The sequence below is a fragment of the Ammodytes marinus genome (assembly GCF_949987685.1).
Source record: "Ammodytes marinus genome assembly, chromosome: 18".
In the NCBI taxonomy this organism is placed as follows: Eukaryota; Metazoa; Chordata; class Actinopteri; order Uranoscopiformes; family Ammodytidae; genus Ammodytes; species Ammodytes marinus.
Genome location: NC_137222.1, coordinates 14,915,543 through 14,986,108, shown reverse-complemented (window position 1 = coordinate 14,986,108; position 70,566 = coordinate 14,915,543). Strand labels below are relative to the sequence as shown.

The 70,566-nt window shown below is 40.1% G+C and overlaps 6 protein-coding genes across 9 annotated transcripts in view; 2 read left to right on the top strand and 4 right to left on the bottom strand.

Moving 5' to 3' along the window:
• The window catches only part of trabd2a (TraB domain containing 2A), a gene marked incomplete at both ends in the record, with an annotated part of 66,625 nt that extends 59,946 nt beyond the window's left edge, over window positions 1-6,679 (bottom strand). Inside the window, 2 exons of the mRNA XM_080046629.1 lie at window positions 4,511-5,071; window positions 6,575-6,679. Of these exons, the coding sequence (XP_079902755.1) occupies window positions 4,511-5,071; window positions 6,575-6,679 (666 nt within the window). The remainder of the gene's footprint in view (window positions 1-4,510; window positions 5,072-6,574) is intronic.
• Window positions 6,680-23,980: 17,301 nt separating this feature from the next.
• Window positions 23,981-46,729, bottom strand: hook3 (hook microtubule-tethering protein 3). Of its 3 annotated transcripts, none has more exons than XM_080046829.1 (24): window positions 46,593-46,729; window positions 39,794-39,879; window positions 39,603-39,675; window positions 39,341-39,391; window positions 39,098-39,230; window positions 38,904-38,971; window positions 38,697-38,759; window positions 38,452-38,535; window positions 36,299-36,462; window positions 35,778-35,918; window positions 35,181-35,268; window positions 34,703-34,816; window positions 34,449-34,559; window positions 34,113-34,194; window positions 33,905-33,974; window positions 31,918-32,058; window positions 31,514-31,601; window positions 31,311-31,345; window positions 31,055-31,137; window positions 30,833-30,933; window positions 30,599-30,703; window positions 30,304-30,375; window positions 29,215-29,351; window positions 23,981-28,997 (listed from the first exon to the last, which is right to left on the bottom strand). In XM_080046829.1, exons 1-24 carry the CDS (start codon window positions 46,647-46,649, stop codon window positions 28,985-28,987), a joined length of 2,160 nt encoding a protein of 719 aa, XP_079902955.1. In that variant the 5' UTR covers window positions 46,650-46,729; the 3' UTR covers window positions 23,981-28,984. The 3 variants fall into 3 exon arrangements, with proteins under 3 accessions (XP_079902955.1, XP_079902954.1, XP_079902956.1); XM_080046828.1 differs by having other exon boundaries at window positions 23,981-27,578; XM_080046830.1 differs by having other exon boundaries at window positions 23,981-29,351.
• A 2,109-nt stretch (window positions 46,730-48,838) lies between these two features.
• On the bottom strand, window positions 48,839-54,394 carry rnf170 (ring finger protein 170). Of its 2 annotated transcripts, none has more exons than XM_080047291.1 (7): window positions 54,110-54,394; window positions 52,995-53,158; window positions 52,802-52,877; window positions 52,016-52,127; window positions 51,625-51,698; window positions 51,273-51,404; window positions 48,839-50,689 (listed from the first exon to the last, which is right to left on the bottom strand). In XM_080047291.1, exons 2-7 carry the CDS (start codon window positions 53,132-53,134, stop codon window positions 50,420-50,422), a joined length of 804 nt encoding a protein of 267 aa, XP_079903417.1. In that variant the 5' UTR covers window positions 53,135-53,158; window positions 54,110-54,394; the 3' UTR covers window positions 48,839-50,419. The 2 variants fall into 2 exon arrangements, with proteins under 2 accessions (XP_079903417.1, XP_079903416.1); XM_080047290.1 differs by having other exon boundaries at window positions 54,114-54,393.
• A 1,077-nt stretch (window positions 54,395-55,471) lies between these two features.
• Window positions 55,472-59,374, top strand: gpn3 (GPN-loop GTPase 3). The gene is made up of 8 exons (XM_080046359.1): window positions 55,472-55,619; window positions 55,793-55,901; window positions 56,633-56,800; window positions 57,189-57,313; window positions 57,469-57,584; window positions 57,678-57,774; window positions 58,454-58,582; window positions 58,672-59,374. Exons 1-8 carry the CDS (start codon window positions 55,572-55,574, stop codon window positions 58,738-58,740), a joined length of 861 nt encoding a protein of 286 aa, XP_079902485.1. The 5' UTR covers window positions 55,472-55,571; the 3' UTR covers window positions 58,741-59,374.
• A 1,368-nt stretch (window positions 59,375-60,742) lies between these two features.
• arpc3 (actin related protein 2/3 complex, subunit 3) lies at window positions 60,743-64,193 on the top strand. The gene is made up of 7 exons (XM_080046487.1): window positions 60,743-60,847; window positions 61,246-61,345; window positions 61,906-61,982; window positions 62,523-62,591; window positions 62,923-63,049; window positions 63,538-63,632; window positions 63,957-64,193. The coding sequence occupies exons 1-7, from the start codon at window positions 60,842-60,844 to the stop codon at window positions 64,017-64,019; spliced, it is 537 nt and encodes a 178-aa protein (XP_079902613.1). The 5' UTR covers window positions 60,743-60,841; the 3' UTR covers window positions 64,020-64,193.
• A 93-nt stretch (window positions 64,194-64,286) lies between these two features.
• On the bottom strand, window positions 64,287-68,103 carry LOC307264934 (ubiquitin-conjugating enzyme E2 G1-like). The gene is made up of 6 exons (XM_080046488.1): window positions 67,916-68,103; window positions 67,456-67,558; window positions 67,241-67,338; window positions 66,661-66,839; window positions 66,085-66,195; window positions 64,287-65,684 (listed from the first exon to the last, which is right to left on the bottom strand). Exons 1-5 carry the CDS (start codon window positions 67,956-67,958, stop codon window positions 66,109-66,111), a joined length of 510 nt encoding a protein of 169 aa, XP_079902614.1. The 5' UTR covers window positions 67,959-68,103; the 3' UTR covers window positions 64,287-65,684; window positions 66,085-66,108.
• Between the last annotated feature and the right edge of the window lie 2,463 nt (window positions 68,104-70,566).

The following is a 70,566-nucleotide window of genomic DNA, read 5'->3' as shown; positions in this document are numbered from 1 at the left end:
TAAAAGTTTGAAGCTGGAGTTGCATCCTCAGTGACTGACGCTTGAACGCCTATCAATTCAGCTGCCCAATTTCCCCAATGCCACACTTAAGACTAAAAATGTCCTGTCCTGGCCAACTACTTCAACACTCCCAAACCAACACCAACAGCTATTTACACACTGTGCCATGGTGGTAAAATGAAGCATGATCGCGAGGCCTGTTCTCACCACAGATTTCCGTATGATTCCATAACAACCACAATGGTTTTCCAGCTTGGAAATCAGAAACCAAGACCAGCTACAGCCCTGGAGCGTGTTGTGCATTCATCCGATCAGCGTTTGTGTTGATGTTTCAACAAATAAGGGAATGTTTGCATCAACTCTGGACAGAAAATCTGCTGAAAATCATCAATAGAAAGAAAGCAAGCAGGTTGGATGTCATTTTGTGTTTCCCTCGAACAATGTTCTACTAATTCAATTCATGAAATATTTTATTTTCCATTTGCCTTTCTGCTCCGTGCCAGATGTGAATGGCCAGTGAAAACATTACTGAGCCTATTACAGACCATATAAATATATGGCTCTCTGGCTGTAGCATGATGAAACAGTGCTGTGTGGCGACAGTATTCGTTTCACCATTGTGTATCTCACTCATCACACTCTATCGGCACATCTTACAGTTGAGTTGAGCTAAAAGGCTTTCGATGGAATTGCCCTTTTCAACTATACACTGCAAAAACAGTGGCAAAAAAAAAGTTTACTGAAATATTCAGCGGGCCTGCTTCGAGTCAGCAGGTTTTCAAGGCGCCCATCAAGCTGCTGGTGATTAGAATGAAACTGAGTGTGGATATTATGGAGAGCCAAGCTGTACACGCTGTGTCAGTGCTATGTCAGGGTTGGGGTTGTGTCTGGGACACTAGAATCCATTGTTGAGCCTGCTGGAGGCTTTGTGGGCATAATTCAATCAACTGCCTGTGATGATGATGGGAGGTTTTTCTTTCTTTATAACCCTGTTGACAAACCCAATTTCAGCCAGCCACTTTCTTTCTCTGACACTCATAACACCAAGTTCTCATTGTGTAATCGTCAAAATAAGTGGTCTGTCGATGTCTTCCAAAAGAAACTCATATTCTGAACATGATCTGACGATTCCTTTGGGTTGATACATTTCTTGTTTAAGTATGTACCATGGTAGAAACATGCATAGGTACACCATAGCTGACATACACCTCGTCAAACATCTACACGTTTGGTCTATGGGGGCTACCAAGACCCCAAGAACGGCCATTCCGTGCTTGTGTTTTCTTCAACAAGTTTCTGAGATAGCTGATGTTGAAAATACCATTGAGGAAGTTGTAGAAAGACTGTATGTCTTTTCAGGAAAAGACAGCTAACAAAAGACATCTCCACTGCAAACCTTCCACTTAACACAAGCCTCTGTGTATCACAGTCTACTCTGGTTATTAAGTTCATGTGTAGCCTGTGCTGTGCTATTGTATCATAAATCCTCCAAGGACTCAATATTATGAAGAATAAAAATTATAATAAATCAAGTTTTAAACTGGTTGTGAACTACAACCTCTGCTGCTGTAGATGTCGCATTACAGCCAGTTGCCTCAAATTGCTGGGTATTGAATTTGAATTAAGGTTTTGAATTAGATTGCTTTGTCCAGTAAATTATCATTATGGGGGCGGGACCTGATAAGCCTTTGGCTTCTTCCGTCTCCCTTCGGACAACACAAAGTATGATGTATGAATATTTGCAAGAGAAAATTGTGTATTGTGTGGAATTGTCCGAAAGAATAATAAATAAAATAAAATAAATTATAATGTGATGTGATGTATTAAGACCACCCAGATCGTGCAAAGCAACTTGTATTTCAGCTCTGTTTTTTTCATTTTCAATGAACTATGTGGAATATCACAATATATCGCAATGTGTGATTTATCATATTGGGACCCATGTATCGTGAAGTCGTTGCCAATATCCAGCCCTTGTGTAGCCAACGACTATGGGAACTACCGTTTACCTTCGTGTCAAACATGAATTCAGCTTTAAAAAACGAAACGTGATGCAACCCCTCTAATGTCAAAGTCAGACACTTTGTACATCAAATCATCCATCTCGACATCCCAGGGGAATTGCATTATTTGCACAAACACAAGAGAATGATTGTCGGAAAGAGGGAAACCGGCTGTTGTATTTCAGATTGAAAAAATACAAAAGTTGTTACATGTTGGAGTGTACAAAAAGGAACCCATCTTAATCACTCCTAGCCATTGTGAACTCTTACTCATACTCCATGTGTTTATCGAGAGATAAACACTGCCACTGAAAATTGATTTCTATTTAACTGCCTAATGAAATCATCTTTAATTGTACATTTGACTGAATACATGTGCTGCATGCTTATTGACATCGCCCCCATTCTTCCCATTCTATACCTCAAGAGAATGCCAATAAAAGTGCTGCTGGGTGGTTTGTAGCGGAGACTAAGTCTGAGGGGCCAACTAGGCCTGCTTTAAAATAACAACACTTTAAGCTTCTGGGTGTTAGGGTAAATGGTCAAGTGTAATCCCCTTAGCTCCTGACCAGCATTAGAAGAAATTCCTCAATAATTCCGCAACATGATTTCATAGTGAGTGCTGCCTTTGAGCGATGTTTATAATGCTGAAAGGGTCACCGAGGGGCCCAGAAAGACAGACAGACAGACAGGCAAGGGGACTTAAGTGTGCCGGTCGGAGGAACAAGGTTCCTTTTTTCCTTTCGGGTGATTCCAGACTCGAGTCATTAGGATCCATTTTTCTTTAATAACAAAGAACGTGGTGGAGCACGGCTGAATGTTTGTACAGCTGATTATTAACACCACACCTCTTTCCACCCGACTACGCTATGGGAAAAGAAAGGAAAAAGATAAAACTGCAGGCCTATGTTGTAAAGAAAATAATAAATCCTAAATCTCTAGATATACTGTTTGTCACATGCATTAGGTTGCATATTTTAGGAGATGTGAGGCCTATTCAGTAGAAAGTATTTGACATTGAGTAAGGGCTAAACAATTTAGGGAAAATATCTAATTGGGATTTTTCTGACAGCGGTTTGATTTGATATATTATTTTCTAAAGCCAAGCGTTTAGATTATACAATATAGCTATCACAAAACAAACATCTAAACACGAAAATACAGATGTCTGTGCTTATTCCCGGGGTATGGAGAATCCTAATGTGAGCAACTTCATTTCATAAATGGATAGTCACATGGCCTAATTATTTGGAAGAGAGAACGCAAAATTGATAAGTAAAGTTTACAATTGAATGGTGTCTTTAACTCCCTGTCTGCCTGTCTTTTATTGTGGACAAAGAGCTGATAGTTGTTGCATTATACAGTATATTTGAGATATATCTTTTGTGGGGTGAAACAAAATTGGTCAGATATGACAGGAATGTCACTTGTCAGCCTTGCTGTAAAAAAAAATCAGCTGTTCCAATGTTTACCCCGAGACCGCAAAGGTTCAGCCCACATTTTCTAACCGTCGCCAGAAAAATGCATTGAATTGCCTGCACGAGTCCTTTCCATATGGAGTAACAGTTGCACATGACTCTGAAACTACTTGTTAACTTTACTGGGCTAGAACATCAATACTTTCACTTGGCTTTTTCAGCGTACACTCGTCATATATTGTATGTGGTGCTTTTTCAAGTGCTGATAATATAGGTTTGTGGTGTTGCCTGGTGATTTGGAGAATGTTTCACGAAAGGCCTCACACAATACTTTTCTTATGTAGCACATCTGTGGTTTCAAACCCCGAAATACTCCCTTGCTTTGGGCTATTTTTCTGCAACAAGAATGTAATGTTTTTCCTTGCGTTTCAAATGTTAGTTGTTGGTCGACATACATAGACGCCTTGGACCACTTCTGATTGGTCAGTACGGGTGGTACAGAAGGAGGGCGGGACTTATAATTGTTGAGCATGACTGTAATACAATAGGCCTTGCCATTTTTTATTGCGGTGCGGTTTGCCAATCAGATTGTTCTCTCAGCCAAGTTTATAGAAACAAACCTAAACATTCTGATGGGTAAACCCACCAGCTGCATCACATACTGTAACACACATCATGTGATACTCGTAGCAATGACTGGATGTCCCGCTTAGACAGAGGAAGCTTTTGTGGGAAAATAATAAGATAACCGGGATGCCACAGTAATTTCCCTGGTAAAAGCTTCACCTAAAAATAATTCAATGTTCGTCTACGGGCACCGAACCACTTTTTTTCTCACATAGCAAACCAAAACTGACCTCTTCAACAACGTACCTAGTAAGTGTGTTTTACTTTAGTTGCTAAACTTTTGTTGGTTATTAGATGATACACTCTTCTCATCAACCTTAATTTAAAACACAAAAAACTGAAGTCGCAGGGTATAGCATAGCACAAGACAAACATAAACACTGCTGGGAAGGTGGCGGTGAACGTAAAAAAGAACACTGTCCCTGGCCTGAACATTAATCAGCAACACAGTTTCAAACTCACCTGGGAGAAGTTGAGCCCGTTGAGGGGATGACATTGTTCCTCCACCTTCTCCACGGCCCCTGTCCTCTTCCTCATCCTCTCTGCCTCTTGGGCCAGGTACAGGTCCAGGACGGGCACCCCCCGCGTCTTAATATCGGCCTCGGTTAACGAGTTGACCATCAGCATCACCCAAACGGGACGCTTCCTCTCCCAGTTCCCCGCGATGGCGTTGAAGAGGTAGTCGGCGTAGAGGCCTTTACCTCTCTGGTCCGGGGTCATCCACGAAGGCATCATGAGTTTGACATACTCCAGGTGTCTCTTGAGTCTCCGGTAGATGTCCCTGGGTAGGACATCCTGTAGGTTCTCTCCCTGAGGCAGTAGCTGGCAGCTGGTCAGCGCCGAGATGGTGTAAGGGTCCGTCAGGTCCAGCTCAAAGTACACAATGTTGCTCTCCTGAAAGGCCTGCTTGGAGTTCTCGGGGATAAAGTCCCAGACCCGCGTGTAAGGAACGTGGATCGTACCATAGAAATAGGAAGGGGGGTCCCGTTTGATGGTCCACAGGAAGGAGTTTAGGTCGGTTTGCTGGAGGGATGAAGATAGAAAGAAGAAAAAAAGGTTATGTAAACAAAATGGGTACACCATAGCTAGCAACATGCCCGTTTACAGAGCCTAGGCTGTCTATTAACAATGAATTTTGTGTTTCAGCGCACACACACAGTATATAAAGGTTGCGGATCGTAAGGAGATATTCAGTGATTTTGACAACAAGCATTCTCCAGAATCGCTGACTCCACCTTTTAATGTTCCGTTCAATTTTGCACAACATTTCAGCTGTGAATATGAGCGAATCATAGGCAAGTGACATAATGGGAAAGAGAAATCAAGACAGAGACAGGAACACAGCAAGACAGACACACTTTGTTTTTTACTTCATGCAATCTACTTTACATGAACCAACACTGGGACTGTCTGACACCAACCCGCAAAAAAACCCAGCACTTTGTCTGCGTGGGGCTGTTTATTAGACACAGCCCTAATAGACTGATAATGCCTTATTAACAGGCCACTTAGGACCCAAGTGCCAAACAAACAATACACACGTCAGTGATTGTCAGACTGTGAAGCTGAATGCCTTGCCTTCCTGTTTCTGCCGGGTCTGACCTGATATGGTCCGTGCAAGTTTAAAAGATCACGACTGAAATTTTTTTTTTAAAATAGAGACTGAAAGGTAGTCAGGTATTTTACAAATACAAATGTCATGTCAATCAGAGCCTATGCACAAATGAAACATGATCATTGATTTAACTTGGGTTACGTATCAAGCAAAATCCCTGGTGTCAGCTTCTTTATTTAGGCTATTCATTATCATTATAATATGATTATTAATTGGGCTTGTTGAGGTTTTGGACAGTTGGTCAGAAAAATAAACTAGCAATTTGAAGAGTAAACCTTGGGCTATGTGGGGACTTGACTTGTGATGGGCATTTTAAACTGTTTCTTTATGTGGCCTAATGGACTAAAGTGTTAATGGATTCATTGAAAAAAATAACAAACAGGCGAATGAATAATGAAAATAGTCATTAGTTAAAGACCTACACACACACACACACACACACACACACACACACACACACAACTCAAACTCAATAGGGATCCACAGGGCTGACCAATGCAATAAACTCCCATCAGTACAACGTGGGAACCCGGTTAAAACATTTGCAGCCTACAAAGAGGCATTTGAACATGTTGAACACTTGATAAAAATATCCTGCTTGATCTACTTAAACAATTAAGGCAACTTTGTTTTGCATCAAATTATAATGTAGCTAGACCAAGCTAGAAATAGTATTTTTTATGAACTACAAAAATTAAGTTACACTAAAATATTTGGTCCCTGAAAATGTGAAAACATTTAAAACAGCCAGCAGAAGGGAAGAGGGACTTTTATGGCTGCTTTCATGACACTTCTTACTAGCCTATATAATAGAAGACACTGTGGTAGTTCTGATAAGAATTATAGCTACTTTTGGAACACTTCAGCAGTTGTAATTACACATTTACTTTCGCTTCACACATGTGACTTACTTTCTTGTGAAGCTCGCAGTTGGCGGAGTCCTTCAACCTCCACTGGTCTGCTCGGACCAGGAGTATCACGCAGGACTGAATGAATGCGCTCAAAGTGCCCCGCATCGTAAGTATCTCTCTCTCCCTCTCTCACTCTCTCTCTCTCTCTCTCTCCTAAAGCGTGTGCACCCTTGGCTTGTGTTTGCTGTGTGTTGCAGAGCAGCAACTATTCCCCTGACGGCATGGATGAAGTCCTTTATTTCCACAGCTCCGGCTCCATGCGGTCACGTAAAATGAGCTGACAAGTATCCGACAAACCGCCGGACAGAGTCATGCTGGCTCGAGCCTGGACATAGACGCGCTGCTGCTGCTGTTTCACGTGTGTTTGGGAGAGAGAGAGATAGAGAGTGGGGGAGAAGAGAGAAAGAGAGCGAGAGAGTTGGTGGTCATTGGAGTTTACGCAGGGTCACATCACCCTCTCTCTCAACGTTGGCTGGCCCAGGCTGCTCTCTCTGTACCTCCTACTCCTTCTCTGCATTCGCCTTCTTGACGACGTCTTGGACAAAGTTTTACGGCACGTTAATCCAAAAAAAGTTTTGATGGTTTCTTTCAAGCCGAAATGAACCAACAGGTCCCGAGACGCGCTACAACAACGCACCTGGAGCAAAACGTCGGAAACAGTCCTGGAATGTTTTCCTAGTTGTTTTGTTGGTGAATAGGCTATAGTCTATAAGTCTGGTGCGAATGAGCAAACTGCACCGACAAGTTTCACCTTCCAAGCTTAAAAGCAAAAACTTCTCTGCACGCAACTCTGTCTGTCTGCGACTCTCTCTCTCACTCTGCCCCGACGCCTGTGAGTGTATGCAAGCATCTGTCTGTCGGTCAACTACCTACCCCCTGGGTTGCCTTCATACCCCTCCCTCCATGTCTGCCCCCTTTTCTCTCTTTCTCACACACACACACACACACACACATACTGTATATCAGTAATCAGATTAGACAGCACCCGACCCGCGACAGGTAAAGTCTCCATTCACATCATTCATGTCAATAAACAAGGTGCGGACGCCTGCAGACCAATGTAATTAGCAATAAGTGGTATAATTGAAGAGCAACCTAAAACCCATCACTGATGCGACTATTTTATTAGTATCTTCACTAAAAGCCTGATGAATGATAGATTTGCCAAAAGTATATTATTCACAGTAATTCCTATTATTTTCTATGTTCAGTGTCAGGTCCCACACTCTTGCTGCCTACCCCCCTTCAGGAGACCAACAGGCAATCAAGAGCAGTAGTGGTGATCCCGTGAATAGATTATCATGGCCAGGTAGGTAATGCCTTACAAACTGGATGCATTAACATGAGAAAAGCCACAATCTGCTCTACGTTCTCAGCACAGAGGTGTAAACCATAGAACTCCACCTTGTTATGCAGACTTCCTACAGCCTGTTGCAGAAGCTGATAATGTTCTCGTCCCAACGAGCATGTTTCAGGTCCCTTTGTTTGTGTACCCTTTGTTTACAGGTTTACAGAGCCTAGGCCCTGCATCAACACCAGCAGATTTGTTTTCAGCACGTACAGACAGGCAGCAGATCGTAAATAGATATTCACTGATTTTGACAAAAAAAAAATTGACAACAAAACATTCCAGAATTGCTGAATCCACCTTTAATAGGAAATACTGTATCAGACTATACTTAAATAGTTTTATCATCCTCATGAAGCCTATGACACTGTCACAGGGATATTTTTGTAGCCAATATGAAAACTGTCTTCTTGTGGAAACTTGCTATATGTAGGCTATACTTTCTGCATATCAATCAAATGATCTGCATTCATTTATTTGTACATAGGTCTTATACGCCCTTAGCTGCCCCCTTCAGAGTGCAGGCAAAGTACAGTCAATAATGTAGGCTATAGATGGCATCCACACAGTATAGGCTAAAGGTGTAACCTTTGGGCTATAGGCTGATCTATGCGCTATGGTTCTGTTCAGAAAAGGAGACAGCAAACACATGAGATGTTGTCAGACGTCTGGGTGACGTGAAGAACAACTTGAAAACATAATAGAAAAAAATGTTTAACTAGGAAAAATAGACTATCATTTATTTTTGTTGCTGATAATGGACGGACATTATTAACCAAGTTTAACATTTAAATGAAACGTTGCAAGAGGAATCAGATACAGATATGTATAGCCACAAAAAAAACAGTTTTAATGTATGATGATAGAATTATTCAATACTAAGAATTATGTATGGAAACTATTCATTTGTAAGCTAACTGCAGGCTCTCCAGATGTAATCAAATCCCCCTCCTCTGAAACAGCATAGTGCACCTTTAATGGACCAATACTTTAAAGTTTCCCTCCATGTGTGTGTGTGTGTGTGTGTGTGTGTGTGTGTGTGTGTGTGTGTGTGTGTGTGTGTGTGTGTGTGTGTGTGTGTGTGTGTGTGTGTGTGTGTGTGTGTGTGGGTGAGGCCTGTGATTGTAACGAGACTCTGTTAAAGCTCCTCCTAGTGGAGACATGTATTTGTGTTAACCAGCAGAGTGACTCAAGTATTCTCTGTTCTAGTCCAGCTTCAAAGCTGTCATAACTTAAGCCTGTGCTTTGACAACATTGCAGTGGAATCAGTCGTGCCATCCAGATGCATTTTTGAAATGTCATAACGCCGAAGGAGAAAGAGGGATGGCAGAGAGATGAAAGTGAGGATGGGAGGATGAAACACAGACATGAAAGAGAGAAAGAAAGAAAGAAAGGCAGAAAAGAAGCAGCTGAAAGAGACTGTTACAAAGATACAGACGCTTGCGGAAACCGAGTGATGTCTCTCCAACATGCGCTATAGCTGATGCTGCCTCCTCGCAGATCATTCCACAAAAATTAGTCTCATTCAATTTCAACCGCTTGACCCTCTTTTTATCTGTTCACACTCTATTTCATTCCTACAGTGGAAAAGGGATAAACAACACCTGGGGGACGCAGCAACATCACAAACATCATGTGTTGTTGATTTTTTTCTTTAAAGCAAGCTATTCTGCACATGCCAGGAGGAGAAAATGAATCACAATTATGCAAACGCATGGCACGCTTCCTCACTTGAACTGCATTCACTTTCAGATTACACTTCTTTGGATGGGTAGTTCAGGAGAAATGGAAAGACCAGTGACATCCCAACTCTAGGCTCAAAATGTCAATCCCTAAATATACAGCTTAAATATACTTCAAATTACTTCTGTCTAAAGGGAGTATCTACAAGCTGTTTCCAGATGACAATCAGAGAGGCAAATCAAGTATGATGGCTGTGTCTGGATAGGACGAAGGAGCACTTGGTTGTGTGTGTGTGTGTGTGTGTGTGCGTGTGCGTGTGCGTGTGCGTGTGTGTGTGTGTTTGTGTGTGTGTGTGTGTGCGCGTGCGTGCGTGTTTGTGTTTGCTTGAGTGTGTGCATGTGTGTGTGAGTGTGTTTATTCTAATCTTTGTCTATGTTCTGCATCTGTACAGGTAAAAAACACCTGTTTAATGTCTGAAAAGGTTGAGAAGCATGCGATTTGTTGAGGACACACACACACAAGAAAACATAAGCACACTCACAAGCACCAGCACACATACACACACCTGTTCTTTATTTCCATTTTCTCCCAATTTAGCCAATCGCCCAGCATACATCCTCCTGCCCGGCTCTGCGTAGCATCTCAGTTGTCTGCGGTAAGACCTGTTAACTTCTGCTCTTTCTTTTTTCATCGTTTGTTGTGATTCATGACAGCAAACTGAAACCATGTACTTTCAATCCTCACTAAAGCTAAATGTGGGATCAGAGGGTCATGACTCCTCAAACCCACTAACCAGGCACATAGCAGAAATGTTCTATTACCTCAAACCACACTAGCATGAGCATTGCATGAGTAAAAAAAAACCTTAAATGTAATATAGTCTTTCATATTTTGTCAGGTAACTAGAACCCTGTTTGGTGCATGCTTAGCCTTTTATTTGCTTTTTGTTTTGTTCGCATGAACCAGCAGGTCCAGGGACAGGGTTTAACAACATACAGTGCAAATGATGGACAGTCTTTTTTCAAGTAGATGAAACTGACATAAAAAGTTATTTCAGAGGTTCAATGTAATTTCCCTATTGGTCTGCGTTTTGTTTTGGTCTGAATTCTGTATCAACACGACCCTTCACATACTGTACGTGTAAAACTCATTCCAATCGTATAAAATCACCTTGAATAAAAAAAAAATAAACAACTGAAATGAAGAATGATATAAATAAAATGTTTTAATTTTGACATTTTGTAATCCACTTCGATTATTTTACTAAAAGGGAAACTGATTGAAGCCTGTTATGGACGTAGGTGACCGCCCTTAACACCAGGCTACTGCACATCTGTACATTTCCACTTTAAAGTGGCTCTGGTTTGTGAAGATCAAACAGCTCCGGGGTCTTCTGAAGGGATCCCGGGCAAACATCTGATTCTGCCTCTTCAGACAAATCTTCAAAAGGGATTTCACAATATGGAAATGACCACATATGTTTCATTTTATAAAGACTGGGAGGTGCGTGTATTTGATCCTGTCAGGTGACCCATACAACAACTGTCTGTCTCTTTGGAATAGGCTAGTGAAAGGGGGAAAAATAGGGACAAATATTTCTACAATAACAAAACATGCCAGGTTATGTTTGATCACCTACAACAAACTAAGTATATTTGTTATTGATTAAGCTAAAGCAAAGTTGGAAAAACATAAATAGCAGTAAACGAAAAAAGAGTATGTGTGTGTGTTTGTGTGTGTTTGTGTGCCTACCGTGCGTGCAAGCTTGCAAGTGCTTCCAGATTGCTATCTATGGTTAACAGTAATTTTTACGTCTGTACACACACCTCGGTTTACACATTCCTGACGTTTTTATAGTCCTGAAAACAGACCACAGAAGACGTGACTTTCCGTAAAGCGGACCTCCGGACAGATGTAGCCATTCATTTTTTACACGTGGTCAGAGAAGAGATGAGTACAGAAGCATACGGACAAGTGTGTAAGCCTTCCAGTAACCGTTTGATACATATGACTCAGCCCATTTATAGATGGCCAGTCATATCGACCATGGTCGGCTTACTTCAACATGCACATTAAACTCTGATCGAAAATGTGTGGCGCTTGTATAAGCAATTGCGTTTGCCTGTGTCTATGCTAACTGAGCTAACTGTCTGCTGTCATTTAGCTTACTATTAAAAGTAATAATTTGAGAGCCGTTTTGATGTTCTGCTTCAAGAAGATGCCGACTGTGTAATAGACATATACTGTATAAGCTTTTGGCCCTTCAGTAAAGGCCTACTCCCATGGGGGCACCATAGTCAGAAATGATTACATTCTACACAAAGTGGCTTTCATTTTCTTTTCTTTAAATTTCATTAGGGAATTTCAACCACATTTTTCCCCCTTAATCTATTATTCATACAATATGTTGAGCGGCTCAAGAGCTATAGAACAAACTTTGTTCACATTATCCAGTCTAATTCTATTCACTTGTGACATGAAAGCAAACCAGCTGCACTCGGATCACCTTTATAAAAGCGTTGCAGGATCCATGTCTGCAGGTTCAAAGCGGGCTGAGAAATCTCACAGGCGTCTTCAGACATCGCCCGTCCACCTTCATTTCCACCGATGCACATTTCAGAGTTCAGACATGTCTGGCCCCCTCGCTGGTTCAGGCAGAATGCTACACCATTCATTCTCAAGGATAAATTAAAGCTATATTGCGTAACTTCTGTTGATGAGTAATTCTGAGTATTTACAACCATAGTACGTTGGCAAATCTACATGAGGTAAGTCTTGATCGCTCACAAATTTTATACCTTCTGCTGTACGTCCAGGTTTTTTCTTAGCAGTAGATTCAACAACTGAAAACATTTTCTGGTGCTTTTTGGGATTTTTCTTAGCTCCTTCACCAGTGTCGGGGGCGACACCAATTTGTAAACGCTTCCATGATGAGACATACAGAGAGGGTTTTGTGGAGCTGATAGGCTTAACCAACTTTTTGTCAATTCGTTTGGCGATGGCTTGAAAGTAACCGACTTTCATTTATATGAAAAAGTTACACACTATAGCCTTAAGAACGACTTCCTGAACTTGCAAACTAACAAAAAGGCTGCTGTCTGTCACCTCTCCAAAGAGGGACTGCATGACAGGTCCTGTTGACTTGGTATTGACTGCATCATCAATACAGATTCAAATAAAGTCCAGCTTTATTTACCCACTGGACTGAATATTCTCATACATTTCTTTTAAACATGACATGGGGCATTTCTGAATAAAAACTAACGTAAAAACAAATATTCAGTTATAATGGTATATTATCAGTTAAAATACCTTTTCACAATATAAATGAATAAATCAGTTTATCCATGTAATTTAACTCCCAGTAACCTCCTTACAGTTGCTGTCTCAGTGACGGACATCACTGTGGTATAAAATGCTGATCTGGTTTTCCAAAGTTATCTGAACAGCATCCATTTACTATCGTAAATAAAATCCAGTGACATTGTGTGTGTGCGCATGTGTGTGTGTGTGTTTTTTCTGCAACATGTCCTTTTTGACCTTTGTACAATCTTTTTCTGGTTTTAGAAAAATACTGCAAAACCACATTGATTTCCTTTGTGTGAAATGATAATCTGACCTGACCACTCTAATGATGTAAATGGTTTTTCTGTGCCTGCCGCTTACAGTAATCCCATCTACTCTATTGTTGGACTTGCCAGCACAAGCAAACAAACCTTCCCCATAACTCAATTTCAGTCAGCTTTTACGCACTGACCCTTTAGGTTTAGGCCAGGATGTAAACCACATGATGGCTGTTTTGGATATTCACAACCCATTAAATTATCCAGTTCTTGTAAACATGTACAGCTTCACATTTCAAAAACAAACATGACATTAACACCAAGTGACACACACAGACCATGAAAAGGCACGACTGGTCGCTTGGATGTGATGGAAGTGGTGGTGTGACTGAGCCGTTAGTCACAGCATCAAAGCCAACAACAATGGTGTTCATGATAAAAAAAGCCTTTACTGGAATCCGGGGTGTCTTGGCAGCTATGTGGAAGCACACACACACACACATACACACACACACACACACACAACATGTAGATGCAAAGGGTCTGCTCCAAGCCTGTGTCCTTAATTTCCAACCCCTCTCCACACGCACACACCACATTACTCTTCTGTCTTTATTAGGGAACATATATTTCAGATTTCATTGAAATGTATCCAAGGACATTCCTGATAATAAAATGACAGAATGTAATGTAATAAAACAAATTAAATAGATCAAAAACATTGAATTAGGTGCTTTTATTTCTGTCACTGAGTATGTTGTAATGTATTTGTTAGAAATAAGGACAAAGACAGCAAGTTATTTCTCATTGTACATGTCGAAAAATTCAAATAAGAGAGCCAACAATTAAAATGGGAAAAAATATCTTTCGGATTGTAGATGAGGGGACACTGCTCATCAGCCTTCAAACCTCTATTAAAAGAATCAACCCAATTCAAACTTTTAATTCAAACTCTTGAGATAATCTTTTCATAAAGTTAAACATAATGTAACAAATAAGCTAATATTCTCGTAACAATAGAATTTATAATTTACGTACTGTATATGCTGGATATTACCACTTCCTCGATTATCTGATTGAATTTCAATTATGACAAACTCATATTTATCACAAAATAAGTTGTTTGTTCAGTTTTCATAGTGTGCTCTAAGAATGCTTACATGTGAATGTGAAACAGCTGGGAAGGCAGTATCCTCCATGCTCAAGTATTCCATCTTCTTTGAATTCAAGAAATGATAGAAAAACAAAAACAGTTCACATCTTCTACATTAAAAGTTTTGTTTTTAATCTCATTAAACTGCACTGTAATGATAACATTTCCATGTCCATTTTACAACACTACTCATTGCACAGAAAGAGGACTTTGGATTTTCACCCCTATCTCTGGAATTGTCGACGGAAAGCGTGTGAATGACATTCAAAGTGTGCAAAGTGATCTGTTCCAATGTGGGTTCTATTTCTTGGTTTATTGGTATCAAATCAAAAACAGGCCTAAAGAATTACACGAAACAGTCGTGTTTATTTGATTTGCTGAAGACCTTAATCCAGTTAAATTGTGAAATGTGTCCCGTCGCTTTTTTTTTGTTCTTCGACGATCGTCTCCAGCTGAGGTCAAAAGTTGACTGTGAGTTGTTTATTGCTCCCAGCCAACGTGAGGTAAAGAAAAATAATAATTATCTTTCCGACTATTACCATTCCAACTCCACCCTCAACATCCAGCCCTTTCCACCGAGAGACTCTGTATCTCTCACTCCATCTGATGTGCAGTGTGCATGTGTGTCCGGGTCATTTAGTTTTCATGATGATATGCTTAAACTGATGTGTCAGTTGTCTGTCACTGCCAGGGGCTCCAAAGTGCACAAAACCAACATCTTTTTCCCTCTTTCAAAATCAAAAGGGAGAATAAATAAAAAGTAGAAATGGAATGGTCCGATATTGATATTGGCTCAGGCCTTTCGAGGCCATGACGTGCCTTTTTTCCAAGCATGTCTTACTTTTTATTTTATTGATCATTTATTTTAAGAATTTTCGTTTTTTTTGTGTGTGAACAATACATACAGAAGTGAAGCAAACATAAAGGCTGGTAGGGATAGAAACTAATCATGCATTTATCATCTAGACTGGTCTGCATTAGTACAATTGCATTCACACTTTACTTAGACATTTTGAAATAATTCTTTTTGGGATTATAGCAGCAAATAATTCATTAATGGTCCAGTAAGAACTAAGGGATATTGATGACACATATCTGTAAAACGTATCTTTTTAAGATCCTTTTACTTGCTTTGTAATTCCAGCCTTGGGAACCTCTACATTCATTTAAAGCTTCTCTCTCTCTCTTTCAGTAGGAAATGGAACTTATCTGTCACTTTTCCAGTCTGTTGAAGGTCACAATTACGTGAGTTATTATTCTCGAAATTAAAGGTGAATGAGAGATTACTCTTTAATGGAGACACACTGGTCATGATTGCTTTCTTTTCAAGGCTTCGCCGGTAGAAATATGCCAAAGGAAACAGAAGCTGTGTAAATTAATGTGAAGGCTGCGCTTTGAAAAGGGGAGCTTTGGCTGTATTGTTGTCATTAATTTATGGGTAGAGATATGAAGGAGCTGCGATTTTCCATGCCTCTATGCATAATTATTTTTTTTAATCTAGATTCCACCAAATCTCCAGCAGGACAAATGTCAGGGTTTTAGCACTTTTTCTTAAATGTTTTACAAAAGAAGACAGTCAAATTAAATCAAGGAAACTCCTCTAAAGCAGACAGAGAACGAGTTCAGCGCGATAGGAGACTGAAATAAGGGTTGGGGAGGATCACAAAAGGCCTATTAGGTGCCTTTAACATGTACAAAATAAATAAAAATAATATATAGGTAAACATAATAATGGCAATGTACCTCCTTTCTCATAGCTTTGCAACGGTAATAATTGTGGATGGATGCTTTAAGTTACATTGGCAGTTATAAGTAAATATAACTTATATGGCACTTCATTGTTTTATAATTGTATACACACTGACAAACCGGGGCTATTGCTAGGCTAGCTTTATCCCCTCTGCTTCAAGTGTTTGTGCTAAGCTAGGCTATAAACGCTTCCTATGGGCTAGCTCTGTTCTGCACGAAAAGATGTAATTGATATCCTCTCCTTGTTAAAAATGCAAATAGACATTTTCCCCAAAATGTTATTTCATTACAAGTATTTAGCAATACGTTTTACTCCAACCTACTAGCGTTTGAATCAGAAGCCATCACACTTCCTACTGTCTGATGACTCTGTCTATTCAACTCCAGAAGGCCCATAAAAACTTTAGAAAAGTTTGGATGAAATCAAGAGAAATGTCTCAGCCGCGCCGGGTTTGTCCGTAGCCTACAATTGCAATTACAGCGCCAGTCAGTGGAAACTAAAGGCCCGTCAGCTTATGACTCTGATGGAAGCTATACGTGATGACATACAAAGGGCTGTCAGAGCTCCATAAATCAGACCATGGAGCCTCACAGGGTTCCTCTTGTCTCATCTTTACGCCCAACCAACCTCTTAATAGACACCTGTCCACAGTCTAAAGGATGACTTACCTCACTTCTGCACTCTTTTTCCATTAGGCTTGATCTCCATCAAACCAGGACATTAAAGGGGTGGGGGTATGAACGGCAAAAGCAGAATTAGTTTTTTACTGCACAGCAAGAGAGAGAGGTTTGAAGGGGTGTGAAGGAATGCAGCTGTTCAAACAGCTCTTTGATTTAGTGGTCACGGCGCCCAGTGTGACTCACTCATGGCTCAAACAGCGTGGAGATCACTCAGACGTTCATCCCTCTGGTCCAGGGGTTTTCTGCTCACTGTCGGCCTCTCAATGTCCCTTTGTGTGTGTGTGTGTGTGTGTGTGTGTGTGTGTGTGTGTGTGTGTGTGTGTGTGTGTGTGTGTGTGTGTGTGTGTGTGTTTGAAATGTGTATGGTATCTGTACCTGAACTTGATGACTTGTACATGTGGTCAAATAAATGTAATGTAAAAAAAATTCTTTAAACAAAATGTTTCAGCAGTGAAAACCGTGTGGTGCTGTACTAGCATGTCTGTTTTTCCTGGCAATACTCGCAATCAAGGCCCCCCCCAAAACCTTTGGAACAGCTCACCATACCAAATACAATTAGCAAATATACTGTATCTTTTTCATAAGTCACAAATTATTAAATGTGAATTAAAGGGGCCCTGAGGATTTTTCTCGTAAACAAACAAAGTTTCCGTTTACACGCAGTGCTTCTCAGGCTGATCATTTTGAAACCTGCATTGTTTACATTCACATTGACCTGCCAGTAGTAGTCTTCCCTTTCCATACATTGCAGTACTTCTTGGCGCATTACCACCACCTGTAGATCACTGGAGTAGTGTGAGACCATTGGCAAGATGTCTAACGTATGCATGTGCATGGGAATAAACAAACCATTGCACCATAGCATTACACGTGGTCAAACACTCAACAGAGTAGCATTAAACTAATAAGTTATTGTATCAATGTGATGTTACCTTGATTTATTTATGAGTCCACTGTGTTTTACAGTTAGCTCAGTTCCAGTCAGTTATAGTTTTGGCTTTAATGTCATGTCTTATATTTTATAGGACTGTTGATATTACCTCCATATTGTATCGCAGTGTGCAGAAAACATATGGCGATATCTTACTGTTTAGTCTAGTGACTAGACTGAAATACTAGACTCATAGTCTGCTCATGAGCAAACAGTACTTATGTTTTGACAATTTTTACTTTGCTGATCAATTAAGCTAAATCAAGAATGCAGAAACTTCGGAAAGGGAAAAAACTCTTCTGCTAAAAGTGATAATTTTTTGTGGCACTTTTATGGTGAACGTATTAATACAGAAGGGTTTTCAACATGGTGGCAAGCCTGAGAATATGGCTGAAAATGTCAGGCTTCCTTGTAGGACATGAAATCCGATCCGATCTTTCAACAACCTCTGTAACCTATCCCTCAATAAAAGGTGTTTTCACCACATAAAAAGCCAGAGGGGAGGCCCCAAAACAGGCAGGGATAGATAACTCTTCATGTCAAATGAGAAAGATTTGTGTCTTGAAAAACATCACATCCCTGCTTGGTCTGCATGCATGCTGTGGACCTCTGTGTTGTTTCTGAGGTGTAAGTAACACAACTTGTGAAATACCTGCCTTTCTCATCTCATCATGGCCATAATTTGTGGGTGGCAAGTAATGTCTACAAAAACTTTACTCGATAAGGCGGTTCTTTAAATATGCCAGAGCAGCTGAATCCATGTGAACATGTGACATGCAGAGACCTGACCCGGGCTGGATTCAAACCCGGGTCTGCTGCAGGGCTTGGGCCTGGGCGGGGACGGCCTTACCCACTGTGCCACGGGCGCCCCCAGATGATAACACTTTTTTCTTTCAATTCCCTTTGTATACTGGAATGACATTTTTGCTCAAATAAGGTAACCCTATATATTTCCATGCAAGATTATCCTAGATAACATTTACACACTAGTTGACTATGTGTTTACAGTGAGACAGATGAATATGAGAAGACTTTTAATTCCTTCTGCTGCCCACTGATATGGTTTAAAAGCTATTGTTATCCAATGTTTGCTCTTCAAACGTCTAAAGATGCACATATTTAGATCAGGGAAATAGAGCATTGGTAGGGGGGCAGAGGTACTAAGAACTCACTATTCCTAAAACCTTGTGTACGGCCCTACCTGTATGTTAACCTTTTATACAGTCATATGAAAAAGTTTGGGAACCCCTCTCAGCCGGCATTATAATTGACTCTGCTTTCACAAAAAACATATAAAAGTGGTATGTCTTTAATTTACCAGGAACAGCTAAGTACTGGGATGTTTTCCAAACAAAGATTTTTTGAAAAGCAGTATTTGGTTGTATGAAATAAAATAAAATGTGAAAAACTGGCTGTGCAAAAATATAGGAACCCTTGTGGTTTTGTTGATTTTAATGCCTGTAACAGCATGTAAAACTGATGACTTTAAACACAAAGTTGGTTGGATTATGTTGTTAAGCCTTGAACCTCATAGAAATGTCTGTTTAATCATGAGAAAATGCATTTTAGGTGCCTAAATGCAAGTTGCACTTCTCTTTGACTCTCTGCTGAAGTGAGACAGAATGGGATCATCAAAACAGCTTCCAAAAGATCTGAAAAACAAAGATTGTTCATTGTCATGGTTTAGGGGAAGGCTACAAGAAGCTTTCCCAAAGGTTTCAATTGTCAATTTCGACTGTAGGGAACGTTGTCAGGAAATGGAAGGACACAGGCATAGTGGCAGTTAAACCCAGGCATGGCAGACCAAGAAAAAAACAGGAGCGGGATAGGTGGAGGAGTGTGAGAATGGTTGCACACAACCCACAGATCACCTCCAAAGACCTGCAAGAACATCTGGCTGCAGATTGTGTATCTGTACATCGTTCAACAATTCAGCGCAATTTGCACCAAAACATCTGCTTTTTATAAAGACCAAATAACTTAATTTTTGTCTCATCAGTCCAAAGCATTTTCTTCCAATATGAAGCTGGCTTGTCTAAATGAGCTTTTGCATACTCCATGCAACTGTATCTGTGGCGTGGGCGCATAAAGGGCTTCCTTCTCATCACCCGGCCATACAGATGTTTTGGTGCAAATTGCACTGAATTGTAGAACCATGTACAGATACACAATCTGTAGCCAGATGTTCTTGCAGGTCTTTGGAGGTGATCTTTGGGTTGTTTGCAACCATTCTCACAATCCGCCGCATATGCCGCTCTTGTACTTTTCTTGGTCTGCTAGACCTGGGTTTAACTGCAATTGTGCCTGTGTCCTTCCATTCCCTGACAACATTCCTTACAGTAGAAATTGACAATTGAAACCTTTGGGAAAGCTTCTTGTAGCCTTCCCCTAAACCATGACAATGAATAATCTTTGTTTTTAAGATCTTTTGGGAGCTGTTTTGATGATCACATTCTGTCTCACTTCTGCAGAGAGTCAAAGAGGAGTGGAACTTGCATTTAGGCACCTAAAATACCTTTTATCATGATTAAACAGACCTTTATATGAGGTTCAAGGCTTAACAACATAATCCAACCAATTTTGTGTTTAAAGTCCTCAGTTTTACATGCTGTTACATGCATTAAAATCAGCAAGACCACAAGGGTTCCCATATTTTTGCACAGCCAGTTTTTCACATTTTATTTAATTTCATAAAACTAAATACTGCTTTTCAAAAAATCTTTGTTTGGAAAACATCCCAGTACTTAGCTGTTCCTGGTAAATTAAAGACATACCACCTTTATCTTTTTTTGTGTGAAAGCAGAGTCAATTATAATGCCGGCTGAGAGGGGTTCCCAAACTTTTTCATATGACTGTATACCACAGCACAGTCCCTTGTACACAGTGGCCATCAGTTAAACTGCTCCCCTTGAACTCTGCCTGGTTCGTTTGGAAGGGTCAATACAATCTAAGAGCCACTCTGCCTTCCTCTCACTCTCTGACTGTGTCAACAGGCAGAGCACGAGGTTTCGGTTTCCCCGGTGCACTTCTCACCTGCGTCTCATTGAAGTTGTGCCAAAAATGATCATGTAAAAGCGGAGAGGTTGCCTGTGTGTTGGCTGACAGTCAAATGGCTGTGTGTGTGTGTGTTAGAGGCTGTGTGTCTTTGCTTTTTGCGTGCGTGTTATAACCTCAGGTCAGGTATCCGCCAGGCTCCCATCCAAAGTGCTGAAACACCACCTGATCTGTGCTGTTTGATTGTGTGTGTGCACATTGGAGTGTGTGCATCAATGAGAGCCTTGTGTTATCAGGCCTCCGCCATTCCCCCCTCCCCCGGCCACTGTGATTGAAATGTAAATTGAAAGTGTCATAAAGCCCATATTGTCAGCCAAACGTTAAGTTATGAAGCAATAATAACAGGCTCTTTCATTAGGGAAATGACAGCTCTCGTTTGCTCTGATTTTCGTCCCGGTGGAATGATCCGGTAATTACTTCAATATTGAGAAACAGAGATTTGAGAGAGAAAAAGAAAAAGAAAAAAAAACATCTGGGATCAATGACAACATTTTCTTTGGATATCAAACACAATTTTCTTGCCCTGGCAGCATTTGCTTTAGTGAGAGCAACTGTGTTCTGCAAAATGGGTGAACTGTATACGATCGTTTGCACCTACAGTGTTGCCATATAGCTGGCAAAGTCTCCGAGTATTAACGGTGTCAAATGTTTCTTTCATTTTCTTAAGGGGGCTAAGTAATAAAACATGCTCTCCATCCAAAAAACATAGAGTGGCATCATCATACATTATAAAACAAAAATGATTGCAGAGACTGGTAGTTATAGTGAAATAAATCCTATATCTATGTTAGATGTGACACAATGCTTAGTTTACCATAATGAATGATAGTTAATCAGACACCTAGTAGTTGTCATGTTTCAAATGGCAGCAAAGGAGATGGGGGCTTTTGTCTGGACCACACCAGTGGAATGGTGTCAGTGCTGCTGTTTGTCCACCCCTCTACACATAATGTCCATGACTCATTGTCGGCCTCTCTGCTGTTATTGTATTTAGTCATTGACTCTCTCTGACCTCGTTTTCCCTCCTCTTTGTAGTTGAAATCCTGGACGATAAAATGGATCATAGGACATAGGCTACTGGAACATGAACAAAGGCTACAGTCAGAATTTGAGCGTTCCTCAAAACTCTACAGACAGACATTTTATCACGACAAGGAGGAAACTTGATCCCGTTTGGTCACTGTGAGAAAGAGAAGTCAATATCCAACTGAACACTGAATATACAGTTTCTATCAATTTTGAGTTTGCATGATTTACCAACATGACATAGGCTATTCAAAAGTGCACGCAAATGCTTAATAATGTTAATAACACAAATAATATAAGTGACAGGTATTTTGGTATACTCTATGTTCAGTCGCAGCCATGCTTGGAGCTAAATTCTAACATCAGGATGTAACTATAATGTTTTTCCATCTTCACTAAATAAGTTCAGCATGTTAGCAGGCTAACATTTGCTTATTAGCATGAAATGTGAATGTCATTATTTTTTATAGGTACTTGGTCATGAACCAAAGTGCGGGCGAAATTTAAAGAATTGACCTGATGGACACTGAAAGGAGAGTGCCAAAGTTTTTACGATTCATAATGAGGCAAGGTGACCAGAAATGTAAACCTGCTGGTGGTGCAAGATTCAGGGAATCACCGAAGTCAGTATCCTCTCTGGAAAAGCAATGTCAGAACAAAAAAAATTCAAGGTATGCTAATCGATCACATATTTCTTGAGATGTTATACAAAAGACTGACCCCTTAAGAGCCATGCCTTTACCATGCCTAAAAAGCAGCCATGCTCAGGGGCCCATCAGCAGTGTTTGGCAGTACCAGTAACTGGAATCTACAATATGACCACTTTTTTCTATTCTACCTTTATTCTGATATATGACCAACTTTAAAAAATATACATGAACTTTTTTGCCATTACACTACTGTGTTTATCTTTTTTTTCTATCACCTACTTGTCCCTTCAGAACTTCCATGAGCTCATTGCATCTTTCAATGTCCTACAGCAGGATAAACAGACTTCATCTGGAGAACAGCGTGCTGCTTAAAATATCCCACTAATGTTGAAACATTCAAACATCATCTCAAAACAGTATAGTTAAGTTTAAACAGTGGACGACAATAATTGATAACTTACTGTCCCTGTCTACTTTCAGTCATTTGTTTTGAGGAGGACCTCATGGAGTAAAATAACCCATCTGCATGTTAGGACTTGACCCAGTTATGGAAAGAGATATCAACACATTGTAACCATCACCCCCACCTTCATTCAGTCACTCCCTTCACGAAGGAAGTGAGTGACAAACCAGAAAAGTGTAATTTTATTGACCCTGGACTCTTGCCGTATAGGATGTCAGGAGGAAGCACCCAAGGGCTGAAGTTATAGAGAGAGAGAGAGAGAGAGAGAGAGAGAGAGAGAGAGAGAGAGAGAGAGAGAGAGAGAGAGAGAGAGAGAGAGAGAGAGAGAGAGAGAGAGAAAGAGAGGGGGGAAGAAGAAGTTCTCAGGAATAAAGGATGGTACACTGATATAGCTCCTGTGTCCGCAGCCCCGAGGGGCTTCCAGGCTTCACTTCCCAGACAGGGCTTGTGTTTGTGTCTGCACAGACTCACTTCATGAAGCAGATACTAAGAGTCAGAGTTCACCATGGCCCATAGCTAATACAGCACTATGACAGGAGGGCACTGCTTTGGCGATGGGGGTTGTATCTAAAGACCCACAAATAGGACGGTGGTTTACTTAAGACTACCTCTTCCACCATCTGCCTTGGATATTGGCTCATCTGTCTTATGATCTATTGAAAGCAAAGAAGCTCTTGCGGGAAGGGGTTTTAAAATGCAATGCCGTTTTAAACTTGAGTGTTTGGTATGCTATATTTGCTATCTAAGGACTGTGTATAATATATTTCTGGGGAAAACCTTTAACTACCCTCTAAGAATTGTTGTCTTTTATTGCTCAAGTGTTTTTAATTGAAGGAAGCCTATAGTATGTGCTCTTACTACTCAAATTTGGACACACTTGGTGAACACATTGAAGCTATCAAGATCCAGATATTTCCCTCCTTAGCTGTTGCATGTTAAAATAAGCAAACACTTGCAAACAGGTTCAACATATCAAATTAAATATAGTTAAAACCAGATACCACTCGTGTGAGGTATTTGATAGCCAGACATATTTCTTCCCTTCTACTGGTCAACAGCTTAAGTATGAAATAAAAAAAAAAACACACACAAGCAGTCTGTTTTATACAAGCTTTATTTACAATGTCATTTCCAAGTTTTTGCAGTGTAGGAAGCACATTTTCATCAGTAGGCCCTCATCGGACAGATGCTGTATGAAATCCATCTAACTAGACATGGTGTTATACTTTCACCCATTCTCAGATGGCCAGACACCTCCCTCTACCACTGTCACATAAAGTATGTACATAGTGTGTTTGTATACAAGCAATATAAAACTTGGCAAATGGAAGGTAATTTGCTACTTCAATATGTAAAGAAAAGTTTGCCCATGAGTAAAAAAATACAGCAAACACTGCACGCGTAGTGATAAATGCTGACCTGTTAACAGCCTCCTGTTTGTTTCATCTCTTCAAATACACCTTCGACTGGCTCACGGACCATTCAGAAGTCAGGTAACATTAGGTAACACTGAGTATTCGTTTTTAGCTTAGGCATAGGTAAGTAACACAACCACATTACGACTGTTTTGTAAAGATAACTGCAATCCTCATTCCGTGTATTGTTCTCAAACATGAACATATTCAGGAGAGATTTTGGGATATAGCTTGAACAGTACATGAAGAAGTCACCTTTTCCTCTTTACGAAGAAGAATTGAGCAATAATAAGGTCTGAAAATGGGTCCAAACCATTGCTGGCTTTGGAAATCAGTTACTATGGTTGTATTACTGTAACACCCCTCCCTGTATCTCATAATTTTTTAGTAAATATTAGGAATACACACGGACACATTATAAGCAACAGAATAAAGTGGCTGACTTGATGGGGGATTAAGCATAATATGCCTTCTCTTAAGGAGATATTAAATACAAAAAAAATAAAAAATAAAGAAGAAGTGTCCCCAACATCTGCGATTTAAATTTAAAAAGATCATCCACAATGAGGATGTGTTCTATTATATACAGATTTATCACCACACCGAGGACTAATGAGGATGGACGGTTAAAATTGGTTTGTGTAATATAACTTACAGCTCATACTTGGGACGTAAATGTCAAGTGGTTTACAAAGACTCCGATTTAAATAGGAATAAGTATAGAACTCGACTAAACATGTCATGTCCTTACTGTGAAACTGTTTGTTTTTATTATTTTTATGTATTTATTTATTTTTTACTGTAAATCCCAACTGTATTTAATGCCTAAACGTAGAATGGGATTTTTCTTATGTTGCATTTAATGCAATTGCACCTGCATCTTCAACAGCTAATGAGCCCTTTCTTCCCACAAACATGGCACCAGTCTGTCACTAAAGCACTGGAAAACATGATCATTTGTAGGGTTACCATAAAACCACCAACAATTCAGAGAATTCAAAGAGGAAAATGTGCTTTAAAAAAATGAATTAATGAGAAAAAAAACATTCATTTTCAATCATAAGTTTCTGAGCATACTATCAACTTTCTTAGAAACGCCTCTTCCTAAAAAGACTGGAGGTAAATGTGACCTTGTAATTTCTTGGATCTGAACCAACACTGTTAGTTTAACGTTTGTGTCACTTCCATTATATGGAGGCAAACTTTTTTCCCAACCATCTCCTCCATGTGTTGCATAAGACAAGTCATTAACAGTCATTTGGAAACTTCACATCCATCGTAACAGTATAAGTGGTGATATAATACTAATACAAAATAAAATAAAAATGTAACAATACTGCTGTACAAGCGACAGCACAATAAATAAGCCGTTAAGATAAAAATGTGGTTAATGCATGAATTAAATCAAGGTTACACATTATAACGGTTAGGAGTAAAATAGGTTAAAAAAACACAAGAGGAGCCCTCATTAAGCCTACCTAATCGAAACAATACAAGTTGTTAATCAAACTATTTATTGTGTGAATGAGATTAAAACTCATCGCAGACTTTTTCCACCCCCTTTTCAAATAACACAATAAAACTTGTATTAAAAGCACATGTCTTTCTGCCTTTAGTCCTAAAAACCCAAGGCTTGTTTTTTTCTTTTTCTAAATATCCCATTTGTAACAAAGGCACTGAATTGGAGGACTCAACCGTCACTTGTTGGAAACATATTTCCATAATGCCTATAATATGCATTAGTCCTTAGGTCCAGGTGTTTATTTTCAGTATGTCTACCTCTTTTTGTCAACATAATTTCTAACGAGCTGTAAATGAAATTTAAATAATAAGAACATTTATTTTAAAAAATCTACACAAAATGTACAGGGTGACATACAACAACAAGTTAAGTGTTCCTATTACTTGGGTGGGTCTCGTGTCCATTGTTTTGTCAACACTGCATGTTTAAGGAGTCAAATTCTTCCATAAACAATTAACACTGAGAATTCTGTAAAACAAATGCAGGATGACTGAACTGTGTGGTGTGAAACCTTTTGCAATGTAGTAGTAGTAAAATGTGTGGTTTCCCTTTCTACAATTAAAAACATTTCAATAAAGCCAGATGAATATACTGTAGTGCTAGCCTACACAAGCTAACATACAGTTTTATATTCATTTTTTTTTTCAAATATGTTTTTCCAGGCAATTCATTAAAATTCATTCAATTCATTAAAATTAGAATAAATGTAAAATGTATGGTAAAATGTATGTCAGCAGAGCGTATTGCTCTTGTCTCTATTAGACCACAGGTTATTTGACACTTAGACAAATAAAACAGACAACATATAACTCGACTTCAGTACGCGTGTTAAATGTACAGTGTACTATATTAAGAAGAAAAATCAAGTAGGCTTAATGGGGGCTTCTATTCTGTATAAAAGCATTTCAGTAAAATGTTATTAATTTAAAAACACTTATATTTCCATCCTATGCTCCTACTGCAAACTGTCCCAAAAAGCCATCAGGGGCAACACTGTAATCCCCGTCAGCTTTTCCATTAGTCCAAAACTTGTTGTACTCATTAATACTTGGGGTAAAAAACCACTTCTAAGATGCCAACTATAGTAACATGTTGAGGAGAGGCCGGGCACGACCATTGCAGGAGATACACACTAAAAGGAGGGTTATCACCACTGGTTTTGCAGGATACACCTCTCAAACATTTCTCTCCCAGCTCTCCTCTTAACTATGTGAATAAAAGCAGATATGTTTAAAAAAAAATTCATTGAGGTACCCTGTAGCAATAGGCCAACTTCAAAGTTACACACTAGTACTACTTCTTGATTGACGGATTATACTGCAAGATTCTGCCCCATTGTGCTGGGTGAGTTGTAACATAGGTTGAGTTGTAACAGACTTGATGCAAGTTTGGAAGAACAAGCAAGGGGGGGGGCAACAGAAGAGAAGCAGGAGAAGAAAAAAAGAGAAGCTGGACAGATGGAAGGAAGTTAAATTAGGAAAAAGGAGGGTGAGTTTTTTTTTCTTCCATCCGTAGGCTTGTCTGGAGGTTACAATGCATGACACTGCGGTAGGTTGTTAATGCTCATGCTGATGTGCTGGTTATTTCGCAGGCTTGGAGTCAATGAAAAGTCATGCAAACATGTAGACAGGCAGGCAGGTAGTTCATGCATGGCGTGCCTATGGGCCTAGCCCAGCGAAGGCCAAAGGCAGGCCTATAGGCTGGGGCAGGGGGCCACAGCGGGCTTGAGCCAGTTTCATTGGTGTGCCGGTCATGCAGAGACATTGCTGTTGAGGGGAGCAGAAAGAGAGATAATGGTCAGACCAGTTAGGGGGCCAGTTAGCCCCAATATCTGTGGCTTTGATATGAACACGTACACAGCAAACGGACAGAGTTAATTTCAAAGCAACTGAAAAGGTCTGCCGTATTAACTGAGATTTGTGAGGCGCCTTGAAAACAATGACAATGGAAACAGAGTGGGAAAGGGTTTAAAGAAAGGATGGGGACAGCTACAACAAGTATACCTATGCAAGATTCTTATTTAAAGTGACGTATTGAAAACAACTTGAACTTTATCACTATAATAGCAATCAATTGATTCTAAAATGCTAGAGAAAGGGTGACTGCTTCAATGTGGCCTTCCCTTTGTCTAATTATCAGTATTCAAGGGAGATACCAAAGGGCAACCCTAATCCCTTTTCAACAGTCCCAAGATCCAAAAATCAGCAAAAGCAATACTAACCAATTACTGTGGTACATTAATTAAACACTATGGCACATAATGTGTTGTCTGAGACAACCTGGTATAAACGCTGGTAGAAGTTAAAACCATGTGAACGGATACATTTTCCCAGTTTGCTCGGTTGGTGGCTCCTTTAGAAAGATGATGAAAAACCAGTCTACACAATTATGTAGCACATTAATCTTTGTCACAGTCCGCTTGACTGTGGATTGCAACCGTTTCTTTTTTTCCTTGTGGGAAATGACCGTTCACAATTATTGCTCCACTGTCACCGGCCGACAGTAACTAATTTTTCTTCTTTTAAAATCACTTAGTCCTATTGGAGATCATTCAGACCATTTAACAAGCAAATGGGACATTTACACCTGATGACTATACATCTTCCTATGCCTCTGTGTAAGTGCTGCTCAAAATTGATCTAACATCATGACAGGGCAGAGCATCTTGTCTCCATTAAAAAAAAATACAGATTAAAACTGGACACATGTAAATAAAAACTGCTGTTACCTTCTTACAACTACATCAAAACAGTTTAAATAGATAACACAGGACAGAAAAGCAGACAACTCCAGTCAAAAGGAATTATCTTCAAATGCTATCACGGGCAGAGATGTGCATAAATACTGCATGAACAGGGCAGAACAGGTCTTTTAAAACAAAATGACAGTAACTTGTGAAGATGAGGCGATTCCTCTGTGCTTTGAGGGGTCTGGATTACCTGGCTTAGCAAAGGTTTGCCACAGAGCACAGGCTGAGGAGGGTCAGTGGATGAGAGGGGAGAAGGAGGAGAGAGGGCTGTTTGGAGTGATTAGTCAGACCCTAAACAAACAGGCTGGGGTGTGGAAGAAAAAGGTAGAGGCGTGGCATCACAGGAGAGGTCAGGGGAAAATATGCTTTAGTCAGGAAAAAAAAAGTCAAAAGAAAATGGTGCGAGATTTTGGCCAGGCGTCTCTACCTCTTGGATCTGATCAAGAAGAAAAAACAGAAAAATCAATAGGCAGAAGAATGCAGGGGAAACAAAAGAAATGTCCATTAAGAAAATGAATGGCAATAGTGTGCCTCAGAAAAAAGGCACCTCTACTGTGTGTGTGTGTGTGTGTAAGTTCAAGGGGGGGATTTGTAAGGTAGTTTTGCCGCAGTAATTTTCTGCTGTATTTTCCTGCCCCTGTTGACCCATCTACCTTGCGGTAGCTGGCTGGCTGTGGCCCGGGTAGGAGCGCCGTGTGCTGGTGGCTTGTCTCTGCCGGGCCAAGAAGGACTGACCGGAACCACTGTTGGCGAGTCTGTCTTCAGCCGCCTTCTTCTGCATAGTCATACCCTGGGAAAAAGATACAGAGAAAGCCTTTATTTATGTACTTAATGGTCACTTATATTCTATCAGTGTAACTAGACAGTAAGTAGATGGAGACTCATAGAACAGGATGAGACAAGAGTTTATACCGGAGCACTAAACTGTTCCATTGAGTAAGAGAGTCACCAAAGAGTCTACTTATTGTGATGCATGGGAAAGTAAATTAGCTAAAAACACTGATTGAACAACTAATGAACATTAACGTCAGCTATTGATCTTAAGTGTAACAGAGCGAACACTGTTTGTACAGCTGATAGAAAAGCATTTGCTGCCCTCTAGTGGTTAAATTGTTTCATAAGCAACTTGTGACGGATGATGACTTATTATACTATGTAATACTGTGCCAATGACAATAAAAAAGGGGCATTGCAATGGTATCATGTTTATCAAAATTAACACATTAGAACATGTGGGAGATCCATGTGTGACACAAGCATTGTTTCCATTCCAAACTACTGTATATGTTTTTGAAGCTTTAGTTTAGAATGGTACCGGTATTTCTTTTCAGTGCTTTAGGTAAGTTTGATTTTTAGAAATGCAACAAATGATTGTTTTTGTTATCAATCAAAAAGAAGAGAACCTTCTCCATTAAAAATCAATTAATCTGTTGGTAAAAAAAAAACAATAAAGGAAAACCCATCACAGTTTCCCAAAGCACAGTGTCGCACTTAATATCTGTCCGACCGAGATTCCAAAACTCCAAATTATTCAACTCAATAAAATGTAAAAGACTAAGAAAAGTGTGGGAATCTCACATTTGAGAAGCTTGAATATCCAATTTGGCATTTTAGCATTAAAAATAGCTTTAACACAAATGTTAGTGTATGTTAGTGAGTGCCCCGATTGAAAAGACCACTGGTCTAAAAAGGTGACAGCTGCGACTGGTGTCACAGTTTCAGGCCATGCACGTCTCTCTTACCATATTGTACCAGGCCGACACAATCAGTTTCTCCTCGTAATCTCTCTGGCCTTTCGTCTTGTCCATCTCTTTCTGTTTGGAGGAAACATAAAGCAACACAAAAATTGATAAATAAGCAATGTGAGTTATTTTAAAACTCCAATGCAATGGTGTCTTTATTTTGGCATTGTGTTTTTTCCCACACTTTGAACTGTTCTTCCTCCAGTAAGTGGTTCTATAAGGCGACTGGTAAACCTCATTGATCTACAAACAGCATAGTCCACACACTACCTGACTCTTTAAAACACTTCATTACCTCCAATGAGTGCAACATCCTCTCCTTCTCCTGCAGCTGGTTCTTCAGGGCCTGCACCTCTGGACCTGAACCCTGGTTCTGTTTGGGGTCTAGGGTCCGGATCACCTAGGGGCGGAGGGACACATTCAAATTACATCACATGCATTGACCAACACCTACAGTAAAATAACGCTTGTTAAAAGTATTTCATGCTAGAAAATAGTTCCGCTGTTGAATTTAAAAAGGTATACTCACGCTCTTGGCTTTTTCCAGATACTTCTTGTATCTCTCCTCCATCTGTTTCATGTCTTCATCCTTCTTCTTCAAGGCCTCTTCCAGCTCCTCCACTCGTTGGGCTGAAAAGGGAACGACATAACTGTAAGGTCTTTGGTGTTTTTTTGGAGCTGAATTTGGAAGCTTTAACGGGCTTTAACTGCACTTGACACATTCAGAAATTCAACAGCGGCCCAAACTCACAGCTGGCGTTGTATTTAGGCTCCATTTCGTCGATGAAGGAATTTTTCTTCAGTAACTCGTTGTTCAGCTCTCGTAGTTTGTCCCTGGTAACGAGTACAAAGCACCAACGTCAAAAATGTATTTTATCTTAGGCCTAGTTTTATCTAATACTTCACGTTAGGCATTCTAGGCCTGAAATAAGAGGATATTTAAAATCTTCTTTGTGATCGCCACCCAGCAAAACAGAACGTAAGGCATCTGTCAGACGATAACTTACATGTGCTCCTCGTATTTCTTCTTCATACTGGAAGACTGAAAGAAGACAAGTAAAAAAAAGGGGTGTTTGATAACATGACGTGACTTTATTCACTTTAATAAGTGTGGTATGAAGGGAATTCTGTGGTTGTTGCCAACATTTCAACTGTTATCGCGACGTAAGACAAACAAACACAGTACAGAAGACTCATTTCATAAACTTACATCGTCTGCTTTGGAACCCTCTTCTTGAAGAGTCTTCTGTAGCTCCTCTACCTGGCCCTGTTCCTCCATCAGGCGCTGATTGATTAACCTGGATAACAAGCACACGAGACCAGTTTGACCAGATAGTTTGAACACAGCAAACTGCCAGCTGAACACTCATAGATAAAACATGACAAGAGATCGATTGAAATCTCGGTGTGGACAAAGACAATCTTTGTGAGAGAATAAATGGAGGGGGGTGGGGGGGGGGGATTGATCTGTCCACATTGAACATATGACCCTCAAGACTATACAAACAGACCAAAAAGCTCTAGGTAGATAAATTATTGATTTGCTCCATTTTAATATTACATTTCAATAAGATATTGATGCAAGATAAAAACGTGTCTGTGCCCTTCACTCACCTATTCTCTGTCTCCAGTTCGTTCTTTCTCCTGTTGGCGTCCTCCAGTAGACTCTGCAGCAGGGCAATGTTCTCATTGTCTGATCCTTCCTGGGCCAGCTTCAACATCTTGTTCTCGTGCTGAAGACGAATCAAATGCTCTCTGTACAACAAACAAAACACATGGGACGGAAGAAAGGGTTGATTTCAGATAACACTGACATATAGCAGAAACAGCCCCTATTCGTTGTTATACACCCTGTAGTCTGCTTCTAATATTGGATACTATTGGCATAATATGACGTGCAGCACACACTCCCGTGTTTGCTCTGAAGCAAATTGACAAGTGCAGATGCAGCAAGTTCCAGAACTCCTTGAGTAACCATAAGATCATAAATGATTGTCTTCATAATAAATATAGATCCACCACATCTTTTAGGTTAACTGTTAATTCCTCTCTCTCGCACGCACGCACGCACGCACGCACGCACGCACGCACGCACGCACGCACGCACGCACGCACGCACGCACGCACGCACGCACGCACACACACACACACACACACACTAGTTTTTTCTAGTTAATAAAATGTCTTTATTTCAGGTCGTTTGTTTCCTCGCAGCACTCTGGAGCAGGGATGGGGTCGATAACAGGCCCTCTCTTTCCAATGGTGTTGTAAAAAGGCAGTGCGGGCTGCCAAAGTCAAGATTTACACAGCCATTTATTTATCTTCCTGACATTATAACACACTGAAAGTTATTCAGGTAAACACAGGCGGTCTGACAGACAGTGATTGAATGTTATACTGCAGAGATGGACAGAGCAGGATGCATCTGATATTTTTTCGTCCCAAGCATCTGCCAGTGTCAGATGTTTTTACTAATTTTCATTAATAGCTTGTCTATGTGAAATAGTCCTACCTTCCCCCCTTTAAACCATGTACTGAACATATAAGATTGGATCTGTTGTTTGGTAGCATTGAGCACAGTCTGTCTCTTTAAGGGCGAGGCTGCTGACTCCTTTCCAACTGGAGAACGGACTAAATGTTTTCTAGACAAACGTACAGCTGCTAGCTAGCAAAGGTTAGGCCATGGAAAGGCAAAGGAAGAGTTGACGAGAGGTTCATTGGGTAAAATATTAAATAGAATGTTCTGATTCCGCTTCTCTGCAGCAGACTGAGAGAATAACTACATTTCCAGCTGTTCTGTTCTGGACGGTTTTTAGAGTTCAGAGAGAAGCCGACTTGGCACAAATAAATTCCAGATGCTGCTGAAAGCAACAGGTTGAATCAGGCATAAAAAAGGTGGTGGGGGGAGGGAGGGTTCAGTTCTACAGACTCACTCTTGAATGCTGAACTGAAAACCAGCAGACATAAATAAGGATGAATCACCAAGACACCAAGTCATCAATGTTGTAATTCATATAGAGTTCTTCCCCTGAGATTAGATTTACATGAAACTATTGCTACATCTTACTTCCAACGCTTGCAGGACATGACATCACTTCAGGGCTCAACAACAATACCTCTAAAGGGGAATCAACAGCCGTAACTGCCCCCCCCCCCCCCCCCATAAGCAGCTATTAAAGGATTAGGATTTCTTGGTTAAAAAAAATAAGAAAATGTAAATATTTGCACGGTATGCTTCCAGCAGAAAGAAACCCAGCCCTTCTGAAAGCAGAAGTCAGGCTGATGCAACTCACACACAACTATTACATAACTCACTAAAGAGACAGCTCTTTTTAGGCCAGACTCATCGACTTCAGAACAGCAGAGAGAGTGTGAACAGCAGTACCACAGACCTACTGTGTGTATGTGTGTGTGACAATATAAAGTATTTCTGAAACAGGAAATACAAATGTGATATTTCTCCCTCTTTAAAGCTTGATAAGTTTTTTTTAGAACCCTAAAGCATATAAATACATTACATATCTAACATTTGTACTCAACAACTCAATATTACTACTTTAACTGTTTTGAATCACCAGCTAAAACAAAAATGTAGTCATACCGAATCTCAGGTGTGGTGATCTCAGCAGCCAGCGAATCAGAGCCGTCGTTGCTTCCCAAAGGGAATAACCCTAAAACAAACACAAAGTACAGTTAATGCAGGGTAAACCCAACTATAAAGCTTGTTCAAGTAGACTGTATTTTCAAAAATATAAAAGGCCAAGCTTAGCTTCTCATATTCAGCCACTCTTGATAGTAATTAATTATACCTGAGTTGAGCTGTCCCTGGGCTTGGACACAATGTAACTCCTCAATAGTCTCCTTCAGGGAGTCTCTCTCCGACCGCATACGCTACAGAGGGAGAGAAAATGTGTCGTGTTAACCGAGTTATCTGCCAATCAAGTACAGACATCTCCTGTTCTGCAACAAAATGCTACATTACAAAGTTAAGCAAACTACTTTGGTTTTAGCATGCCCATCTATGAAAAGGGTATGTGTGTTGCCATGTTTTTATGAAAAATGTACATTGAGCTTTTTGCAGAGTAAAACGATTGACTTCATTCACAGTGTATCAGTCCTTGTATGAACACATTAACTGTACATACATCTTTTTCTTTTTGTAGAGAGTCCACTTTCTCTTTGACGCGTTTGTACTCAAACTCCATCTTGTCGGCCTTTTTAGACTCCTCTGAAAGTCTGTTCTGAAGTTCAACCACCTGTGCAGAGAAAAGCAACAGTTAATGAAGAGACATTGTCTCTAAACATACAAGTACGTGTAAGTTACAAGTTTGGTACAATGGCCGAGCCAGTAATGACTGTTGCATGTGAACGTCAACATGGCTGTTGACCGGGCACCTACCTGTCTCTTGTATGTCTCCAGCTGGCCCTTGGTAGCGTTTGCTTTCCGTAGCTCTTCTTCTAAGCTGACGCTGGCCTGCATCAACACTGTGTTCTTCTCCTCCAAGAGCTTAGTCTGGAGAAAAGCAGCAGAAATGTAAGCTTTACTTGAACTCACTTGGAGTTTCAAGCTCACATGGGTGATGAGTTAAAAGATGTGGATATAAACTTTAAGCCTAGTCTCTGTGAACGGTTATGTAAACAAAGGTTATGTTTACGGGGGAGGGGGGCACCAGAGCTAGCAACATGCCCGTTTACAGAGTTTAGGCTCTGGATTAACACCAGATTTCTTTTCAGCGGACGCACAGTACGATCAGGTGGTGGATCGTGAGGAGATATTTAATTGATTTAGCAAAAAAATAATTTTTGGGTAAAATATAGCAGAACTCATCCCAGTAAATATAGCAAACTGTTGCTGTTGTCTTTGTGTGACTGTGTACCTGTCTCCTGAGGAGTCCCATGTCCTCCAGTTTCTTCTTGTAGTGTTCCACTGTGCCCTCCAGCTTTGACACTTTGTCTGACGAATGCCTGGGAGGAAAGACAACAGGAGCTTTTCATTTTGATGTTAGGAAGGGAAAGAGAGGGGGAAGCTTTACAGAAGCATTTGTTTGTGTAGCAACAACACACCTGTGACAACAGTAGCCTGAAATAACAAGATAGGGCTTCAACTTTACGTTATTTGTCTTGTGACATCTTCTGTTTTTCTGACAATTTTTCACTTCCATCAGTCATTGGGTTCAAAACTAATTACTTAACAAATAATTTATAGCTATATAATCTATATGGCAGCGCCATGATCGTATTTTTAGCAAGCTGCCAGACAATTACCATTTTGATATGTCATGTCATAAAGCCTCATAGATAAAAGAAAAAGAAAAGAAAAAGCAGAACAAAAACACGGTTTTACACCTTTGCAGTAGTATGCAAGCTTTAGCAACAAATGCTTAAATTACAAGCTAAACCAGACTGCTACCTTCAGTAATTTGAAATCTCTTCTCCAGTTTAGTGTTACGTTTAATTTAGTCACTGTGTTGTACCTGAGGACATCCATCTCATCCTTGAGAGACTGGGCTTCATCGGCCAGTGACGCGAGCTCTTCATTCTGTGACTTCACATCCAACAGTTCTTTGTCCAGCTCTTCACAGCGGATCCGGTAGTCGTCTTTCGCTGCCTCCAACCTAGAGAGAATTTTCAAAAATAATTATCTTTCCGATTCAGATTTTAGACGTCGACAGTGGTTAATTCAACTCTTGCCTTTCATACGACAAAATAAGGCTGCTCGACTATGGCAAAAAAATATGATGGTGATTACTTTTGACTGCTATTGACATCACGATTATTAACACAACAATTACATTGACTTTGGAAACATCATGCATTTAGTAATAAAAAAATATATATTTATGGAAAAGCTGTCTGTTTAACAGTGGATTTCCTTGAATTTGAATATAGATCATGACCTAACTCAAAAGCTTGACCCCAATTTAAAAATATTTATTTTGTAAAAGTTGATTATCTTATTTTCATAATTTCATTTGAATTAAAACAAATTGCACACCTGAACGTTTCCTCCTGCAGTTGCTCCAGTTGTGTCTGCAGCTGGAGGTGTCTGCGTCCAGCTGGGCTGTTGATGTCCTCGATGGAGTCAGACTGGTTGAGTCTCTCCATCATGACCTGGTTCTCTGCTAGCAAACTGCTCTTCTCCTCTTGAAGGGCTGCCACCTGTTTGAGAGAGAATAGAGCAAAACAAAAAAGGGAGGGAAAGAGTGGAAGGGAGAAGACGGGGATTTGGATAATGGGAAAGGTGAAAAGATAAGATGAGAGGGAGAATGAGAGGTGTAGAGAGGGATGGATGGAATGTATGTTTAGAGAGAGAGAGAGAAGAGAAGAGAAGAGAAGCAGAGAGGGGCAACACGTTAGAATTGAATGGAACTAAAAATATAAAATGTACTACAAGCTACTTAAATGTCTGTGTTACATTTTATTTAACAGCATTGAATCCATGGGGTTATTCACAATCACTGCAGCACTGATTGTGGTAGTAAGGCAGGCACACACTAAACACACTTCAACAAAAGGCAAACCAACAAAAGTTCAACATAGCACAGAGGGCTACATGTGGTTTGATGTTCCTTTAACGTGATAGACAGGGCATCAAACTCGGCACAAAGCAAAGCAGTAAGCTGTTCTTTTTGTTCAGGACGCTGAAATACTAATTAGAAAGTATATTGTGCCTGAAAAAATAAAGAATTGACCTAAATATAAACATGCTTCTAAGAATAATACACATGGTGCTTTTTGATATGACTTAAATATCCCAGTTTTTTTAAATACTGGGACTGTAAAATAAATGCTGTTAAGCTTTACAGAATGCCTGGCACAATTGACATTTGCATGTTTTTTTTGTGTATTGTATGAGTCATAAAAAGTTACTAGCTATGTCTGCATTTGTTTTATGTTGTTCAACACTCCTTTGTGTCAAATGTATGCCGTTTTTAAGTAGGTTACAGTGTCATGTGAACGCATTCTGGGAGAACTTACACCAGTGTGACAATTATCTGATTGCAACAAGCTAATGTAACAGTCAAGGTGTGATCAGTTTAAAAAGAAGGGAAAAAATGGGACTGTTTCCCCGAGTTCTATTTGTGTTAATAACAAGGTCCTTAATGTGCTTTGTTCACCCTAATGGAAGAATATGTTACCATCATAAATGTATAGCATGTGTAAATAGTTGACATATATTCCACAGTCCTGCCATGACATGACAGCTCCCTGGGTTCAAAAGTCAAGCTACTGTTGCTGTGGGAAAGCATGAAACACACATGGTAAAGAGGCAGAGGGTTATTAGTGAAGGAGTGACAACTGACACACATACAACTGCAGTTGTGGCTGGTGTGCCCCAGGAGGACCACGTGTACATGTGTGCACATAACACACACCAAACACATAATTAGGAGAAGGGGCTATCTGGATTCCAGAGGGGGATGCTGGTGCAAGCAGACTGAAAAGAAAATCCAGGACTATTAGACACACCGCACACAACGGATGGAGAGAGAGACAGAAAGAAAGAAAGTTTGGAATTACCCTCTCTTCTAGCTCATTAAAGTCTAACCTCAGTCTATCACGCTCTTCTTGGACATGGAGGGCCTTTAAAGTAAGGCACATGGTGTTAGGATAGTCAGGAAATAGATAGGACACACATGCACAACAGGAGAGGAGGCAACCCTTTAAATACAGCTCCATTTCCCTGCAGGGCATTAGCAGAAAACACAATGATTAACTGCCATAAAGATGAGTATAGAAAGTGTGTAACTGTCGTTTTACAACAGTTTCTCACTGTTCAAGTACATACAAGTACACATTTCAACTATGTCATTGCAAACTATACAGTTACTGTACATAAGACAAGTGTTCATTCATCAAGTATGTTCTACATGTTTAGTCTTATGGATACAGAACCACAAATGTCTGTTTTGATTTTCCGGATTCATGTCATATTAACCAGCCACAGGTAATGTTGTCATCCCGTTGCTTTATAAAAGTCTGATACTGTAATAACTAAGTGCCCTCCACAAACTCCCCTAGACACACTGGTGCTGTTATGTCTTTCAGGTTAGGTCATTCAGTCACATGATAAAAGAAAAAACTTGCACACGGTGTACAAAAACAGCCATAGGTCATACAGACTAAAACAAGGGCATCGAAACCAACCTGCATGTCCAGCTCACGACACCTCTGGGCGATCTCTTCCTTGGTAGACAAAGCATCGTTCAGCTCCTCTGCCGTCTTCTTTAGCTGAGAAGAGAAAGAAACAAAGAAATGACAAACCCTGCAGACTTCATTTATTTTTGATGATTGGCAGTTCCTATTGATATGTGAGAAACTGTTGGTGGCCATGTTAGAATATGGAAATGCATTAAAAGGCCCCACAATGAGATGCTGTGGAGTCTCCATACCTGTCTGTCTAGATCCACATATGAATCTGGTCCTCCCGTCACTGGAGTCTCTTTACTCATCAGCTACAGAAACATAACACAACAAAAATGGTTAATTGTTGGAAGAAGACAATCCATCTCAACAAATATATCTCTTTATTAATCAATCAATCATTATCTACAATTAATTTGACAGAGGCCTAAAACAAATAAAGCAGGATAGTTCACCTCTTGGATGGCTGTCATGACGACATGCTGCACTGACTCTTCCATCATCATTATGGTCTGGATGTATTCTAGAGAACACAGAGAAATAGGCAAAAGGACGGGGTTAAAATCCAGTTTGGGAGTCAGTTTTATTAAGCAATTCAAATCAATGACATAGCGCACACACGCACGCAGACACAGATTGAGGGATGCACCTTGTTTCTGTTCACAGTTGACAGCACAGCCCAGTAGAAGTTGGAGCATCCTGCCCAGTTCTGCTGCATCAGAGTGTTCTCCGATAAGGTTGATGTCTGGTAACGTGAAGTCATTGATGTGCTGGCCTAAGATCTATAAAAAAAATCAATACAAAATATTTCAATATAGATTTTCATGAGCTGTGTTTGTGCTTAAGAGATTTAGGTTGGAAAAGGCGGACACCATTTCACTGTTCTTCTCACCTCCTGGTTATAGTCTAGGATGCCTTTTAGAACCTTCTTCAGATTGCTGATCTGAAAACAAGACAGAATATTATAAAAACACCAATACAACTAACATCGGAGTCATTAGAAACATATTGTTTAAACACATAAGTACCATTCCTAGATAAAGATAATAATAATTTACATTTCTAATAGCCCTGCTGTGTCTTGCTGAAACTGGCCACCCTAAAAACTAAACCAAGCTTACCTACAAACACAACCAAGGGTAACCGATGCTTACCTTTAACCTCCAGTTGTCTCCAACGTCTGGCTTGATTCGACTAATCCAAGCGTCACTGAAATACACTATATCTCTACAAGATGGAGGCACACAAAGAGTATAGGGATTAAAAAGTGCCAATTTGTTTCTGAAGTGTGCTATGGGGGAATTTCTTTTGTTATAATTCCCCAATTTTAGTGACGAAAACTCACATCTTCTGTAGCGCTTGGGCCATGACGATACCACTCGTCAAGTCGTCTACCGTCTTGCATTGAGCCTCCACTCCAAATGTCTGGATCTAGACAGACACACACATATATAAACATTGAGCGCTGGATGCATGAAAACGATGTAATTACATAGAGTTAGCGTTTATTAAGTGCACTTCAAACAAGACGACGGATTGGTAAATAAATGTCTCTGTAAAATGGGAGTTTGAGTGTATCTTTCCACAGTATGCAACAAACTCACACTTACTGTTCCTGCAAACTGTCTCTTAAACTTTGCTTGTCATCATTTCTCAGTAACTCTTATATCACCACTCTTCATATCTTTTTTTTCTTGCTACTTCTCTTGGCACGCCTTTGTTCTCTCTCTCTCTCTCTCTGTCACTTAATCCACTGCTCTAACGGTTTCCCCCTCCAGACTAAAAGGCCTCTTGCCCAGACACAGAAGTGAAAATATTGCTGTCTACACGCCAACAGTCCACGTGCAGAAGGCAGAGGGGAAACTGAGAGCAGGAATGTTGGACTTGTGACAGAAAGAAAAATGACGAGGTTGGAAATTCTTCCGGTGGTTCTTCTCGCCGTTTCATTATGTGGCTCAAGTCAAGACCCCTGCTGATCTTTAAAGAATTCAAATAGTCATTCAACTTGTGACTGGAAAGATTTTACTGTTAAAAAAATAATCTACAAGTTGGTAATACACTCCATTTACTTTAGGCACCATCTAAATCCACTGCCTTTAAACTTAACTACTCAAAGTACAGCGTGAGTCGAATTAAAATAAAACGTGCAAGAACAACACCGTCTCCAACTACTGAGTTGACTTAATATGAGTATCTGTTCTCAATCAGTTTTAAAACAGATGTGAAAGTGTAAGTGGTTCTGGGACACTTTGCGACAACATTTCATTTAGCCTATCTGAGCCCCCTGTATTATATTATCACTCTTAAGCAAAGACACAGATCAGTAAACAGGAGGATATTCGACACTGTGTGCAGCAAAGGACAAACATCACATGACATGAGGGGCAATATGACAGTCAAGATAGCATCCATTTCATCACGTGATGATGATACATTAAGTTAACCCAACTTGTTTTTTAAACATTTGTAAAAAGCTAAGACTGGGGTTCTACTGTAGATCAATAAAGTGTAATACATCTCATTAATATCAAAATTAAAAAAAACATTAGCCCTTCTTTAAAATGCCCATCAAATGACATTCCTGAGGCCAATCATAGTCTATCCTGATATGTTGTCAAGACTTTCCATTAATGTGTTGTTTATTTCTTCCCACCTTGTTGCTGAATGACTGTTTAAATATGACAGCTCTCTGCATGTCCATTCCTATTCTTACTTAATCACTTCTGGGGGTTTTCAGTTAGCCGAGCACGAATAGGATAGCTTCTCTTTGCATCAATGAGGCAGTAAGAAGCTAAACCCAAACACTGGCCCAGAGCCAAAACAATACCCTCTCCCCCCCTGATTACATAACTCCTATTAGCAGTGGGAAAACTTCACCTTCAATTACCCACACAGTATTCACTCATTATCAACCAGTTCAGCTAAACAGCACTGTCACATTAATACCACAGCACAATCAAGATAACACACTGACTTCCTGTATTTAGCTACAATTTGAACACAATACTAGCAAGTGACATGGCACTGTATTTTAACACTTGGATGCTGTATGGACGGAGTAGCGATGGAAACCATTGGTTTAAAAAAAAATACATCCAATTGGCGTTTTAATACAGGTATAAGAATTACAAAAACAAAATTGCTGCATAGTAACGACACAGACATAAGAAGTCCTCTGGAAGACATACTTTATCCATTACATCGGATAATGTTTCTGGAACAAAATAAAAAGACAAGTCATATTCTCATAGAAGTTGCTCTAATGAATTTAAACAACACAAGTTGTAGCAGAAACAGTAGCGTACACAAACCTATTGTTCTAAGCTTGGTAATGGCTCCCCCACCAGTAACCACCACGGCCATTTGGCTCGCATCATTTCCCTTACCAGGAAAAAGGGTACAAGGAGAAGAAAACATTGGCCCTTGCAAACAACACACAAAGTATTTGACATTTTTTTCACCAAACATGGCAGTCAATCCAGAGCCCTATTACAGACTGCCAGAGAACAAAATGAATCAATGGTCCCTAACCTCAAATCCACCAGCATCTTGAAGTCCAATACATCTAAAATCGGTTGCATTTTGTAGCCTGAGAGTGAGTGCTTTACCAACCATACTTAACCTTTAAGCAGAGCTCTAGTCTGTAGCTATGTTTATATGCTAAACTATTGTTCCCTGTTCGGGCCACATGAGCCCCACATGCTTGACTGTATGTCAGGTCGACCAAACTGTAGTGTACATACCACTGGATTACAAAGCCTTTAAAACAGAGCGCATGCCCATGTGATGTCTCTTGTATAGCAACAGTGGAGTACTGCAGGCGAGTCACTTTATAAATACTGTGTACTGGGACAATGGGCAGGTATAAAGCCTCATTTTGGAGGCTGTGACAATTACTGATGATGATGACCCATAAATTGGAGCTTTAGGTGATGAATTATTTATTGAGCACTTGATGCCTTAAATGCTGATCAGGCACAACGATTTATGAAGACACTTATTTCTGTAATTATCTCATTCATAACAGCAGTCAATTGTCCATTGTGTCCCGCTTGGCCTTTAGGGATTTCGCTGACACAGTGAATAATACTTTACTACATTGTGAAATAATCAAGAACACAAGTTTAGTGTATGTAAAATGTATGGTTATTTACATTTCTATTCACAATCTGCAAGCTAATTCAAGCTAAGAATGGAACCGATGTCTCTTTTTGGGGGGGAACAGACAGAGGAAAGTTAAGTGCTTGTGCTAAACCTCAGAGCTATGAGTCTTCCCGTTATCAGAACCAAAGACATGTCTCCATACCACGTCACCTGGATCACTTACAAAATCAGCTGGTTAGGATCATATCACATCACTGAACCTTAAAGCACTGACAGTAGAGTGAAAAGGAGCTAAACAGCCTCTGCTGCATCTGTTGGAATTCTATCCCTTTATTATTGCACAAACAGGCTTTAAACGAAACCCTGTTGTGCTGCTGACTATTTAAACACGTCCCTTTGAAGTTCAACAGCAACATAGCACATATGCACCAGTAGCAGCAGCAGGTCCTGTAATATTGAGGTTTACATTTCTCAAATACTAGTTGGACATGTACTCTCCTCTACTTCAGAGCTTTCTTATATTTCAGCCGGGATGATGAAGCTTTGCTTTCAGTTCATTGCTTTCACTTAATTTTTTCAGTTGAGTACATGTGTACTTTACATGAAATGGATGATCCATAACAAGACATCTCGTGCCATTTCTTGCACAGTATCTTAAATCCTTTTAGGGCCCAATGTGAGTGTGTGGGAGCTGCAACGTGAGTATCAGTTCAATTGGAAACAAAGCATGTCGGTTGATTTGCTCATGTTCCCATGGTCTTGCCAGATTACAACCAGTCTGCTTTGATCGCATCAGCAGAGCAATTTGCTACAATGAGAATTACAATGGGAATTGTCCAACACACTTCACACACCTTCATTGTATGAGAATGTAACAGTGTACGAGAGCTAGACAGAAAATGCTTCATAAAAAAAAAAATACATTTCCCAAGATGCCCCCAGCTTTCTGAGTCATACACACTTTCAACATTTTCTTTTCAGCACACATAATATAAAAAAGACACGTCAACTATGTGACATAACGTGAATTTCTAATATATTAGATATCATTTGCTCATTTTTGTAAAACAACCAATAAAGAACACAAAATAAACCATAATATTCTTAAAATCTGCAGTTAAGTTACACCAAGTAGGCATTAAATTGAGACAGGGCGGACTGAGGTCGAGAGGAAATCCCCACCTACTAGTTTGTGGGAACATTTGGAAGAGCCTGTCGAGTGGTGGAAACAGCATTTGTCACATGACTAACGAATGGGCTGCATAAGCATTTACATGACCTTATGAGAAAGTGATCCGTGTGAAGAGGAGGATACTATAATATTACCAGAGCAAGTGCCAGAATGACCATCGTACAGTATCAGTCCTCTCTTTGCTCATATGCTTTATTTCAAAGGGAAGAACAGCAGACCAATGCCACACATGCCCACCCTACTTTGACAGTAACAATGGAGGTGCATGTGGTGCCTGACAAAGTGTTTTCAGCTGCAACAATATACGTGAGGCAAAAATAACCACAATGCATTTAATGCCATGTGCAATGCAATGTGCAACCCAGCGCATTAGTTCTATGTAAAGCACGAGTGAGAAATACATCATATCTGGCATGACACATGAGTAAAGCACTGTTGTTACAGACTTTATATATGGTTATTTATTTTCATTGAGCAGCTCAATGTAGGATGATGCTAAATTACATTTAATAATACATATGATGAAATGTGCGAAATGTGCGAAAACACAAGAACAAAAAGGAATATCTGTCCAGTAGCTACAGTCATTATCACTTGCATCTCATTATCTTATTCAACAAACCAGTTTACAGTCTAGAACGACAAAACAATGGCCGACTCTAAGGGCACACCTAAGATTACCTATAGTTTTCCACATTGGCACAATAGAATATCTAATGCTTTTAGTTAACACAGGTATGTTGCTTTGACCAAAATCTGAAATACCTTAATTTATTTGTTTATCTTCACTAAGAAATATACAATATTAACACAGACAGAATTCAATTGCACCAGTTTTGGCAGTATTGTTTGAAATGGATGTGGCACCGTTCACAATAAGCAGCCATTCCCTTTGGTATAACGACCCAACGGACAACACACACAAAAACATTGACTGACTCAGTACTGAGGCTTCTGATAGAAACGGCCTATGTGTCCCTGTCCGTCCCCACTGCTAACTCGTCAGAGACACAGTAGCAATCAGTTCCACTCTGTGCTCTGACTTCACAGATAACAGGTATGCGAGGAATGTCTGCCAGCCACATCGTTATAGGGACATGAAGAAAGGCCTTTCTGAGTCGTCATTCATAAGCCCAGCAATGGCAACAAGAGGAGGCGGCGACAGTGATGCACGGACAGACAAAAGGCACTGATTGCCATAACTATGCATGGACAAAATGTTGCTGCATACATTTTGCTATACATATACCAAACAATAATTTTTCTTCTAAAGTTTTTCATAGCCAACAGTCAGTATGCAGACATGTACATTTTGTTTTCATATTTAAAGATGCAGTGGAGACAGCTTGTTATCAAAATCTGTGATTATCTCCTCTCAATCTGCTACCTGTACGTACTGTGTGTGCGCTGAAAAAATAATAAGACCAATGTTAATACAAAGCCTGATCTCTGTAAACGGGCATGTAGTTAAATATGGTAGGCTCCCTTTGTTTACATACCAGTTTACAGAGTTTAGGCTGTGTATTAACGGCTGTGGACACACACAGTACTGACAAGTAGCAGATTGTGACATATTCACTGATTTTGACCAGAAGTGATTATGACAACAAGCTTTCTTCTCAAGAATCGCCGCTTTCACCTTTAAAATCAAGCTAAACATGTATTTTCTTTCCCTCAGTTAAGCTCTGAAAGGGCTTCTTCTCAATTTCACACAAAGCAAATCCACAAATTGATTTCAAACCTGATTACATTACACGTAGGGAAGCGCATGACTATGAGAAGCAGCCAGGGTAACATGCTTATACAAAGGCCCGCTATAATCACACCACAACGTTCCCACTATACATTGCTGACATTTGAACCAGCAGTGTATTGTGAAAACATGGAAGTTGTACCTATATGCACAATCACATGCTTTCTCCAGCCAGCATGGTCACAACACTATTTACACACCTGAGTGTGATCATAAATACAGTTACCTTAATAGTTGCCTTTAACTTGTCTACTAGTCTACATTGCAGTTAAAGAAATAAACAGATACATACAATTCTGTTTGAATTAGGCTACACTCCTGTGCTTATTCACATAGGCACTTCATTGTTCTCAGGCATCAATCATCTCTCATTGAGATTGATTAACAGGACATACAAACCCAGGATGTATCCAGTCACCGCTCCGTCCACATAGCTGCCCTTCTACAATGTAAACAATGCACCAATGGGTGACATGTGATCCCACAATCTGATGCCTTATTCCGCTTGAAAGCTTCGATCTCTGTGTTCAGGATTTGACTTGAAGGATTTAGGTTAGCCTATAGTTACCGTTATAAATCCCAGACCGGGGTTGGCTGCCCTGTAGCTATTTGACATTTATATAAATTAGAGAAGGGGTATGGGGAAGGGAAAGCGGACACAATGATACATTGGACAACAATGACAGGAATTTTGACTCAAAACAGAATCCGAGCTGTAACGTTTTATGTTCAATCCCGAGGAAAAAGCTTTTGCTAAAAAAGACCATAACAAGGCCAACGTGGCTGTTGTGTTCCCATTACAACGCCCGACGAAGCATCGGGAAAGTTGAGCTAGCTAACTGCCCGATTGCATAAAGCTGGGACGAAAATTATAGTCTTGACAGGGTAGGTTGTCTGCTTGCGGCTAACAAGCAACGTATCAGAAGCTAAAGCAGCAAACAGCTGGCCTGCCTGCATACGTAACCAGCGTGAGCCCGTGTCATTTTTCCTCTAGCCTGCTAGCTTGTCGATGCTAGCTTAGCAACGCCGGGGCGCCGCCGGATAGCTGTCTGTCAGCGAAAATGAGCCCGAAAAACTTGAAATTCGGACACTTACCCATGTCAGGAGGCTTTCGCAGAGTTCCACTCGGTCCAAGGGCTGTGAGGTACTCATGGTTACCTAACGTAGACCGACTTTGTGTGGTGAACGGAGCCTGAAGTTAACGTCGGCTTCATGTACTCCCGAGGTCTCTCCCTCTCTGGGTGTCTCTCGATCCGTCGGCCAATAGTCGGGTTCGCTGCTTCGCTACACCGGCGTCTGCCAGAGGGGGGCCGGGAGGGCGGAGTCTGTTGGGCTTATAACGGAAAACTTATTGTATGCTTTATAATAGGTCCATGATGACTGTTTGTAGGCCTATGAGTTTTCCGTTTATTTGTTAACGAAAAAAACTGCCATTGGGAGACATTGCCAAGTAAATTATGTAAAGCACATGTTTGGAGTCGTTGGTATTACTTATTAAACAGACACTTCGAGGGCCAAAAAAAGGGAAGCCCCCTCTTCACCCTCATAAAATATATTTAAAAAAAAAATGCCAGAACACTATGGCCCATTCCAGTTACCAGTACATTTTGAGTGTATCTGTGGTTGACCGTTGCATATTAACAAAAACATTTGTAAGTGATCAAATAAACTTGAAGTAGGCTAATTGCAATGCAGACAATTATTTGAGACCATTGGCCCATCCTGGCCAGTTCCCCTTCTTGCCCTGCAGGTAATCAACCTTAACTGCTTGTACAGGAGCAAAGAAAGAAAAGGATTTAGCTTTCTAAACACAGATAACATAATTAAGTTAAGAGGCATCTTTTACAATTTGCTGACCAAAGCAGTGATTTGGGGCAGTGGTTCCAAGTTAGCGGGGTAAATTGAATGGTTCATGAGAGGATTACCAGCATAGAATTAATCTTAGATTATGGCAATGCCTGCAAAATATGGGGTTTATTGCAAAAAGAAAAAAAAGTGAACAAATGAATCAATAATGCTCTAATTTACTTGCAGTCAACAAGGAGACAGCTGTCTGATCTTGTATACCTTCCTTCCCTAAACAGTGTGAGAGCCAAGTTTGGGAAAGTTCACGGCTGACTCACAAAGATGTGGGGCGTGTTCAGATCGAAGTCTGTATGTTTGGACAGATTTGTCTGTCAAGTCAGCAATGCTAAAAGTAAAGACAAGTACCTGACTGACATGTTGTTATGGAATCCATAAAAGAAAACCATGTTATTGTTCCATAGCCCCCATCACTTTGGGGCATTTTTCAGAAAACCCCAGAAAACAGAGGAACACAATGTTCTTGACTTGTGTAGGTATTAATGTGTATGAGCACAGACATGCCTAATCCTCATTCTCATATTAGACACAGAAATGACCTTTTTGGAATTCTCCCACTAGGTTATGAGTCTCACCTAACTGGTTCTCAGCTGTAGTAGCATACAGCATCTAACAGCACAATGCTAGTTTCATTGGCTTCAGTTTGGCTAATAAAACAAAAGGGTGGAGGTTGCTTAAATACCCCACGGACAAGTTGGAAGAAACGCCAATCAGTCAAGACAGCGGAAAGGCATGACGCAGCTTGGCATGTGCCACGCCTTTAAAACCAAACTTTTTTTTTGTGATGTGAAGCTGTCAAACACTTGAATTAATTTGACAGTTGACTGTTAAACTGCCATGTGAGCCTCCTTCTCCTATTCGTGAACATGAAGGCCAACACTGGCTCAGCAAATAGAGCCCCAAGAAAGCAAATGGTCTGGATAAAGTTTCAGTTACCGCTGTGAAGCAGCCATTTTCTGCCTGAGGGTGGGGACTGTATGGAGTCACAGTAATAGGGTGCCAAGAAAAAGCTTAATGGGCACACAAAAATTCATCTCGACATATTTAAAGGTGCACTATGTAACTTTGGGTGTGTCAGACATGCAGACATGTTCCAAGGTATATTCATAACTCAACAAACAAACTTTCCTCACAGGAAAATTGAATCCCTTGAACACGTTAGAAAGCTACCTTAAAAGTTAATGTTTCAATGTTGTTGGTTACAGCAGCAGGGCCCAGGGTTGTTTTGATTTATGATAGAATTATTCAATAGTAATAATGACATGTAGAGAATATAAAGGTTTGGTAAACTAACTGCTAAACCCCCTCCCCTGAAACTGCATAGTGCACCTTTAAGATGATATCTTTTGATGAGTCTCCATTTATACTATATATAGATCAATAATTTATTGTCTCCCCTCTGACAAAAAACTCACAAAATTGACAATCTCTCAGTGGGCATGTTGACAAACAGTATTTGGTTGGTTATCTTAAGGGTCATGAAGAGCCAAAAAGTCTGGAAATGAGCCTGCATCTTTACTGTGCTCCAGCATAATTTCTTCACAGAGCTCTTCAATTGAAGAGCTCTGTGAAGAACATTCAGAGACTTTAACATTCAGAGATCACCCTCCGGCATTGTACATTCATCTAGTCCTTACTTCTCCAAACAAGTACACACCTTTTGCACAATATTAACATAACATGAAATAAACAACATGCTGCGCAACATGTTCGCTTAATTTTTAAATAAGAATACATGTTTTAAAAAGTAAGACACATGTTCCATGTATTAATTTTAAAAATCTGAAAAGTGTGTAAATTGTTCACCCACTGACTTTTGAGTCCGATTAGGACCAAGATATATGTACAGGAGACAAACATCCAACTCAATTATTTATCTTTGGAGTGGAAAGGTAAACTTTGATATTAAAAGTAAACATTCATAACTGGAGCAAAATTACATCCAACATTTTTCATAGCTTTGATCTGTCTACTTTTTTTGTGAGGCATTGCTTTCTAAATTTCTTGGATTGAATTACAATTAGACGTTATTACGCAACAGTCCAGTTCTCTTATGTGTTGTCAGTTTACATGGGATTCAGGCAAAAAGATTTCATCAGATTTTGAGGTGTTGAAGGTTTTGGTTTTTCAACACAGGCAGTGTTTTAAAGTCATGATGAATGTGCATAGTCAAATGTTAATTATACAAGTGCATAATCAGTTTAATTGACCAAACTGGCTGCGATAGCCACAGTGAGATGGTTTGATTGACATAGATTTTTGTCCGTTTGACAGTCCACCATCCAGATGCAGACCATTTGAAATGCATATGAACAAAACACAGCCATCAATACAGTATATATTCAAGATTGCATTATGTTACAGAATTGTCTCTATTACGGCGATGTGCTCATTAACCAAATGACTGCTTTTGGCTTTGCTGTCACAGAATTGGTAGTAATGCTAGTCATTCAGTTAGGGGGTGTCCCTCGAGTACCTGAGCGTACTATTTTCCTGGCTTACTGGAGAGGCTGGTCCAAAGGAGATATTTACAGCATCACTTCCCTTCCACAGCCAACCATATACGATACTGTTGTTTGCATTGATCTCATTCAACCTCTGAATGTTAAAAGGTGGTGTCAGCAATTCTGCAGAATGCTTGTTAGCAAAATCACTTTGTCAAAATCAGTATAATCAATACACAGCCTATGCTCTGTAAATGGGTATGTAAACAAAGGAGGCCCACCGTGGCTCACATAATGCCCATTTTCAGAGCCTAAGCTGTGTAATGACACTGGATTTTTTTTTTCCCTCAGCGCAAACACAGTATGGACAGCGGGACAGGTAGTGGATCTTGAGGAGATTATCCCTAATTTTGACATCAAATTATTTTGACGACAAGCATTCTCCAAAATTGCTGACTACACCTTTAATGGGGAATTCCATATACATTCAGATTAAGTCTTTTGCCAGCCCCCCTCTTCCAGTGATACAATAACTTCCCATGCTTCAAAGTGAACCAGCATTATTAATCACATGTCCTTCAATTCACTTTCTCTCTCTTTTTACGAGTGAATGGCCTAGCCGTTGAGTCTCTGTGTGACCACCTCCCTGTACATGATGGAGATGTAGACAAAGAGGAGTAGGATGACAAAGAAATCGTCCATGAAGCCCAGTAGACCGAACAGTGCCTCTGGGATGATGTCTAGCGGTGAGACCAGGTAGGTGAGCGCGCCCACCAGGCAGAGCAGGATGCGGATACGGAACATCCAGAAGAGGCCTCCCATAGAAAACATCTCTCTGAAGGCATGACGGAGGAGGGTGGGCACGTCCCTCAGCCGGTCCATATACTGAGGACGAAGAAAATATTATGAGAAACACTCTTAAAATAATATCCCCCCTGAATTACAATGCTTTGCACAATTCTGCATCTCATTTGCACTTTGGATTATTGTTTAGCTGCGCGACAGATCATACAAATTCTCGATGTTTTATCCCTCAAAATCATAGTCACCGAAGCTGCTTTTAACAATTCTAAAGTTAAATTTGGAGTCAGCAATCCTGGGGAACGTTGGTTGACAAAATCACTTTGGCAAAAACAGTGAATATCTCCTCACAATGCAGTTCCTATTCATACTGTGTGTGTGCTGAAAATAAATATGGTGATACTGGTATGTAAACAAAGGGGCCCACCGTAGCTCGCAACATGCCTATTTACAGAGCCTGGGCTGTGTATTAACACTGGATTTGTTTTCACACACAGTACATACCGGTAGCGGATCGATTCACTGAATTTAACAAAATCATTTTTTGACAAGCAGTCTCCAGCACCGCCGACTCTACCTTTAAAGGAAAATGTTTCTTGTAGCATCTTCAGCCAGTTTCTGTTTTGTGCACTCTTGTTTATTGCACACATGTGAGTAGAATACTCACAGATCTTGGCTGGCCTGAGAAGCGGCGGTTGTAATCGTTAACGTCTCTAAGTAATAGCAGCGGTTCGGCCTCACCATCCTGGACCCTCTGAGGATCAGCGTGCTCGTGAAATAGTGGGAAGAGCAATGTTACCTGGACAAGAGAAAAAAATAAGACTGAAAATGAAAACATGTTGCAGACAGAGAGACAAACATTAGCACGCTTTAATACATGAGAATTTAGCATTTGTCTTTATTGGTACATTTGTTGGCAAGTGATGCCAACAGCAACACGTAGGTCTGGTATATACAAAACCGTAATCGTATAAGATTTGTTTGACTATTCCATGTCCAACATTTATTACAAGTCTCACCATTTGTCTGCAGATAGGGCAGTGTATAGCACCCAGCCAGGTGCCAAACCTCCAGTAGGCCATAATGCAGGAGCCTATGCAGGAAAAAGACAACACTTCATAAACACATGTTTTAAGATGTTCCCTCCTCAATTATGCTTTGACACATTTGAATTCCTGCGACTGAATTATATAAATATTCAGATTTCTGCGTGTTATCGAGAGCTATGCCATGTCAGCCCATGATAACAGAATATGCTAACTCAAAAGAAGTCGACTAGCAATTTGCTGAGTAAAAGATGATATGCATGATCTCCAGCAGGCACAAGCATTGACCTTTTCTCTCAGCATCATAATGTAACAGTATGGTTTTGCTTTGTGCATAGTAGTAGAATCTGTACAACTGTCTTACCACAAAAAAGGTGTCCACAATTGGTTTCCACAGGCAGAACAGCCTGCTGCAGACACACAGGACAAGACATGTCCGTGTAATACTGCTGCCTGGCCTCCGACTGGGTATCATCCTGGTGGAAAGAAATACAATACATACAAATCAAAAACCACATGAGAAAGTTTAACAGATGGGTACTCACAGAGCAAATTCATCTCTTCTTTGAAAAGTAGACATTATATGTGTAGAAAATATAACAGAAATCAGCCATCAATCCTGCAGAACCAAACAGGGTGTTACCTTATTTCCGGCTGTCAAAATATATTAATCGAGTAAAGTGTTCTTTGAAACCTGTCAAATTTGTTCTCGGTTCAATTTAAGATACATGGCCCATTTTCAACTTTGGTTGCTTGGCAACATCCACTTTTTTGCTCATGCCCCAGCTGTCTACAACTTTCAGATCAAACACTTGCATAGTATTGCTTCGAGTTCAGCTGAAGTATAAAGGGAATACAAGCCTCAGAGTTACAATGTGATTGTAAAACTTTACTCTCACTGAATCCATCGTTTTTGATACTTTAAATGTATCAATTACGTTTTGTTTGAATTATGTCCTTTGTATGTGTAGATTTAATTTGCAAAGAGCCACAACAATGCTGAAGTTGCAATGCTACAATGCTTTGTCTGATTTGGAATGTATTCAAAAACAACAATAATTCTCACTATGTAAACACAGGGAATCTATTTCTGCTGTTTGAATGTTATCGTTGTCAACCTGAAAGGCTGGAGTTGTGTTTGCCTGTGTACCTGCTCTGTTTGGAGCTGTTGTCGGACGTTTCGAACATGCTCCTGATTCTCAGGATGGATGTTCTGCTCCACTTCTCTGTAAGATCAAAAAGACGGCCACTTAAATTGGCATCAAAACGCTCCTAGTAGTAGTTTCTAAAGCACAGTAACTACATAATACATACATTAATCTCATCCTAAATGTTCTGCTTACCTGCAGAGCAGAGTGAGGAGTCCTGCGAGGAAGGTGATACTGAGCACCACAACAAATAAGACCTGGTTGCTGATACCCTCAATCAGGGTGTCCTCGTCTTGGATCAGGTAGTCCAATTCCCCACATTGACTGTCCTCCATCACCCACAATCATAGCATACAACACTACAAAACAAAGAAGACATCATTCCATTTCTGACCTGATCAAACCTTCTTATAAAAAGAATAAATGTGAAATAAATGATTGTTTATCATATGAATTGTTATTCCATGAATATCAACTGGCACAAAGTAAATGATCTTGAACATGAATCACCAGGTGCTGAGCTGACACATTCAACTTAATTGCTACTTAAATTGCAACTTAACAAATACTAGTGATTTTGATCAATGGACTAAAGTGACAGCCACAAACAGAGGCTTGCTGTGACCAATGCGGCCAATCTTTGATTGGACTGACTGACCTCCACGTCGTCAATAGTGAGAACCAAGTCAAAGAACTTATGTCATGTCCTACTTATTAAAATGTAAGTTTTAAATGTGTGAAAACAAGAGGCATGTTCAGTTTTAAAACAAGTATTACTTAGTAAGTATATTATGTGTAAAGAAGCAGGCTTTATCGTTAGCATAACAACTCTAACTCTACGGAGCAGCTGTTATTTTCACTGACTGTGCTAACACATAAGCTTATGACAGTGTTAGCACATAGTGTCAGAGCTTGAGGTGTTTCCCCCAAAGCCGCTAGCTAAGTTTAGCGTTCGCGTTGAGTAGAGTAATAAGTAGCCTCGACGGTCTAGAGAAGAATACGTGTCGTATTTTTTGTTTATGAATAATGCCGACTGACAGTCAACGTTGGTGTCGTGTCACTTCACAGAGCTCATTTGGACGGTAGAATTGTTACACATCGTTAAAAGAAAAAACGTTTGATCCTTTAAATCCGAGCTCAGCAGAGCACTCATCGCTGGGAGCTAAATCATAGAAAATGCTACACGTTTGCTGGCTGTGACACACTTTTTCTGACAGTCTATGATGACACACGAGCACAACGAAGCTAATAATGTTACCCACCCACCGACAAGATTTCAATGCATTGCAGTACAAGACGAACGACCTCACCTACCAATAAGAAGTCCACCTTTCTCTAAAGGCTTGGTTTGTCAACTCCATTCACCGTCTTCAGGCTGAAAACATTTCCTTTCCAGCAATGGCAGACACTTTTAGTCAGATTAGTCAGATCACAATGCCAGACGCGTATCGTTGCTTAGCCACGAACTGCTTTTGCATCAGTTTTGCATGCGAAGTGCTGCAGTTAGAGGCCGTGTCTGAACTGCCATACTAGCGTCCTACATCCTACATACTCATGCATACTCTCTACTCAAAGATCGATTGTGTATGCGAGCTGCGTCTAAACGTTCTCAGTTGAAGTATACTCAAGCAATGAAGAATTTCTTCTTCTTCTTATAAGATTCAGGCAGTTTAGACACTGTTAAGCTTATAACCGCCCTCTACAGGTTAGATATTGAACTAGATTTTTACAGTCCTGTGTTCATCATCTGTGTTTTAGACCTCTTGTTTTATAATAATGATGTTTTGAGGCGGAGGATCCCTCCGACGCTCTCTGTCCGGCTCATCAGCACTCAGCTGTCTGTGAGTTGAGCTGGACGAGCCGCGGTGTGTGGAACAGCGATCTGTTTTAATCTCTCTCCACTATCAGACTCACAACACTCATTTCACTTAGTGACTCTAATGTTGTTAGGTATTTATCTTCATCTCTTATCTATTGTAAGAGTTTATGAATGACTGCACGTACAGTTGTCAGATCGCGGAACCCCAAACAATGTTGTTGCCTAGCAACTTGCTCGAAAATATTTCATTTTCCTGGGCGGGTAGAATTGACCCAGTGCATTATGGGGCGGTTGAGTAGGAAAAGTATACAATCGATTCATACCCAAAATCTTCCCGGAAGTTAGTACTCATCCGGGAATTTCTCACATACCCAAACTCGCATACCCAACCGTCACATACTCAAATTGAAGTCAAAATGAGTATGAGTAGGACGTTAGTATGGCAGTTCAGACACGGCCTCAGTTTGTTGCAGAGCTCTTACTTCTTCTTCTTCTTCTTCTTCTGGGATTTTCAATTCTAGACGTTACGTTCTACTGCCCTCCAGAGGACAGTTGGATGAAGCAAAAACAAAATAACCAATTCCTAGATCTGCCAAACAGTGCAGTAGTATCAATCAATGTCTATCTATCTATCTATCTATCTATCTATCTATCTATCTATCTATCTATCTATCTATCTATCTATCTATCTATCTATCTATCTATCTATCTATCTATCTATCTATCTATCTATCTATCTATCTATCTATCTATCTATCTATCTATCTATCATTATGTAATTGCACATTTTGAACGGTAGATGGCAGTGGTGGTCCTTACAGCGTGTTTCACAGTCCCTGAAGTCAAGAAGAAGTGGTGGAATCAGTACTTAAAATTATAGCTTGCGACATTAGCTAGCTTAACTTTGCCATAACACTTTCGCAGTGAGGCCTATTATAGGGGTCTGAGGCACAATGCCTCGCTACGCACAGCTCGTTATGGGCCCGGCTGGCAGTGGTAAGGTGAGTTTTCCGCCTCTCTGTCACACGTGCTGTAAAATGATGCCTTGTTGTTATGCTGTTCGGCCAAAGCGCTATGCTAGGTCGTGAGGTTGTCTTGCCTCCTACGTAGACCATGATTAAGTAATATTGTTTATATATGCCTTTTCATTTGTAACCCCTATTTTCCCTTTCAGAGTACTTACTGCTCCACCATGCTCCAGCACTGCGAGGCTATGAACCGCTCAGTGCAGGTGGTCAACCTGGACCCAGCTGCTGAGCACTTTGACTATCCTGTCATGGCAGGTGAATATGCTGTACAAGACCCAACACACAAGGGTTGCAAAAGAAAGATTCAGCTAAATGAAGATGAGAAGTATGTATAGTGTGTACTAGTGTGGTAACAATAACTACGAATAAAAAAAAAATAATGATGATAAACTTTTTTTGTATAGCTCTTTTCAAAACAAAGTTGCAAAGTGCTTTACAGAGTAGATTACAATAGTATACAAAGTACACCATCTAAGTAAAAATAGCAAGGAAATAAAACAATGTTCTTATAAACAGGACAAGGTGTGTTAATAACATATATTCACAAAATGTAGGTTGCACAACAAGACACTCATTCAAACAATAATTTGTTTTATTACATACTTATACTGGGCTTAGGTCTAATTTCAAACCACTGAAAACAGTAATCTTATCAAAACCTTTTGTCCTGATACCATTACTGTAACACCAAAGAGTAGTTGTGTGGGTTGCTATACTGATAAATGTTAATTAAATCAATTCATCTATTTATCTATCTATTACTAGTGAACCACACCATAAAGTATATAGCAGAGGAAAACACAGGAGTTGGCTTATCACAATTTTGTGTTTAAAAAAATCCCCCAATGCACATGTTTCTGTGGAGTGGTATAAAATGTATTTAGTTTTATAAATGTTCTGAATTACTTATCTTGTGCTATTAACTATACTTACTTTTAGTGTTATTTTGTCCTTAACAACAAACCTCATTGTTTCCGCACCCTCAGACATCCGTGAGCTCATCCAAGTGGACGACGTGATGGAGGACCCTTCTCTGAGATTCGGCCCTAACGGAGGCCTGGTCTTCTGCATGGAATACTTCGCCAACAACTTTGACTGGCTGGGGGAAAGCCTGGGTCATGTAGAGGACGACTACATACTGTTTGACTGCCCAGGTAAATATCTTGGCAGAGGTGTGCGGAAGCCATTGAAATAATGTAACCACTTCTGTTTGTCCTGGTAGTGATGATGACATGGTTTGTTCTTGCTGACAAACACTGTCATTACTATTGAAACTGTTTAATTTAATCAACCTTTTAAGCCCCTTGTGCTTGGACAGGCTTTAGTACCAAGCAGTACAACTGAAGAACAACATTAAGAAGTGAATTTAATGGGAGATAGATTAAGAGATTTGCCATGATTCTAAATAAAGCATTGTGATTTATAAATGACTGTATCAGTTGTATTTGGATCAGCCACACATACAGCATATGCCCCAGATTTGGAGCCATTTTTGTCCACAGCTCTAACTCAGTGTTTTGACAAAGTGGCTTGTTTTTGCAGGTCAGATTGAACTGTACACACACCTCCCTGTAATGAGGCAGCTGGTGGAGCAGCTCCAGCAGTGGGAGTTCCGGGTGTGTGGGATCTTCCTGGTGGACTCCCAGTTCATGGTGGAATCTTTTAAGGTCGCGGACAATATCTCTGCATTCCTCATTTGTTTATTTGATTCAACTTTTGTGTCTGAACACACCCAATTCCTACACTGAAGTGTCACACCAAGAGTTGAAATTAAATGAATGAACGCATGGAGTCTGATGTCTCCCCTCTTCTTTACCTGCAGTTTATCTCAGGAGTCATGGCTGCCCTCAGTGCCATGGTGATATTGGAGATCCCTCAAGTAAACATCATGACAAAAATGGACCTGCTCAGTCCCAAAGCCAAGAAGGAAATTGAAAAGTAAGTTTCATATGAGTACAGTACAGCAGTGTTCATGTGTGTGTACAGTTCACATGAAACCTGCAGCAATGGTCTGCTTTCTTTCACAACCAGGTACCTGGACCCGGACATGTATTCAATGATGGATGATAACAATGATAACATCAGGAGCAAAAAGTTCAAGAAGCTGACTGAAGCTATAATTGGTCTGGTAAGCCAAGTCCCTGATTTGATACTGCACTTACAGTTTTTCTCAATTGCTTGGACACGCTTAATGAAACTGGGATCCAATTGATTTTTATTATCACTTTCTTAACACAGCAGAGTTTCTCTTTTGTCAATGTGTGGTTCCATTAGTTTTATTCATATTCCATACTCTTTTTCAAACCGGTTAACACACACCATCTAAAGACTTCAAACTCGTTTGTATGTTAAACAAAAAATTTAAAAAAATATTTACAGCTGATAGAAGTTATTAGCATTATCATGAAACTCCTTTGCACAAAAAGACTTCTGTGCTGCTTTCTTACAAGCATCGATCATAGAGATACTGTGTATTCTTTTCTCAAAAGAATACAAAGTATGGTTGTATTTAGTTGACTCATGAAATGATTGATTGAAGGAATATACTGATTTGACAACATGTTGCGTTGTCTAAAGGTAATATTTGATTGTGTGCCGTGTGTTAAATGTTTGTGAATGTGAGAGCATTCTGCAAACAAAATGTAATTTTGGCAAGAGACTTTTCGTTGAATCCTGTGTGTCAATTGTTTCGATAACCTCAATTCTGAATGGACAAATGCGCCGAAGCAATTGAGAAAAACCCGCTATGTGTCCCTTTTTTTATTTGTTTTTTTTAACAAGACTTAAATCACTCTGTCTGCATCCAGATCGATGACTACAGCATGGTGAGGTTCCTACCTTTTGACCGCACAGATGAGGAAGGTATCAACATAGTACTGCAACACATTGACTTCTCTATACAGTACGGAGAGGACCTCGAGTTCAAGGAGCCAAAGGTAAAAAAAAAACTTTTATTAGAATGCATTTCACCATTTGTATAATATTATAAATTCAAATGTTATTCCCATTATTATTTTTGATACAGGAGGTTGATGATGAAGAGCCTGGTAACCAAAATTATGATGAGCATTTTCAAGGTGGAGGGGACAGCTGAGGACTAACGTGACTCCAGGAACTGTGCAAAAAAAGACACTTGTCAGAGTTAAAAAAAAAAAGACAACAACCAGGATATACCATATCAAGGCATGTGACTGCAGAGACATGACAAAGGGACATGTGCGGGGCAAGACTGACAGAAGATCATGAATATCTCGTCTCACCAATAAGATTTTGTTTTTTGTATCAGGGTTCAACATAACTTTTTTTTCCTACTGGCCCGCTGGGCCAGTGGATCCGAGTTTTACTGGCCCCTTGTATATTTTCACTGGCCCTGCACACACTTTTTTTTCTTCATAATTTAGTGTCAATCATTATAATACCTGTATTAGAAAAATAAAGAAAATAACCAGATCTAAAGGGAATATCTATACTGTAACAGTATATATATTCCCTTTAGATTTGGTTATTTTTCTTTTAGTTAATTATATGAAATGTTGATATTGCTCATACACATAATATAAAACCAGGCAAACATATTGAATTTGAAGCCTACAACTGAAAGTATGTTGAAAGAGTGGGCCAGTATTTTAAAGTCCAGTAGTTTGATGGTTGTTTTTATTCTTGAATTTGCAGTTTAATGAATAGTTCACCTGCAGAAGTCATGTTCAAACATAAAAAAAAAAATAAGAGATGAAGGTCTGATCAGTCTTTGTGGTGTGGTAGGCTGTTTTTATTACTTTCTCTATGCATTAGGGATGTGAATGACCGAATGACCGGTTTTCCACTTGCGCTCAAGTTGACTTTAAAAATAGAATAGAAATCCGAAAATCAGGGGGTTATGCCGTTTTTTTAATGGGAGATTTCACCGTATATGCGAGTTCACGTCTGGTCGTGAGCGCGCAGCGAGTGTCACTTCTCCATGAAATGTCAGCTTCACATAAGAGTCCAGTGTGGGACCATTTTTTCAAACTATTGATAAAAAACAATGCAGTGCAAAATATGCAGCATAATGCTAAACGCTCGTCTAAGACTATGACGTTAAATCACCTTAGAAACACACAATGCCTTCGTCCGAGCATAGCAGCGTTTCACCGTGTGATCTCGCCAGCGAGTGAGCCGTCGCGCAGATGAACTGTGGTTTGTGGCTAAAATAATAACCGGGGATATTCCCCCCGTTAGCGATTTCAATGGGAAAGACTTCCGCGATCTGATTGAATGTCTCGAGCCTGAAAACACAGTGCCAAACTGCGCGACTATAGGAACTGTACAGTGAGCGGAGTCCCTCCGTTGGTTTCTGTCTACAACCGACACAATCACCGGAGACGCAGTCACAGCGTTTAAATAAAGCCTTTCATTTGTATTACCATTGGGGCTTGCATGCAAATACTGTAACATAATGGCGGCAGCTAAAGGAAAAGCGCAGTTATAATTTTCTGCACCTGAACCTCTGCTGTGGGAAGAAAGAAAGGGGGCAAAGCAAGTCGATTGATTTGTCGACTCGCAGGCGGACGGTAGGCAGCTCTGCCAACGGAGCGAGAGTGCACCCGCTTGTTGCCCCGCCTGTCAAAACACCCACGCATCGGTTGTCCACTGGCCTTTCATTAAAAAATATATTTTATATTAGGTTTATTATATTGAGTAAATAAACACTGCTTTCATTCCGACTCTCAACGCGCATTTCAATGAACCATGATGTAGTCTACAAAAAGATACTGAACTGTGATTGGCCAGTCACTGGCCCGGGCGGGACAGTGACTGGCCAATCAACTTGCCCTGCATATGATTTTACTGGCCCCGGGCCATCGGGCTATACGTTATGTCGAACCCTGCTGTATGCCATGTTGATGACTCAAGAAATGTGTGCACGTCAACCCATTCATGTTTCAATATTTCAGGACCATGGTGACTCTAAAATAGGCTGTTATTATGTACATTTATTAGTGCTTTATATTTTTTAAATAAAATATCACACAAAATGTACAACTTGACTGCCTTTGTAATGAACCCTGGTGTGTTAGCGCCCTCGTGTGGCCGCTATGCGACATAGCATGTGGCCACTTCCTGTAAAACTGAAGGGTGGAACAAGCGGAAGCAGGGTCCTACGGTGCTACTATTTCTCTGTAGCTGACCAGTTGGACTGATATTTATCACTCAACATGCCGGTGAGTAAACCCTACATGGTTATTGACCAGCATAGGCATCTATTTTGCGCTTTAGAGCATAAAAACCTAGCCATGATACTCCATTTGACAACACAAGGGCCGCCGAGTAGACGTTAGCTTTGATGACGAGTATCGTTAGCATAGCTGGCTAACTATATTAGCATTTGCTCGCAATTTAACATTGTCAGACATGTCACAAATCATCAACTCGTCCTTGTAACGTCTCTGCAAATTCTACTTTGATAAGCCTTTAGTTAAAATGTATTTGTTTGCTATCGCGATAGCATTGTGGCAACAACAGGGGTGAGGGTAGCAGAGCTGTCACGGATGCTATCCATTAATTTACATGCAGTGAGCTCGGTAAATGTATGTGACAGCAACTTTTCTCTTTTTATAAGGCATATCACTCGAGCCTGATGGTCCCCGATACCAGGATGGTGGGGAACATGGCTTTGCTCCCCATCAAAACCCAGTTCAAGGGACCAGCCAGAGGAGACGGTAAGTCTGTTTGATCGTTTTAAGAAAGACAAAGTGGAGCCAGTCCCTGTTGATCACAGAAGTACACACTTTATGTTTAGTTTTTAATGGCTCATTCACTTGCTTAAGTCAGATTTGCACGGTGCTCAGTTCCTGATTCCCATTGTCAGCGTCACTTCCATATATGGCTTGAAGAGTCAACTTGTTCATGAAGCCTGACACTCCATTATTAGCTTTTTTCTGTAAAGGCTTTGAAGCGAGTATTGTATCGACCACAGATGTAATAATTTAGTGAACAATGTCAAAATAAGTGTCAGAATAAGCCACTTTTCAAGCTATTAATAATTGCAAATAATACATTGTGTAATATTCCACACAAGCAATTGAGTTGGAGCCTGTATGTCACAAATCAAAAATAGAGCTTCACCGCATTACAAAAAAAATGTGCTCACCAAAACAGGAAATGACTCATTGCATTGACAGCGTTTAACAACACTTATAAATGTATTTTTTGAAGTACTTCATATGTATTGATTCAAGCCTTTTAATTCAAATTTATTTTTTTAATATATTTATTTCAGGCATGGAGACAGATATCGTTGATGAGGCCATCTACTACTTTAAGGCCAATGTTTTCTTCAAGAACTATGAAATCAAGGTAAGACATTAACTCCCACTTCTATCAGCAGCTCGCATGTATCCCTATATTCTGGTGACCAAAACATTTAACAAAAATGTGTGACACAAAAAAAACATTTGTGTGCACGAACGAGCCGAATTCAACAGAAACAAAGAAGTGTATGAAGTATGTACCCAGCTAGTGTGTTTGTTACTGTATGTTTCCTCTTCCCTTGTCTCTGGCTGTCTTGAAGCAGCTGTGCACTTGGGTTCTTCTACATGCCCCTGCTTGTTTCTTCCCATTCCCCTCAGCAATGCATAGTTGCACAGGATTTAAACTATGCAACCTATTTCTGTTCAGACCTGGCGGAAACTGTACTAATGACAATTATTTCTGTTTTAAAAACATGGTTTATATAAATTTTTTAAATAACTTTATTGTTGTGTTTTAAGACTTTATATAATTAATTATAGATTCAAAATGTCAAACATAAAACAAAGACAGAACAACTAATGCAATATGTGAATAAATAAAGTAAGAATAAACATCAAAATAAAACGTGTATTTTGTTTCTTTCAGAATGAGGCAGACAGGACGCTGATCTATGTCACACTGTACATTTCCGAATGCCTAAAGAGGCTACAGAAGGTAAGGTGTGTGTGTGTGTGTGTGTGTGTGTGTGTGTGTGTGTTAATGTACAGAGTTTACAGTGGTGGATGTTTGCACTTTGCACCAGCCAGTTTATGCAAATCTTCAACTATCAACTATTTAAAGGCATTTGCCAAGGTATGGGGCTTTAATCCAATGGCTGAGGGCTTACCAGATGGGTTTTAGGGAGGCATTAAATGATAAGTGGAATGGGGAATTGTTTTTGCTCACACAGGGAGGAGGAATTAGCTGCTTGAATGCCTATGCAAACGGGTGCTGGTAAAGCAGGTGATCTAGGCCTTTCATTGGTGAATGTGTTGCTCTCTTACAGTGTAGCTCCAGGGGCCAGGGAGAGAAGGAGATGTACACTCTGGGCATCACTAACTTCCCCATTCCAGGAGAACCCGGATTCCCCCTCAACGCTATGTATCTTAAACCTGCAAACAAGCAGGAGGAAGGTAAGAACCAGCACCAATAACTTTGTTCCATACACGATCTTAAAAAACAAAGCCAGACTTATCCTGAGCTAGACATTTCACCATATGTTTACTGATTGTTAGCAGTGAATGATTGAAAGCTATTAATGCTGTTTCACTACTTGTGCTATGAATTGGTGCCAGTTTCCTCGTACCTTAGTTATCATACTTAGTCTAATTCCCTGCCTGAAGTAATATCAAGCCAAAAATAGCAATGCTGACTAGAACCCTGTCAGCTTTTAAGGATCTGAGTGGCAGTTTCCTGCTCGTTTCCCCACAACTTTGTTCGGCAATGACACCATTGTTGATGAAACTAGAAGTGCATTTAACTAATAAGAAACTAATTGTACTGAAATAACGACATCCATGTTAGTTTTGCAGTGACTTATCAGAATTGTCACAACTGTGCTTTCCCCGTTTACCTCTAAATATTAACACCAACTTCTTTTTGATTGTGCAACCTTTTCCAGAGACCATGAGGGCGTACCTCCAGCAGATCCGCCAGGAGACCGGCCTGCGGCTATGTGACCGCGTGTTTGACCCCGCCACAGACAAACCCAGCAAGGTTAGTCCCAATTCCTCTAAAACAACAACACTACAACTTTTATATGCATGTAGCACATTTGAAAACATGATGAGCAAAGTGCAAATAGGCATACTATCACCAACAGTTCTTGTGTTTTAAGTTAAATGATTATGGCCCATGTGACCTCTTTATTAAGAATATAATCACCGAGATAGCTGCAACTAAAGCAGTTTAAAGCATGTCAAAGAAAAAGGCTTAGTTATAGAAAATGGATAATGTGGTGCTCGGTGTTTTTTTCTTTTCTTCTAAAATTGTGCCACAGGTAGTTTTGAGATTTTTAACCGAGCTTTGTTTTTCTTTCAGTGGTGGGTGTGCTTTGTCAAAAAGCAGTTCATGAACAAAAGTCTGTCCGCCCCTGGCCAGTGAACGACTCGGGAACCATAGTTTCTATTCTACACCTGCAGGATGGATGAATGGATGGAATCTTTTGTTTTTTTGGGGGGGTTGGGTGAGAGGGGGATCTGATTTTGTGTTGCTAAGATGATTTTATACTCTTTCAGTTTAAGTATTCTCTTGTATGGATGTTGACCATATTGAGCTGGTGCGTCATTCAATAAAGCAATCATGGAGATTGGAAAATAATGTGGTACTGTGTTTTTTTTTTTACTCATTGCACTTTACACTGAGAACAAGGCACATTGATTTTTGATGTACATAGCTCTGAATGATAAGTATATTTAAGCTTAAGACACAATGTATGGTGGAGTGGCAGAAACATGAGTCACCAGTCAACAATGTCCACAATGAGGTTTATTACTTGTTTTCATATACTGTGATATTGGCTTTAAAAAGTGGGTGCACCTGCATACCTATTAATCATCAAATGATGTATTTACCAAGCATAAAAACCGCTATTATTGTTTAGTTCTATTAAGTCACTTAAGCAGCAGATCCTTTTGTGGGTGGTATAGGCTTTTAACACAGACAATTTGACTTGTCATAATAGGAAAAACACAGTACTAATAACACTTACAATGACACTATTACCGTCCCTGTAGCAGGTACAAGGAATTCCGCCATCCATTTTAGTATGTACACCTGTGCTTTTGCTACTGTAACGTGACAAAATGTCCTGTGTGGAAAACGGCCTATGTGAAGTGCTACTGTTCAATAATCAACACAACGCCTCTCCCATAGGCAAGGTGAATGCATTTCATCTACACGTGCAGAGCTAAAAAAACAAGTTTTTCCACACAGTTTCATATTTACACAGGTAAAAAAAAAAGATGTAGCATGTTCATTGAAAATATATGTATCGGTGTGTTCTTTGGTTTGTCCATAATAGTTTTTCTTTTCAGGATTTTTAAAACAAGCATTCGGATGCAGTCATTGTTGAAGGTAGGTTCCCCTTCGCGCTGGCAGTCAAAAGTTAAGGCAGCGTGCTGGGTTATAGGTTTTCCCCCGGACAGGGAAAGAAGAAACACTTTCTCTGCAGAACACTTAAAAAGGTGCGCAGGGAAAAGGAAAGCCAGTGTCTGTATTTGCATCGCTTTTAATGACTGAAAATACTCCAAAATTGCATAATTGATTAATTAACTGTAGACTGGATGGCTCAGTGTGGCAGGTTGAAAAAAGAAAAACCTCAAACCTCCATAATAGAGGATAATGCCTAAAATATTTTCACTTGAAATAAATAGGTAAATATTAAGTAAACTAACCTTAAGAGAATGGGACTGTTATCAGAGGGGGAAATTCTCCTAAAGAGTATATACACAACAGAAATGCATTAGGCTGTATAATTCATCGTCCTGTGCTGATGCTCCACCAGAGATGGCGGCTTCTTGTGCAACTGATGGTGGTAAAAATTGAGGAGAAAAATGGAACGTTTTGGCAGCATGGAGTGCCACTGCCATTGAGCAATATATTCATAAATATCAATAACAACTCTCAAACCGCAAGACACAAATTAGTAGAGAAATATGGGTTTACTAATTTCCTGTAAGTCTTTCTTCTTCTTCTTTGGGTGGCTGGATGGTGTTGATTAAGTTGTGCCCCGTAGTCTTCTAGCAAAATCCCCCTGTCAAATCCAAACTGGAAAGGGAGAGAAAAAGTATCATGTCAGTTTAGTTATCAAACGTTGTGTAACAGCACTATAATTGTACAGCTTATCAAGGAAATAAATAATGTAGATGTAGATTCTAAAGAATGCTTGTTTGTGAAAATCAGGGAATATCTCCTCACGATACCGCGTGTACCGCGCTACCTGTATGTACTGTGTGTGTGCACTGAAAAATTAATCCAGTGTTAATACACAGCATTGGCTCTATAAACTGGAATGCTGCTAGCAAAGGTGGGCCCCTTTTTTGTAACATACCTGTTTACAGAGCCTATACTGTGTATTATTCACTGATTTGAACAAAACGTGAACATGTTTTGTCTACGAGCATCCTTCAGAATCCACCTTTAAATCCTGGCGGTCACTTGTACTTACCGTGTTGAAGACTAGAGGGAGGCCCTAGTCGAAGGCCATCTCTTGACTCCTCCGCACACAGCGAGCCACCTTCTTCTTGAAAACCCCTGCAGGATCCTCACGCCACTCCTTCTGCAGGATGTTACATGTACAAAAAAAAATATCATTATGTCTCATTAAGAAAGCCTGTTTTTTTTCCACCACACACTCAGTTTGCACACAAAGTTCCCAGCACAGATGATGACTGATAGATGTTTACTTCATTTCAAGAGTTATTGCCTTTTTTTTTATGTCTTCAGGCCCTACCTCTGAATAAAAAGATGAGTCAATTTAACCTAACTATGAGGCAAGGCTGTCATTCCCCCCTCATCACTCAGCCCGCTTGTGTGGATTGCCAATAAAAAGAAAACGGAGGTAACTTTTTAAAGATATTTCTTGTTTTTTTATTCTTTTAATGACTTACCTTTTCCACATGTGTACACATACAGAGATTAGGAATAACATAGTTTAGCGGATTTCACTGCATTTGCCCAAAAATACTCAGATTCATATTAAGCTAGGAAGTATATAACTGCTAAAAAAAATTCAGTCACTTACAGCTGCATCTACATTGGCAGGAGAGTCTCCATTGGGGTCGGCCAACATGGAGATTACGCTGATCATGATGGTCTCCACTGTATGGATGGGCAGCCAGCGCTCCTCAGGCTTCTCGTAGCCATACTTGTCCTCTCCGGGTTCATGCAGGATGGAGATGCACACGTCACCGTTTTTGGCCACTGGCGGAAAAACAAGAACACAAGAGATCAGCGACACATTTTGTACTGTAAAATGCCCATACTTGTTTGAAAAAGTCAATGTAAATATATGTAATGTTGACGTCAGTAGGATAGTCACAGATATATAATATACAGTATTCGTTGATGCATATTAAAAAGGTGGAGTCAGCGATTCTGGAAAATGTTGTCAAATCAGTGAAAATATCCTCACGATTCGCTAAACTGTTAATTCACAGCCTGGGCTTGTTTCCCCTTTATTTACATACCAGTCCACAGAGCCTAGGCTGTGTATAAACAAAACATTTTCCCCCCAGACAGGCAGTGGATCGTGAGGAGATGATCACTGATCATTCTCCAGAATGGCTGACTCCACCTTTAATAAGAGAAACGGTGACTCTTACCATTTGGATGCCAGATTTCTGTGACGAACTTCAGCTTGGGAGGCCTCAGAGGGTAGTCCCGGGGGAAGGTTAAAGTGCATTTGAAGAAACCTCCTTCACTACAAACGACAGGGAGGAAGATGCACACTGTTAGGAGGTATGCTGTGGATAATGGGTGTGAGCATTTACCTTGGCTATAAGTGAATTCAAGTTAACTTGTGAATCATTGCACTCACAATAATGTGTCTTGAGGTCCGATGACGACCACCTCCCACTGATAAATGTCATCATCGTCTACCAGACCCGCAGAGAAGCCTTCAACTGGGTTCTTGTTCAGCTCTGAAATTGAATTTGAGATTAGTCTCATCAAAATCACCATTTTGTATGTGTGTTAGATGTGTGTGTTTGTTTTTGTGTTTGTGTGTTGATTTGGAAATGCTTCCAGTAGATATTGGGCAAGAGCAGCTAGCATTAGTCATACATATCCTGTCCGACCAGCTGTCTGGTAGCCTACGTTATCTAACGTCACACACGTGTATTTCGACCTAGTTTCCACTAGCATTAACTCTGCGTACAAACGTAAGCTATTCAACAAAAACAAAAAAACAACAGCCCAGTGGAACGTAGCTGTTGCTCCCGTCTGTTAGCTCAATGTACAGTCAAATAAGCTCCAGTAGCAACAGTTAGCCAACTTACCTGCTAATTGTTTACGTAGTAACAACGAGGACTGTTCCGTCATTTTACAGCTATTTTATTTGGTCTCTGTTATTAGTATTACTTAAGGCCAACCAACTGTCGAATAGGCTAAATTAAACATGGGCCAAATAAGTCAAAAAGCACAGCGTCCACGTTTTCTCCGTCTCCCTGTGTGGTGACAACAGCAATAACATGAGAGGAAAATATGTTCTGAAGAGTAGTAGAGATACTAGGCCCTCAGTAGGACCTCTCAGGCACACATGGTTCCGGGCGGTGTACTGTCTGTCCCCAGTAAGTTCCACTTATGAAACCAGTTAAGGTCAGAGTTGGGGAGATTGTGGGATTTAATGCTATTGATTTTGATAAAAAGCTTAAATGTTTTTCATTTCCCAATAAAGGCAGTTTAGCCTGTAAGGCTAAGTCCAGGACAAATATGTTTATAAGAAGGTTTCTTCTTCGTGTTCATTTGCAGCGTGCTACACACCCCGATTGGTACATTTCTGCCCTCGACAGTTTATAATGAATACTACACTTCTCCATTTGGCATTCAAGACCTCATGGCAGCTCTGCCTGGAATAAACCATAGTATATAAAAAATATACAGAAGAACCATACGCCCAAAAGTATGTGGACACCACTGTCTGACTGAATCTTCACTTCATTCTTTGGGCTTTTTCAGCAGGACAAGACTGTCACATTCACAAAGTGAGGAGGTCCACAAAGAAATACCTATTCCAGTTTGGTGTGTATTGGTGTGTAGTGGAACCTTGCTGGCATCCTGAACTCTTATGTGTATTTATTTGTAGGATTTGAAAATTGTGAGGAAGTTTCACAACATAATAATAATAAAAAAAGCCTATAGCACATGTTACAGGCTAATTCCAATATTTGTATTCTATATAGGCTACTGTAGCCTATATTTAAATTGTAATACTTTAAGAACTTTAAAAATGTTTACCTGTTGACATCATTTAAATAATCATGTTGTAATATTAAATTTACAGTGAATACAGTGAGCGGCTAAGTGAATAAATTAAATATGAAAATTTAAGTTGTTAGACAATTGTTGCTATGGCCCTGCCTGCACCCCCATCATACATTGTAGGTAAGAATTCAAACACAGACTAAAACTGGTCCTTTTCGCCAAATGGGAGCAAATTCCTGCAACCAAGCCACAACATCTCAAACAAAGCTAATGTAGAAGAGATGAGGCTGTTTGAAGAGCACTTTAATGCCCATTGGTTTGGAATGACATGTTGAGCTGGATGTTATGTTCAGGTGTCCATGTTCTTCCTTTCAGCATATGATGTGATGAATCATCTCTGCAATTACAGTGATGCTTTTCATTTCCATTGGACAGTGTCCCAGTCTTGATTATCTGTATTGCTTCATAACTAACCTATACACCAGTATACCCTTCTCATATAATGGTATACCATACTGTCCTTCTCCCGTTAACTCGGCCATCTTTTTGTTGCTCCGCCCCACACTACATAACATTCTCAGATCCCTTGAAGGCATCCTTTAAATCCCCATCATCTCACTCTCTTCAGTCCGTCCTCCAGATCATCATAGCTTCCCAAGCCTATTTGTAAATACCAAAGTGCTCCATATATCCACTCTAGTGCCACTCTAGAAGCTCTAAAGAGATTTCAGGCTTGACCAAAGATCATCCCCCTGGTGGTGCTGTCAGAGCATCCGTGGGAGAGAAAAATACCTGCTGTGGAGAAAACCAACAACCCCACCGGCGCCATGCCTTCCAGAAGAATCAAACATACAACGAATGGGTGTGTGAAGATGTGCTGGTGCATTCCCAAGCTTTCCCTTTGGGCTTTTCATAACCTCATAATAATTTGGCTTTCCGCAATCCACCATTCTCATTTTCTCCAGTGCTGCGGTCAGATCTATTTCAGTATTCCGTGGCAGCCATGTTGTAAATACGGGGGAGCCAGCAGGTTGTGTGACCTTTTTCTCAACCCCAGCTCCTCCACTTTCTCACTTGCTGTGCTCACAGAGCTGCATTTTTCTTCTTTACCTCTTGTTTTTCTCTAAGGGAACTTAAGGCCAATTGTCTACACCTCGAGGTCTTATATATGTCCTTTAATGCTTTGATGGTATTTCAAACGCTTGTGGTCTTATTGAATAGCAGGACAGAATTCCCATTTGGGTGTTTTATACTCTCATATCAGTCTTCCTTCAGCTTTTACCATCTCCCGTGTTTTAACACATACTGGCAGAGAAAACAAACCGTATATAATGGCTCTGCACCAACATTGCCTCTCCAGCTTTTACTGCCCTCTCTGTGATCTTAAACATTACAGCTGCCAGTTTATTGGGCCTGTACGAACCTGGGTTTGTGATGCTCCCTTGGTTTTAAACTGGTAAAATGGCGTGTTTTCCCTTGACATTTAACACTACATCAACTAGCGATCCCTAAAACATCCCATAGCTAAAGGTCATAAATTACATTAATGATTTTCTGCCAGCTTTTTATTGACCCATGCAGTTTGTCTAGCAAAAAATATGTTTGGACCAGACATTTTAAAAAAAATTATCACAACCCGGGTTTCTATACCTTTCTTTGACAAACCGTGCTTTCACCACAGACATTTCACACCCTCCAACACTCTTGATTTAGCAGAGGTAATTAT

Excerpts from the sequence above, each read along its gene's own strand:
- hook3 (XM_080046828.1), bottom strand. The coding sequence starts at position 46,649 with ATGAGTACCTCACAGCCCTTGGACCGAGTGGAACTCTGCGAAAGCCTC. Across the intron at positions 35,919-36,298 it reads CTGCAGGAGGAAACGTTCAG|GTTGGAGGCAGCGAAAGACG; the intron begins GTGTGCAATTTG and ends AATTCTCTCTAG. Across the intron at positions 30,704-30,832 it reads ATCTGGAAAAAGCCAAGAGC|GTGATCCGGACCCTAGACCC; the intron begins GTGAGTATACCT and ends CTCCGCCCCTAG.
- arpc3 (XM_080046487.1), top strand. Across the intron at positions 62,592-62,922 it reads GCCTAAAGAGGCTACAGAAG|TGTAGCTCCAGGGGCCAGGG; the intron begins GTAAGGTGTGTG and ends GCTCTCTTACAG. Across the intron at positions 63,633-63,956 it reads CCACAGACAAACCCAGCAAG|TGGTGGGTGTGCTTTGTCAA; the intron begins GTTAGTCCCAAT and ends TTTTTCTTTCAG.
- gpn3 (XM_080046359.1), top strand. The coding sequence starts at position 55,572 with ATGCCTCGCTACGCACAGCTCGTTATGGGCCCGGCTGGCAGTGGTAAG. Across the intron at positions 55,902-56,632 it reads TGACTATCCTGTCATGGCAG|ACATCCGTGAGCTCATCCAA; the intron begins GTGAATATGCTG and ends CCGCACCCTCAG. Across the intron at positions 56,801-57,188 it reads CATACTGTTTGACTGCCCAG|GTCAGATTGAACTGTACACA; the intron begins GTAAATATCTTG and ends TTGTTTTTGCAG.
- rnf170 (XM_080047291.1), bottom strand. The coding sequence starts at position 53,134 with ATGGAGGACAGTCAATGTGGGGAATTGGACTACCTGATCCAAGACGAG. Across the intron at positions 52,128-52,801 it reads AACAGCTCCAAACAGAGCAG|GATGATACCCAGTCGGAGGC; the intron begins GTACACAGGCAA and ends TCTTTCCACCAG. Across the intron at positions 51,699-52,015 it reads TTGTGGACACCTTTTTTGTG|GCTCCTGCATTATGGCCTAC; the intron begins GTAAGACAGTTG and ends TTTCCTGCATAG.
- LOC307264934 (XM_080046488.1), bottom strand. The coding sequence starts at position 67,958 with ATGACGGAACAGTCCTCGTTGTTACTACGTAAACAATTAGCAG. Across the intron at positions 67,559-67,915 it reads ACTACGTAAACAATTAGCAG|AGCTGAACAAGAACCCAGTT; the intron begins GTAAGTTGGCTA and ends ATTCAATTTCAG. Across the intron at positions 67,339-67,455 it reads GGACCTCAAGACACATTATT|TGAAGGAGGTTTCTTCAAAT; the intron begins GTGAGTGCAATG and ends TGTCGTTTGTAG.